At 41.1% G+C, this 51,021-nt stretch overlaps 2 protein-coding genes across 2 annotated transcripts; both read right to left on the bottom strand.

The window, feature by feature from the left end:
* Positions 1–20,860: 20,860 nt before the first annotated feature.
* On the bottom strand, positions 20,861–24,136 carry LOC137139520 (keratin, type I cytoskeletal 18-like). Its single transcript, XM_067526867.1, has 7 exons — positions 23,473–24,136; positions 22,987–23,069; positions 22,746–22,902; positions 22,420–22,584; positions 22,206–22,331; positions 21,627–21,850; positions 20,861–21,118 (listed from the first exon to the last, which is right to left on the bottom strand). The coding sequence occupies exons 1-7, from the start codon at positions 23,860–23,862 to the stop codon at positions 20,992–20,994; spliced, it is 1,272 nt and encodes a 423-aa protein (XP_067382968.1). The 5' UTR covers positions 23,863–24,136; the 3' UTR covers positions 20,861–20,991.
* A 1,400-nt stretch (positions 24,137–25,536) lies between these two features.
* Positions 25,537–30,729, bottom strand: krt18a.1 (keratin 18a, tandem duplicate 1). Its single transcript, XM_067526865.1, has 7 exons — positions 30,179–30,729; positions 28,313–28,395; positions 27,817–27,973; positions 26,889–27,053; positions 26,674–26,799; positions 26,232–26,452; positions 25,537–26,113 (listed from the first exon to the last, which is right to left on the bottom strand). The coding sequence occupies exons 1-7, from the start codon at positions 30,608–30,610 to the stop codon at positions 25,999–26,001; spliced, it is 1,299 nt and encodes a 432-aa protein (XP_067382966.1). The 5' UTR covers positions 30,611–30,729; the 3' UTR covers positions 25,537–25,998.
* Between the last annotated feature and the right edge of the window lie 20,292 nt (positions 30,730–51,021).

Raw genomic sequence — 51,021 nt, 5'->3', positions numbered from 1 at the left:
TCCTCCTGTTGCTGTGAATGTACTTCAGCGCACAGAATGTGTGTTCCGGCAAAACTGAAAATAATTTCAAATGAATGCACTACTTCCTCTCGGGTGGGGAATATTTGCTGCTGCCCACATTACTTAGTTGTTATAGGAAATAATTTAGCCTTTTAGTTTTTTTTTAATCAAAACTTTAAAAGTTTTACTTCTATTTAAATAGATTTACACTTTCAGTAAGAACCAGTGGAATTTAGGCTCACTACCGAACACAAGGACAGCATAAATTATTAACATGGACTGGGAAATTGCTGGAATTTATTGGCGAATAGGAAACCATATAGTCATGAGCGTCCTGTATTTTATTAATCTGGTGGGAGCTAAATTCTAATTAATCAGAATTAAAAAATAAAAACGACAAAAGGCCAAAAAAAAAAAAAAAGGAAACCACTTGTTCAAATGAGTATGTGGTGTCCACAGACCTTCGCATTGCATTTATTAGTACCAGGCTCATGAAGATTTATCTTCATCTTTTGAGATTGACGTCAGATTTGACACAGAGCTCACAGTAACCACAAAAGCCGGAAACAGAGTGTCTGGGTCTGAAAGACAAATTTGCTTAGTCATCGTGGAAACTGAAGAGAGGAAACTGAAATAATAGTTAAGCCAAGCTGGAAATGTGTCATACTGAAATGTTTTGGACGACCCTGGAGATACTCACTAGGGTCCAATACTGCGTTCTCTTGTCTCGGTTGCTTAAAATCAGTGAGCTTAAAGAAACAAGAGACCAGTAAAAGTTAATCCACCCAAAACAGAGCTTTGGTTGGACTAAGACAATGAGGGGAGGTCTGTCGTGCTGTCAAATTAGTAAAATCTGTCTCAGTGTTTTTAAGTTTTTTTTAATATGAATCTCCTGCCTGTGTTGAAGCTGCTCCCACTGTGACATCACACCAGGGAAATGGTCCAACCATTCTTGAACATTCTCCTCATGTATGAGTCGTGCATCAGCAGGTTATGCCCTTCACATTCACAATGAAACTTTAGCTTGCGCATCCTGTCTTACTGGGCGTTCACACATACTGCTACAAAAGTGTGGGCCACCATTTATTGTCAACGGACAACCCTGTCTTCAAAAAATTTCCTCTAACCATCTGCTGTAAGTACCTGAACACAACCACAAAGTGATTTAATAATGCTGTGGTCACACAAACTGGATATTGTTCTGCAGTGCGGCATAGAACAGCAGAAAAAAAAAAGCCGCATTTTGCTGCAAGATCGGTTATTCAGGCGAACAAAAATGTGTTGCCTTTTAACATTTCATTGATATTTTCAGTATCAGCATATTTGCAATTTACCATGTAAGTTACCTGTCAACATATTTTTGTTCTCAGGAAATTTAACCTGGTTGAAATAATGTTTCTCTTGAATTGCTTTTGAAGTAGTAGTTGTATAGGAATGTAATTTGCGACTTAAGTGAAAGTGAATCAGAAAGTCAGTTAAATAGTTGCAGTTTCCCGATTTATAATCACATGGGTTTGACACAGTATTCAATATAGTGGAACAGAGTAAAACAACTGCTACAAGCAGCTGTATGTGTGGACGCACCGTTACTGTAAGAAATTATTATCTATGAAGCCGAAGCTGTGTTCTCATTGGCCGGCGGTAATTGTGAAGGCCACATCTCCAGCCAATCAGAGTAGGGGCTCATGAATAATACAAATGTTATGTTAGCAGCTTCCAAATGGACTGATATAAGACAGAAAGCGATATGGGCTTTTTTATTTATTTATTTATTTGAGAAATCTAAACAACTTTGGGTGAATACATGTTTAAAATAGACTCAGAATTTATGAAAAACAAAGACTTGTTTAAAGGTCTTGGCCATTCATAGACTCATAGATAGAGGTCTGTAATTTTCCACAAATGTGAAAATGACCAATCTTTATATTTCTGAAAATGGATTCTTATATAAGAGAGAAGCCTGATGACCGTAGGTCCCAGAGGACTGGTCACTGCTTAGGAAAACAGAGTGGAGAAGCTGGGACACTACGTGCTTCCAGTGAATCGAAGCAGTAAAAGATCAGGAGTTTTCTCTCATCCTGCCTTCACTCACTCAACCCTCCAAGAAAGACAGATCATTTTTTAAATTTGTTTTGCTGACTGTGCAGCTCCTGCTTCCTCTTTTATACCTGCCCCTATGAACTAAAATAGCAGCCACACAAAAACAGAGATGACAGCAGTTTCACAAAGTTAAACTGCGAAGTGTCCAGCTGAACCTTTGCTACAGTGGATGATTAAATAATAAATTCCTCACATTCATTTATGGTGAACCCAGAGACTCAGCGTCATCCTGAGCCGACTTATAGGAATTCAACTCATCTTTCGCTTTCTATTTGACAAATTTGTTATTGTGAGTGCTGAACTGTAATTTGTATAGTAAAATTATATAGGGGAATTAGAATTAGTTGATTTCTATGTTGAAACCACACATTATCACACATCTGATCATTTACAACATATAAACCTTTCAGAAAGAAATGAAGGCCTGTTGTGCCATCTTGTGGTTGACAATAGACATTGTTTTCAATGAGAAATGTAGCATTTACTGACATTCTGCTACTTGCGTCATGAAGGCCATCCGGCGAAAACTACAATTCTCTGTACATCAAGCAACAAAACTGATTTTTTTTTTAAAAGTTTACTTTAAATTGTGAAAGCAAGTACACAACTGAAGTTATCGCAGCAACAGAAATTCTCACAACCCAAAACAATATAAATAAATAACGGGGGCCAAGCCCAACATATCCAGAAAAAAAAAAAATGCTATCCATATCGATGTGCAAACAATAAAAAATAAATAAATGCTTAATTTTGGAATTCAGACCATTTTGGATCCATCAGTGTTTGTTTAGCCATTGGACATGATAAACAGAAATAATCATAAACTGTTGCCTAGAATAAAAATACAACACACCAGCATCTATTCTAAAGTGCAATAATGAAAATGAACCAAATCTAATGATAATACTTTAAAGGAAGCATAAAATGCTATAACATAACCAAAGTACTTCGTGTTCAGTATATTGAACATCAAAGTTTTGTCCTCAAAATGTCTGTTTCCTGGGTATTTTACAAGCAAAGTCTTCACTGATTTCATCATATGACAGCTGCTATATACATATATGTTTTTTTTGTGGGCAGAATTAATAGTCATGTTTTGCATAGCGTACATTACACTTACTTTAAGTTTGCGGTGTTATGATTCTTTTAGATAGAACAATATCAAAAAGCTAACTCAGCTGTAGAAAAGGAGACATTGTTCACATTGTTCAAATTAGCAAACTGAATAAATGGAGCAACGAGGGAAACTGCAACTAACAAAGCTGCGTTAACAATAATCGAGTCAGAGTAACAAACCACTGCCACAATTGTGGCTAAAAATCTGTCAAATCTGTCAAAACGGGTCTGGTGTCACTCACTCCGGTCAAACAGTCTCTTGCCAGGACAAATCCAGGCCAGCGAACTCACACGTAGCTGAGCTAGCTGAGCTAGCTAGCAGGGGCAATAACAAACAGTACCAAACGACCCCCACCCACCCATAGACCCTGCACCACAAACAAGTGCCTTACCTTTAATCCTGTGACCATTATTTTTTTCCCTCCGTTTAGTTTTTCTTACGTTTTTCTGCCCGACTAAGTTCATCTCTTTTTGAAGCCATAAAGCTTTTTTGCCATTCACATCCTCACTGACAGGAATGATGGGTAGCTGTCAATCACTTACCTGTCGGCCGACTTCATTCCTTGCGCGACGGTGCAGACCCCCCCTAAAAAAAAACAAAAAAACAAACACAACAAAAACAAAAACAAAACATGGCACGAACACGTGCGCCATGATGTGTATGAAAATCAGTCTGACCCTAAGGTAGCATGTGGCCACAGGAAGTGGTTTGATGACGAGTGGATTTGAAAAGAAGTGAGTTGTGGCTTTGTAAAACAGGCCTAACACACCCTCAGTCTCTTTTTGTTTTATAGTGCTGAAAACATTATTATTTGCAATTTGTACGTGGTTGATTAGATGTCCCCATTCTCACCATGAAAACACCCTCATCTTATCAGTGACGCCTCTGCAAACTCAGACATTGTGACTGAACCTTTGTAACATTAAAACAATTTCCATATCCAATTTTTTCTCTTTGCATATTTCAAACAGGCCCGGTCAGGGAATTTTATCTCCGTCCAGTTACTTACACCTACTGACAACTCCTCCTCACAGGCATCATGAACGTTATAGAGCCGGCCGACCAAACAAAGACAGCCATTCTCATATTAGTGAAAGTCTGGAGAACAACAATTTTTAGGCAGAACATTTGTTTGTCTGTTTGTGTTGTGTGGCCTTTTGAGGGCTCAGCCTTGACCTCCAGGGTAGGAACCACTGATGCTTGGAGGACATTGGGACGTGTACAACAATGGCATCTTGTAGTAGAACTCAATGATAAATAGCTCTACACTCTCTGAAAATACTGCATTTTCACTCAGGCATCACTAGGGAGCAGTGCAGATTATAAAATCTGTGAATGAAGCCACAAACTTTCTGGTTAAACTACCAAATCTATTAGTTTGCTTCAGTATATCTAAACCTCTTCTTATTGTTTATTATAATGACTGAATTACTTTACTTGACTTTTATTTAAAGTTAACACATTCTTCCACATTGCGTTTGCACATAAATGAATGCATCATACTTTGTTTGTGTTTATCAAACTAATAACTAAACTATTGTCATTCTTTTAGAAAATAACAGGAACTTTTGTGGCTTAAATCATGGGCATGATACCAGCTGCTGAGTCAAAGTGTCACAAGTTTGTCAGGTCTGTTTCATTTTGTGGCACATGACTGTTATGATTCTGTGTTTAACAGCTGTTTTTTTTCCAAAACCAATAACCAACAGCTTCTTTGGATGGACAAGGTGTGTGTTTGAATGTCTGTCTGGATAGGGAAGACGACTACATTTCTGTTCATAGGGGGCTTAAATCCACATGAATAAGATGGTCAACGTGAGAGAGGAGAAAAGAACATAAGCAGCCGATGATGGTTTTAGTCTTGTACAGATTATGTTTCCTGTCGGTCATCAAATCTAAGCCTGAAAAGCCTTCACAACTCCCCAAACAGTTCAATCGTTGTTTTGGCAACAGTCACTCCCCCAGACATTCCAGCAGTAGCCACTGGAGCTGAACTACAGTAGACGGGTCAGTTTGATATGGATTTTATTCATTTACCACCCGGGACATTTTATTTAATCAACATGGCCTTGAGCTGTGTGTGTAAGCTTAGAGTTTCTCTCTGGGTCATACTGAATCCATCATATGACAGTAAAAAATATTTTTTTTAAAATAAAGGGAAGTTAATTCATCTGACTGATCACTTAGTAAATGTCACTCTACTGACACAGCAACCCATTTTTCACCCACTTAAGTAACTGTAAGTAGTACCGTCACAGTCAAGCACAGTACTTTCCATTCATTTTTGTTGTCATGGCAACGTCTGCTGTGCACAAAGCAGAGCCACTCGTTGAGGGCAGGAAGGAAATAAAAACAGATTATTCTTGGACATTTGACATATGTGTGAATGAGACACTGAAAGAAGGAGCTCTGACACCCACACAGCTGAATGTTTGTTTTAGTAACTAAAGGGAAACTGACTAAAGAGTTTCGTTTACACTGCACAGAAGCTTCAGACAGTGCAGGCAGATGTTGGCCATTTTCTGTTTAAATACAACTAACTTCTTGTAACGGTGTCTGTGTGTGTCATACATCAAAGCTTTAAATTCATTAGACATTAAAGCTTTGAATTCATTCTTGTGTCTTCATCTCTCGTCTGCTTGTAAGATGATTAACTAAAGACACAGTGAGCTTGGTAATGAAATTGTCCCACAAAGTTTTCTTCTATAAATAGACTACGTGCACATGTGTGTGTTTGGAGACTATGTGTCTGCAGCTTTTGTGGAAATTTTCCCCGTGTGGTTTTGTCCTTTTTTTTCCCCCTCATGCAGTACTCTTTCCAAAATCCAACTTTAGCCCATCAGGTCGTGACACAATTTCAAAAACCTTTTTTAGCCTTTACACTGGACTAAACTTGAGCTCTTTATGGGAGTAAACGTGATTTTAAAATGCAGCCTTGGTGCATTAGTGGCAAAGCTTCTGTCGTCACCTTCCAATTGACTCTAGATCAACACCCCTTTCAACAACGGCTCATATTTAATATTATAACATATTAAGTTCATCATCAGCTCATCTGTATTCAGATTCTCACCTTATGATGTTGTGATGATAGGAATAAAATATAGTGATGTGTTTTGCAACAGCTGCCCCCTCAATGTCAACCCCTGCCTGTGTACACGTAGTAATAAAACCTGTGTAATGATAGTAATAATGAACCCTCAGTGAATTCGTACCCAAGCTTGTTGTCCTTCTGCTTTGGTGGAGTTTTAGCATCTTTCGGCTCATTGTTTTGAAGTTCAGCCCTACGAGTGGATTGAGTCACTCCCACTGTTCCCATCATTTCCAGACAGAGTTTTCAGTGAAAAACATGAGATATGTACCACCTGCCCCCAAAAGCCAGGTAAAGATAGCAGCTAGCCGGTGATCATAGTAGTGCATGATACTGATTTAATGCAGTTTTTTTGGGAAAAAAAAATTTAAAAAAATTCTGTTTCCCTAATGATTAGATTTAGAAATTTGTTATTTTTCTGCAGGTATGCAGTGAGTATTTAAAGCTGTAATAATTTTTTGTCAGCATGTGAGGCACAGAGCTTGGCTCTCTGATTGGTTCGAAGGACAAGCTCCATTCACAACCTCGGCCACACCCTAAGTTTGTTTGGTGATGTTTTCACTTACCTTTTACCTTAAGTTTAGTTTCTCGCTATTAATTTAAGTTGTATTAATTTAATTTAGCTTTTTCTTGAGCTCCCATTCCGCTGATCTGGGGCATGTTGGCCATTCAAATAAAAGATTGGATCGAGGCCATTATCAACCTTAAACTGTACCAAGTACCCCGTTTGATGCAGGGAGGGGAAAATAAGGGGAACATGTTTATATGTTTACATCTCTAGATGTTATAGGTTATTAAACTTTATTTGGTTCTTTATTTTGTTATTGCTTTTGCGTATTTAAGTAATGGGATAATGTTACTAAACAGTTTGTCCAGAGTTTGTTTACAATTTGTCTAGTTACAGTTATGTCTACCCTTTGTGTGTCATATTGGTTTGGCCAGCCAGTATATATGTTGCCCCCTTGTGTGTCACTCAGGTTAGGTCAGTTTTATCTCTGTTGTTGTTAGAACTTGTGTTGTAATTTCAGTTTGATAGTTTAATTTTAGCTGTCTTTTGTTGACCTCTCTTAGGGCCCATATTTTGTTAGTAAATTTAAATTGGAGCATATCTCTACTTTAAAAAGATTGGAAAGGAGAAATATAATGTAGCTTTAAGAACACACTACTACCACTGGCGACTGGTTGCAGATGCCAGGGTGATTATCCCTCTGGGGTGAAACATGGCTTGATTTGAAAAAGACCACTGTGTGGTTCCTGGCAAAATCGTAGATTCCTCAGTGTGGAGACACTCAGAAAGACTGAGGGGCTTTTAGAAAATTCAGACTCGGCCAACTACTTTACCCGCTCCGGGCAAACTAGGATGTGCTCTGTCTAATCGGTGAAAGACCTATATTGTCTGCATCATTTTAGAGTTCAAAACAAATAAATCAGCCAAATGTCCTAAAAGTTGGACTGAATGTCTTGGTATTAGAATTTGATTATTTGAATTTGGGAGTACACTATTATTATATCCTTTGTGATGCTACAACCTGCATGTATGTATACATTAAGACTTGGCTCAAATATAAACCTGTCGGTGTCCTGTGGTCCTCACAGATGAACTTATGTGCTGTAGCATAAATGTGTGAACCCCCACATAAATACTGCTAATAGCATTACATAAGACGCAGACACAGAACATGACTGATAGAGAATTTGTCAGCATGTCCCAGAATGGGCAAACAAACCCAGCTGCTTTATCACCACATAAAAATGACATGTTAAATGTCATGAAATGAAAATTGCTGCTCATTAGTTTTACTGTCATAGGCAACAAGTCTTTAAAAAACAAAAACAAAAGTGCAATCTTTGACAGGGCTACAAAGAAAATGATTCAGCTGATAAATTGGCTACCAGATGGTAGGAAAAGTCTTTTCAAGGAGCTCACAATGACAGTACACTTAGACATCTCTTTTCACTGCTCACATGCCTTAAATGGTGAGTATCAACATTTCAGTCCTTCGATTCGAAAACAAACAAGCTGAAGAGCTCTTTTTTTTTTTTTTAGCTCAGTTGACAAAGGCAGTTGTCCACGGACCACAGGGTCAGTGGTTCAATCCCCAGCCCTGGCTATATGTTGAATATGTCTCTGGGCAAGACACTGAACCCCTAACAGCCCATTCCCCTCCTCTCCTCAGCTGTGCTCTCCCCAGTGTCCAAGCCTGGTAGAAATTGGGGAGGGTTGCGTCAGGAAGGGCATCCGGCATAAGAACTGTGCCAAATTAATAAGCTGACAATGATCCGCGGTGGCGACCCTGAACTCACAGGATAAGCCGAAAGGACAAAAAAAAAAAGGGGGAGGAACTACAGTTACTCACAGGTCAGTGACTAACTGGTCACAGCTCATCTTTCATATTATCAATTCATGTTTATTTGCTTCTATGTTTTGTCAAGATGTATTGTTATTTAACTTTAGCCTTGTTTTAATCATGAAAAAGAAGCTGTCATTGCATATTTTTCATCACTTTATCTCGACAGAATCCGCACGGATGTTGAGTAGAGACAGGCGCCGCCAACCCAGGCCCATTTTAATGGATTGATATCAACTCAAATAAAGCAGACTGACCTTTGAGTTTTTCTTTGAGCCCTACTTGCGGCAGTACTTTGCTTTCTTACTGCTGGTCAGGGGTTTGGCTGCATATTACCGAGCTGCTGGCTGTGGCTTGACAGTGATTTCCTACAGAGATAAAGCTTGTTTGCCGTTTCTTTCCGCACCATGGGATGTGATTCATGTGAAAGGCTTACGGTGGCACCGAGTCATTTTAATTAACACCTAACGCCTAAACATTCACTTATTTCAACACTTTCTCAAACCAACTCTTTTCTTTCCTCCTCATCTCTATGATCCCCTCCTCTCTTTCTCTACTTGTTTTTGTCATAAACTTGGCAGCCAGGCAAGTCTCATGAGGTTTTCCAGAGGTCTAACTGGCGGAAATGTCAGTTTGCTTCATACTCTTTGCGAAGTGAAGAAAAACATGAATAGAAGCATGGAGGAATTAGATGTATCTGTGAGTTTAGCCTATACTAACCCCAAAAATAGCAAATTCCTAAGCTGATTCCTAAGCTAAGTCTTTTATCCCAAGCAAAGTTTATGTTCTAATTGTTACCCTTGAATATTTTTACAGCTGATAAAGCCCTTGTCATGTTTGTGCATTACCTCACCCGCAGGTGAAGAAATGTTTGTAGGATTTACGGCATCATCATAGAATGATGTCATTGGGAGGAAGGTGTTGCATTATAAAAACTGACATAATCATTTTCGAAAGCTTTTCCAAACATTGATTATTTCATTAAGTGACACCCTAACACATCTCTCAGAGATTAATGTAATGTACTGCGTTACATAACTCTAGGCACAGAATCGCAGAGGAGATCAAGTTGTTTTTATCTGTCTGATCCCGGTTGTTGCGAAGAAACACTGTAGTAAGGCCTAGTTGATTTTGTTTGGTATCCCGCCTTTATTTGACATGCCATCACGTTGTCATCTGACATGCCCAGGCCTTGGTCCAGGCTCATAAGCCTGGAGACAGCCGACAAATGATCTCACTTTATGGGATGGGTCTGCTCCCAGTCTACAGATTATTCTGAGAGCGGTCGGACTCTCAATTTGAGTTTGGGTGAGGTCCCATAACCTTATGTTAAGACGAGTCCCTTTGTCTTCGCAATTCTCGGGATAGACTGCAAGTGCCAATTTTGGGATTTATAGGATTTCCACATAGGAAAAAAGAAAAGAAAGAGATCTTTTCAGGATAATCCTAAAGTGATGGAGATGAATGAGACAAAATCAAACACGGATTACACCTATAGCACCATATACAACATGCAGTGCTGAGGCAAGTGGGACGTCACTTTTATGCTGGTGCTCATGACATCCAATCTAATTAATATTTAGAAAGAACAAATAACAACCCGCAATGTTAAAAGTGTCGCTTGTGCTGACAAACTCATCATTAACCCTTTCAACACTAGGCGGACGAGGTTAGCAACCAGCTGGTGAAGAACGCACAGTAAAAGGCCCCATATTTCACTGAGAAGACAGTGGCCACCAAAGCAAAGCTACAATGTTAATAATTAAAAATGTGTAATTGTCTGTCGGATGTTAAAAGTAAATGTTTGAGGTATATGTTTACCTATGAATGTGAGGCAGGGTGTGTCCCGCCTCTCACCCAACGACAGCTAGATGGATGTTTACCAATGTTTATACAGACCATTGAAAAAGTTGCTTCCACAAGTGAAAGAGATGCTGACAGATGTTTGGTGTCATGTCAGCAGTAATACCAGGGTTTCAGCACACCGACAAAGGGCTCATCAGTGTCATTTGTGTTTCTTTAATGTTTGCGTTTTGCATCACACTTTCTGATTTTCAAATCATCTGGCAATGCATATCGAGCCAGCAATGTTTTGCGTCAGAAGCAAACTAAGCACCTCCTTTCACACCGTTCCAGTGGGAAGCTCCACAGAACTGGACTCTCTGCTCTTATAAGGAAGCCTTGTTGTCAACGTAGGCAGGCTAAGCTGAACACAGTGGAGGATGAGGAGCTGGGGATATGTAAAGGTGAGCCAACTCCCCAGATACAGACCAGATTAGGTGAAGTCAGGAGAAAACATTAAAGGGCCAACATAGTCTGCTCACTTGTCCAAAATAAAAGATGCCTTTAAAATGAGATCACTGCGGGAGTCTCCCTTACATAGCCTCAGTCCTCTCTGTGTCCACAAGTACAAACTTGGCCCCAAAAGTCCACAGGAAGACCAGAGGGCTCTTTAGCCTGCTTACATAAGAGCACAGCGTCTGGGCCAAGACCACAAGTTTGATGCTTATTAAGAGCCCGTGATCGAGCCGTTTCTGTCCGTCGTAGTTTGAATTCATTTCCTCTTATCCTGCCTCAGCCTCTCACACTCTTTTGAAGTAGCTCCTCATTATACTAGGTTGTGATTAGAGAGGGCACTGACCAGAGGAAAAGATCAGGTTTGGATGGTAACTCAGCGAAGTCCGTAACTCCTCGTGCGTTAATAGCAGCTGTCAAGTCAAGATAATCTCCAGAGCTGTAAATGTTTGCCAGCGCAGATAAAATACCTCTTTTTACAGCGTTTTCCTTCCCACATCTCCGCATTTTTATCAGGTAGGTAAGTCGATAAATCCACGAGGCCAGAAAGGTCTCATCATTTACTTTAAACACTCACATGCTGACATGCAAATAAATAAAAGCACTGTTATCATTTGTCAAAGGTCTTTCCAAAGCTCCTAGGGTGACTTTTAGCAGCATTTTGTAACACACAGGCTGTATTCCCAGTATCAGTGAGTAGCAAAACACCATTTTTGGTCATTTCACAGTTAGCCCAGGCCAAATAAGCCAGCTGCTGGGAAGGACTCTGTAGACTCAGCACTGAGCTGCATTATTGCTGCTTGACCTACTACTGGCAAAATTCATTGGCATGCACTGGCTGTCTGACGAAGACTGTTTTGACCTTTGGGCGAAGGAAATAGTTTGGATTATGATGATTAAATCAAGATTTATATAAGTCGTTTTGTTTTTTAAAGAAATTTATTTTACTTTCGTGTGTCTTGTGTAGTAAGGTCTTAAACAAATACTATGAAAAAAAATGTGATAAAATATTTGCGGTTCATTTTGTAACTCTGAAACACAAGGGGGAGTGAAGGACTAATATTTGCAACAGATAAATATATGAGGTTATAACTGGATATGGACTTCAGACTCCTTTCAGTCACATATTACAGTAAAACGTATTCACCCCGTTTGACATTTTCACCTTTTGTTTTGTTACCAAATTGACTCAGGGGTGATTTAAAGTGGCTCTTTGGACAGTAAATTCATATCAAAGTGACAACAGATCTCTACAAAGTAGAGATCTGTATCTCTGTATCTGATCTGTATCTCTACTTCTGTTGAAGTACAGTTAAATTCAGGATTATGAAAACGAGCCCAGTGTGTTCGGCACGGATGTAAATGTGCCTGGAGCTGTCCATCACACGTCTCAGCTGTCAGCGTCACATCCAAGAAGAGTGTGCTGCTGTGTTGCTGAAATCTAGCAGGACGTCCTGAATAACACTTAACAGAAGAAAGGAACAGACTGTGGCATTTCCTCCCTGTTAGTCACTGGTTAGAGTGGCTCCTTCGGGGACATCGCTTCCACTGGAGAGGATGTGCTAATGAATAGGGGAAAAGGTGGATGCTTACCACAAACTGTGACCTAGCGGAGAGGGTCACGCACACAAATTATACATAATGTAGCTAAAATATAATCCAAGATCAACCATTCAGATGTTTATCCTAGATTCCTAGATGCTTCAGAAACTGTTGCCTAACAGCAGGAGGTAAAGGCCTGAAGTCCATTAATGCGATTCAGACGTGAAACAACAGTCCTGCATGATTGGTCTGCAGAGGACTGTGACAGTGTTGTCACACGCTGCAATGGGAAGTGCCAGTGTGTCGACAGACACTGGCTGACCTCTCGTAACCCTGAAGATGGACTGTCCCCTTTCGGTGGACACAAATGCAGAAACAAGAAGACGAGATTAGGTTCAGTTCTTTGAATGAAAGATGAATTTTGAGCTCACCTGCCCAGGTGTGGTCCGTCTGCTCTGTGCATGCAACTTCTCCCCCAAAACCTAAACAAACTCCCAGAGTTATTATTTGCTGCACAGGCTTCTTCTTGTTACTGCGTTACCATGGCAATTAAATACACGCTGTGCAACAAGATCCCTGAATGAACCTCACCTTTGACCCACAACTGTACAAACAGCCAGCAAATTATTAACTGCTTGTTTTTTTGTCTGTGCCTTTGAGCCTGTCTAAACAGTAATGTCAGGTGTGTCCCTGGGGGGTGGGGAGCGGGGGTCTTTTCCTTTCTGGGAATTTATGTATAAGTTAAAGCTTTTAAAGAGAGAAACTATTCCCGAAAGGAATGCGGAGTTCAGGACTGAGAACTTTCACTAAGAACAACAAGCAAATGAGCTTTTCTAAGAATTTCAGTGGTGGGAATAAGCACACAGACCCTCCCTCTAATCTCTCGGCATCAACAATAGCAAAGCCTCGCTGTGTTGACGTGGTAATTAACTGGGAACTTTTCTTTCTGTTGGAGAGCTGTGCATATTTGCAACTTGTGTTTAGCTTTTTGTATTTGTCAATGACTGTGGTTTTTGACCACATTCTGTAAAACACATTGTGTTTGGAGCTGTACTGTTTTTTGATCCCAATTAGCAAATACTGAAATGCTGGCTAGACCAAGAGGGTTATGAAGATAAATATAATAATTATTATGTTTAAAGTTGCTAATAATAATAATGTTTTGTTTATAGTATTTATGTCTTATTTAATATTTAATCATTCGTTATTATCCTTTATTTTACACAGCATGAATTTTTATATTTTTTTACTATTTTGAATATTTGTTATTAATAGCAATCGATATTTTTTCATGTTCTATATGCATTAGACTAAAATAGTTTTTACTGTTCACACTTCCACCTTGTTATTAACAGTCCCAGGGCTTATTAAAAGACACAAAACGGCCAAAGAGATCCAGAACCATCCAAAATACAATATAAATGGCCATAAAGAGATGAAAAACACACAAAAAAAACACACACACACAGCTGACAGATTGTTGAAAAAAGGACGAAAAGAGACACACAACGACAAAAAAAAATATAGAACCAAACATCAATCCAAAATTACTATAAAGAGATGCATGACAATCCAGAGACAATAAACACGACCGATGAGATATAAAAGTGGCAAGATCAAACACAGTACCCTCCAAATGACCAAAAACATTTGAAAATGACCAACAATAAACACAAAATTAACCTTAACACCAACCAATAACAGATGCAAAATAACTTAACTTGTAGCATTTTTGTGCCTCTTTAAGTCTGGGGGTCCTGGGGGTCAGAATCCAACTATGAGTCAGTGCACAAAAAAAGGAAAGTGAGAGTGTAGAGCTGTAAATGATGGACCAACAAGAGTTTAAATTTTACTGCACAGACAGAGAGTCCAATTTCACACTTCCCTTGATAATGGAGGGGATCGGTTATCATTACCTGTGACAATGACGTTCATTTAATCAAAACCAGATCATTAAATGGCAAATTGAAATTGTGAGAACTTAACCAGTGGTATCGTCCCATGGCCATGTTTTTATACTAAACTGATTAAGACAGACTCAGTCCTAAGGGTGTAAAGACAGAATAAGGCAAAACAAATCCAGTCCCATCCAGCCATGTTGGGCACTGTAATAAGCTAACAAAAGAAATAAATATCATTCTCATGTATTACATGGGAAACTACGAGATATTAAGTGATGATTCATTCTGGGTCTCAGCCCATGCGGGTGTTTTTGGATTCTCTGAGGGTTTGCTACTAACTACTACATTTGCGGGAAAACTCAGCAGTTTATTCCCAGACTCACACCCCCCATTGTGTTCCCCATTCTTACCTTGTCTCATTTACGGATTTCACATTGGGCAACACCTTGTTGGCCAATATGAAGATAGCAAGATCATGTTGCATATAGCTTTTGTTTGCTAGGACAGTACAAAGAAATAAAATATGTAGTTTTGTCTATGTGTGTGTCTTTCAACCTTGTGGATCCTTCTTCCTGGAAACACAGCAGAGGGTCACTCCAACTTTTGCTCTTTAAATGTGGACTCTCCCTTCCTGTGATGGAATTCCTCCTGTCATAAAAATCCCCCAACCAATCTCCATAATTAGAGCCAACAGCATCCTGAAGTAAGTAGATTATGGAGGCTATTGTTTAAAGAGAACGAAGAGGAGAAACTAAATGTCATAAATGTCATGGAAAAACTCACCGAAATTGATGCTGCTTCTAATTTGTTCGTCCCCATCTGGCAGTGTGAGGACAGCATGTCAGCAGAGGTTACATCACAAAAAAAAAAAACAATTTTTGATATATTTAAGAGAGTCATGGGGGAGAGGGGAGATTTTGGCTTTTGATGAGATCAAATTTAAAAGAAACAGATGAACAAATCTCATCAGTCTGTGATTCTGGGCGACGTGTCCGGACTGTGTCCAGACTGTGTCCGGACTGGACATTTTGTTTTTTATTTCTCAATAACTTGCTAAAGTTAATGGAGCAGCCCTGTAATGCAAGGTGAGAGCTGGCAATGATCGTATCGTATCATAAACCTTTGCCTACAGTGTATTCAACGCGAAGATTCAATGCAGGGCCCTAAATCAAGCTTCATTGGTAAATAGTCTGCACTTTTACAGAGCTTATTGGTACCCAATAAGGTCCTGACCCACTAGGACCAACTTGGGGTTTAGTGTCTGACCCAAGGCGAGCTGGGGATCGGTGGGCGACTCCTGAACCTCTTGATCCACAGCTGCTTCGAGGTATAAGTGTACAAACATACAAAGGTGTAGACATTTCAACAAAGTCCTAAATGTCAACCTCATGATGATGACAGGTACGATCAGAAGATCATCAAATTATTCGGAATCATCCTTCGTTCTTACAGACCAACAGCGGCACTGAGTTCTGTTTGACCTTGGTAATTAATTATAAGTAGCCAGTAACTTTTGCTGAAGCGGACCCTGACTACTGTTTGCTAACTGTCCAAATCTATGCTCATCCTGCCACTTTGCTTAGTTTTACTGCGGTTTCCGTCTTGGCTGGATACGGTACATGTAATTTTAGGATGTGGACTGGTTAATGCTGCAGTCTCACAACTAGAAGCTCTCTGGTTTTATTTCACCAAGCATTCCCATGTGGAGTTTAAATTTTCTTCCCACGCCTGCGTTGCTTTTCTGTGGGGACTCAGATTTCCTCTTATGGTCCAAAGACACGCAGTTGTGTTAAAGGAAAAAGCATTTTTTTCAACAATCCCCAACGTAGACAAGAAACCCAACCATGAATTGCCTTTACTTATTGCTGATGCCTGATGCCTCTTCACCTGATGGCAGCAACTACCGAAGGGGACAAATGTAGACACTGTAGTCTCTCAGCTTGGTGGTTACCCTTGTCTCTTGTGACAATGTAAGATGGTGCACTCTGTCACTCACGCCAAAAAGCTACGGGCCACCCTGTATGTTGTGGACAGAGGGAGTGATGAGAGAAGTTAGGGTGGAGCTGAGCTTGTGGCCTTATGGTGTTTATAGCTCATGCTCACTGCCGAGTGCTGCTAAAAACGGCACATGTCCTCCACCACACTTCACTCTTAAAATAGCCGTAAAATACTTTTTAAACTCTGCATTAAAAAAAAGTTATAATCCCAAGCACTGTAAAAACACACAGATGTGATTTGAACAAACACATATAGTTTTGTTGAAGCCATTTGAAGCTCACTTGTGTTTTTGTATGTGGTATTTCAACGCATTGAAACCGTGCACACACGGAAACTTCTCACATCTTTTACCTTGGAACTCAGCAACATGTTCTCACTCCGTTTTAATCATTTACCCTTTGCTCTGGAATGCGAGATAGTTACTTATTCAAAGAATGTCAAGGTTAATGAAAGAGTTTCAAGTGTAACGACGAAAAGACTTTTTTAACGTTGCCATTTATTTTGCTCCACGGAGGAATTCCTCTACACCAGAGAGCTGCAGAAAATGTATTTTTAGCAGAGGATAGGTGGTAATCATGCTACTGCTTCGGGTGTACGGCCTGCAACTTTCCGGTCGCTCGGTTCTTTTGGGTTGGTTTCCACAGAGACCAGACACATGAGTCACTAAACAAGCAAAGCCAACTCAGCTCTTCAGTGTGCATTTTGAGCAACTTGCATTTCCAGTTCTTTTTTTTTTTCCATGCAGTTCCAAGGACTGGAAAATGAAAGTTGGAGAGAAAGCAGCACCATGCTGCCAAGTTCTGTTCTTAATCTGACCTGTGCGCCTCCTACATCTCTGCTCTCTTCACATTTGAGCTCCTCCACACTTCGTATTTCCCCTTTATCATCTGTGACTCCTTTCATTTTCTTCGTTTCTCCCCCACACTTTACTTTTTTCCTCCCAGGGCCTCGCCATTGCCATTAACCTCTACAACTCAGCTCATTTGCCAAACAAGCAGCTCAAATCACTGCGGAGGCTTACAGTAACTGTTTAGTTTAAATATTTGCTGTTCCCAGAACTCATTTAGGGGGAAATTAGACTGTTTTCTAATCTATCGTGTCTGTGATGTCGTGAGAGGCGGAAGATCGTGGTGAGTCAGTCTTTGAATTTGCCGAGTGTTTACTCACTACTGTTTGGGTTTTGATTGTATCCTTTGATTATGAACACTTCCTTTTATGAGGCTTGGTTTCTGTATGCGTCTGGCACAGAAGATTTATTCCTGCCAATCACAGTGATTCTACTACGGCTTTGATTGTATTTGCATCACTTCACCTCCGTTCTCCTGTCCAACTTCTTGTTTCTCATCACTTGCTTTCTCTTTTCTTGTCACCCTTCATTAATCCTGCTGTCCTCAACTTTCCCAACCTTTTTCCAAAGCACAGACACACACCACACCCTTCTCCCTGCACCACTGCACCCCTGCACCACCCTTCACTTCTTTAACTCCCACTGGAAGGAGGCCCAGTGTGCAGGGACCACTGGATGAGTGACTGATCCACACCCGACACACCCAGCAGTTGTGTGAGCTAAAGGGAAAGACGGAGAATGTGCGTGTGTGTGTGATGATTCATGGTTTGTCTATGTCAGCCCCGTTAACGGTTTTATTGCAGAAAAGGGAGATTAAACAGTTCTCATTTATACTGCAGCCCTTTGACTTGTGAGCAGTGACTCACACTCAACGTGGAGGAAGTTCTTATTGAACTTGCTTTTTGTCAACTAAAATCATTTGTCTTAATCCACGACAGATGCCGATAACCTTTTACAGTCCTTGTGGACATTAAGTAAAAGGGGCTGGGTTTCCTGAGAACATTAATAAATAGACTTTCATGAATTTCTACACTCTGAGTGATGCAATGTTCTTGCAACAGTGATGGATATGCTTCATCTGTCACTTGTAAAATGCATTCGCATGTGTGAATCAAGTTATCAGCTTCTTCATTCATCGTTCATGCCCAGACTGGTTGTGAAGCGATAACTTCTGCAAGCGATACACACTGTAAGGGACAAAATCCACATTCCTGATTGTGTGCCAAAATGCAGGCTAAAGTTCAGTTGAAACTAATACAATGCTTCGAGGATGTGGCTTGGACGAAGCAAACCGAAATCCCCCGTAGTTTTATATCATTCATTTTGCATCCACTCTGTTTCCTTGTTGAGTTTTGTTGGAAGCAGTCAGGCTTTAGTAAGCATACAAAACCAGTAATAAGTAAACGTGATTACATTCACAGTTAGCCATAAGTACGCAACAGGTTTATGGTATCTCAGGGAAATGTGTTATATTAATCCAAAGAGAAGAGAAGCATTTTAAGTAAAACATGATATTTGGGAACGGCGCTTAAACACACAATGACAGATGTAAACTTTGCTTCTGTGGGTTTTACAGTCTGCTCTGCAATGATGCCCTCGAATTGGATAACAAACAAAAAAAAACCATGGAAGATGCTTAAATATTGGAATAAAACTCATTTGTGTTTTGTGAAAATCATTTTCTCTGACAGTTGCCATCTTAATGTTTTTTTTAAACTCGTCATGACAGCAGTAGTTTTTAGCTGCTTGATGAATTTTCTTCGTGGATCAAATTAGTTGCACTTCTGGTGAATTTATATCCCTGTGCGGCAGGGAACAGAAACAGCTGATTAAACTTGGAAACCAAACACTTCTGGGGTTGATTAGATTCTGAAACACACCATAAATGGACTTGGAAACTTGCTAGTCTTGCAACAATGAGCCTGCAAACAAGCCATAACTCAGCATTCTCACGCTCTCACACTTTGTTAACTCATACATTCACCGGCTGCACACAACACAGGCGACTCGTAATGACGTTTTGGGCTGCATGCAGCCGGCACATGCGGCGTTAAAGACTTTTTACCTCACCTGTTTTATTGTTCTGGATAAGGAACACGACTAAGCGACATGACCTCTCACTGGTTCTCATCTTTCCCTCCAGAGAAACATATTGTTCAGCCTGATCTCATTGGGGCCCACTGTGGCATCCCAAACATGCAGCAGAGACATGCACTCATTTATCCTCCTACCCCTGTCTCTCCTTTTCTTCTCTTTCTTTGGAATTTCTCGTTCACTAGCTGCGGTTTGTCTGCCAAGTCTTAAAGCGAAGCGTTTGGGTGTTATAACGTCCCACAGTGTCAGGGAGGACAGCTTTACGGCTTCACTGCTAACAACGGATAATGATACTGACACAAAAAGCCACTTACTTACAACGGGCACGCTGTCACAGCTGCCGGCCAAATAGCACTACAGTGGAAAGTAGAACAAAATAGAACGTGTACTTATTGTCAGTTGGGAAAAACCAGTGTTGAAAAGATTATGACAGGGTTATAAACAGTGCGTGTTGAATGCTGCAATGATTTTTTTATCCCCAAATTTGTGACACTGTGGTGATGAACAGTGCATTGATTTGTAAAGGTTAAGCTCAATCCAAAGCATCTCCAGCCAATTACCAGCATGTGTTGTTCCCCACATTTCTATTAACAACATCTGACATGCGTATTGAGAGAAAGATATGCAGTGATTCATCTGAGACCAAACGTTTGTATCAAAAAGTACACAGGAATTAGAGTGACTAATGTGAAAGTACATAAACACAAAGCAGAGGCACAGGGTGAACTGATCTGCTCAGAAATGGCATGGGAATACGAACGGTTTGTCTATAATGGGAGAAAGCTGAAGAAGTGCAGATCAGAATGTGATTTTCTCAGAAGCTGAAAGAATTTCCTGCACTCGCTGTGTGTGTGTGTGTGTGTGCGTGTGTGTTTGTTAGGGGCGCGGGGCCGACCAGTTTCATGGGCATAAAAGAGGAGCTGCTTCATTCTGTTTCTGTAAGTGAGAGTAAGAGTGGAACTTAAAAATAGTTTAACATTTTGGGAAACAAGCATAGTCACTTTCCTCTGGTCAGTTGGATGCAAAGAGCAAACCCGACAAGGCTGCTGCAGGATCAGTGCTGCGCAGTGAGGAGATTTTCAGCTTCCTTGTTGATCACATGATGAGCAAAGGCACCAAAAGGATTTTTTTTCTCATACAGAGTCATTAAAAAAGGAGCAGCTAAAAAAAATAAAAAAATGGTGACAAACCCCTTTGGATTGTTTTTTTCACATTTTCAGAATTTGACTCACGAGGCCTAGTGTCATTTGGAAAGTGTAGAAAGGCTGTAGGATCAATTGTTTCTGTTCAAATTTATGAGTAAATGATGGGGACGATGAAGCGTGGGGATCATCTGAGTAATGTTAGAGAATAAGGTTTATCTCAACTTAAGCACCAATGAGCAACTTTAACTGGAGTAAACAGAAATCCTTGTTTCCACCCAATATGTGGTCCTAATCATCCATCCATGGATCCCACTCTACTAAACCTAGCTTAGCATAAGAGCAGCTCTTAGTAGCTTCATGTGTAATGTAAAGACATGAGACTATCTAAGCTAGGGGAATTTTTATTTCTCAATATGAAATTACACATCTTTTATTAAGTCAAGACGATTGTGTTGATTGTTTTGATGTCACACGTTTCATTTTCTTTCTGTTGCAAAGTATTTTTGTTTTCAGCTTTTAACTAACAACGCTTTCCCTGGATTGGACGTCCTTGCTCTCGGACACCAATTTGCCATCCACCAGAGTCTTAGTGACCGTCACCACTTGGGTCTGGACAACCTTCTGATCAACTGCATCCTCCAGTCTGGGAAAAAAAAAGAGAAAAACAGTCAAATCATTTCGAGTTTGATCTTTGTTATGAGAAAAAAAAAAAAAACTAAGTTGGTTTATTAGCTGGGTTAAAATCCCAATTCATATCTGATATTCATACAAATTTTCAGCAGTTGAAAATGTAAGCGGTGGGAAAAGACTTTTAATACTTTTACTTTCCATATCAAAGTCACCTCATGTTTGCATGAAGCTTATTTGAATCAAATTTGCAAAAACGTTCCAGGGACGAACGCTCTTATCTCAGTCGTCTCACAATGGTGAGCAATGAATGTTTCTGCCACTGGGACGAACAGAAAAGGTCCTGTGTCTCAAATAATGAGGTATTTTTCAATATTTGGACTTGGATCCACCATATGCAAAGTTACCTTCTTTTTTAAATTTTCAGTCATTATTATTGTGAGGACCTAAATATTTTGAGTTACCAAAAAGTTATTTTGAGAGACAATTTTACTATTTGGAGTTCGTCCTCTGCTCATACTCACTTTAAATCTGCCTCACCATCCAGCAGCCTCCTGTACTCTGCGATCTCAGCCTCCAGTTTCACCTTGATGTTGAGCAGGTGCTCATATGCTCTTGTGTTCTGTTGGATGTCAGCGCGTATCTGAGTCAGCTCCTCCTGCAGCCTCAGGATGATAGCATTGTACTTCTCCAACTCCGCGTTGTAATGCATCTCGGTGTCACGTAGAGATGCCTCCAAGGACAAGTTCTGACCGAGAGGTGAAAGAGAAATTTCATTACCCACTCGACCGTGTAGAAAATAGATACCTGTCCTGTCTGTATAATTAAAGTAAAGCCACAGTTAGCAGCAGGTTAGTTAAGCATGAAACTGGGAACACAGGGAGACCGGTAGCTTGGCAACAAAATCCACCTACGAACTCCTCTGAAACTCAACAATGATACCATTTAAGCCAAACATAAGCCAATTTAAAATAGACGTTTAATGTTTAGCTCTGTGCAAAAGAAACATAGATAATCCCATTCTAGACTATGAGAAAAAAATGTCAGTTGATTTATTGAAAATGTAGATATTTAATTATGGAAACAAGTATACTGATGCTTACCAGACTGTGTGCAGACTGCAGTTCAATGTCCAGCACCTGATACTCCCTCTTAGTTTCACTCAGTGCACTTGTAGCGTCCTTCAGGGCTGTTGTGCTCTCAGTCACCTGAACCTGCACCTCTGTGATCTGGATGCAAGAGAAAACACATCCAGCACTTCAACAGACCCATGAGGTGCCATGCATGGACATGCATTGCCTATAAATTCTGCTGCACCTGAGATCCGTGCCACGCTTGCAGCTCCTCCTGGTTCTTTAGTGTTATCTTTTCATACTTCTCCCTCATCTCCTCCATGATCCTGGCGAGGTCTTGTCCTTTAGGAGCGTCGACATCTACCTGTAGGCCAGCTTGGGACATCTGAGCACGCAATTCTACAACATCCTGTTGAGGAGGGAAAAGTCAGGGAGTCTGGCACAGTGTTATCGGGGTTATCCTGTGCAGCGCAGAGGTTAAGGAACTTTTAAAGTTCATCTTGTTTTTCAGTAGGACTACACCAACAATAGTTCTAATCATGCAAATGATTTCTCACTAATGTTGCTCACAGTCTCATGATTCTTCTTCAGGGCGATCAACTCTTCCTTCAGAGACTCAATGTCGCTTTCCAGGTGCAGACGGACAATGTTGGTGTCATCCAGAAGCTTCCTCAGTCTGGCAACATCCGCCTCCACCACCTGACGCAGGGACAACTCGTTCTCCATCCTGACCGCACATACTTTAAATCAGATATGCATACGTTGGATGGAAAATTAATTGCCACGAAAAAACAAAAAACTGAACACTCACTTGACTCTGAAGTCATCTGAAGCCAAGCGTGCATTGTCAAGCTTGATAGCTAAGTGTCCGTTGCCCTTGATCGTGTCAAAAATCTGAAAGAAATGAAATCATTTTTTTTTTGTGATCTTCAGTATGTGAAGCGCACTGCTATTCCATTCTCCCAGTCAGTTTGCTTAATCTGTCGTGCTTGTGCATCTCTGTCTGTTTAGAGCCTAATGTTTCTATGTCTTTATCAAATCAAGCTGAGAGACATAATTTGAAAACTATAAAATATAAAAGAACTAAGGAGCCTACCCGCTTGACATCTATCATTTCTCAACATGGACATAAAGATAAGGGTGACAATACAGGCAATAAATTCTGAATCAGACCGAGCGATATAAATGCTTTGAAGTGCAGCAGGTACTTCGAAGTAATCACTGATGTACTTTGTTAGACTTTGCAGAAAGCATTATGCAGTAAACCTTACAAAGACTGACTGATTCATTGACTCACCTTTTCCCTCAGGTCTGAAATGGTGGCATAGTACTTGCTGTAGTCCCTCCCTTCCAATGGGCCTCTCTTCTCAATTGTCTCTCTGATCTTGCTCTCCAGCTTGCTGTTGGCCATCTCCAGGTTCCTGACTTTCTCCAGGTAGCTGGCCAGGCGGTCATTCAGGTGCTGCATGGTAGTCTTCTCATTTGCGATGGCCAGGGCTTCAGAAGTGGGCCCAGAGGATTCGTAGTCAAATCCACGACCAAACGCGCCGCCAACCCTGCTCCCATAGGCGACAGTGGAGATCCTGGTTCCATGGCCGTCTGCCCCTCCGCTGACACTGTGGGGGTAGAATCGCTCTCTATGCAGACGATCACTAATGCGAACCTGCCCTCTAATCAGGGGCTCCATTATGAAAAGCAGAGTGGTTCTGAGGAAGAAGCAGCGTGTCCTGCCGGCAGAGAAGAGTGTGGCAGTGGAGACTAGAGAACAGACGAGAGTCCTGGGGCCTTATATATCACTCTGAAAAGCAATTTATCTTTCCACCACTCCTTTACAATCTATATTACTTTTTTTACCTTCAGCCTTCTTATTTAGACTTTGTCCCCACAACACCCACTGTAAATCAGTTTCTCCATCAATAAAAGGTGTCCTCATATTTTTCATAGCGGGTGTGTAGAAGCTCTAACAACCAACAAATGGCATAAAAAAAAAACCCTGGGAAACGATGATTGATCCCACTAACAGGTGGGTTGTCTTGAATTAAAAAAACGCTAATTGCACATCAGTGTCATGTTCCTCTACTATACTGATGTCCAAATGTCTGATGTAATATTTGAGCGTATACACAAACCTGCTTCAGGTCTTGATGCTGTAATTAATCACCAAAAGTGTATATATATATATATATATATACATATATATATATATATATGTATATATATATATATATATATATATATATATATATATATATATATATATATATATATATATATATATATATATATATATATATATATATATATATATATATATATATATAAGTGTATATATTTGCAACGTAAAGTTTACTAAAAAGTGTAATACTTGGCCCTAAAGTTTACTTAAAGAAGACTTATTAAAAAAACTACAGTTCACATATGTGTTGGGAACGATTTCACTTTTGTGTGATGGTAAATATACACTTTCCCTGAGAAACATTTTACAGCTCAAAGCTTGCTCAGACACAAAGTTGTGATTCTCATTTCAGCCTCATTTTAGTTTCTATTTCCTTCTGATATGTTTCTCTTGAAAGTCCCTTTTTTAAATTAGAGGGCTGCATTAGTTCTATCTAGGTGTAGCAATGCTGTATACTGAGTGTAGAAACTCACACTCTGCTCCAGAATAGATCTAGTCTTGCTCATCTTCTTCTCCAAAGTAGAAAAAAGAAGCCATGTATGTCCCTTAAATGCCATGTATGACTCATGTCTCACCTATTTCTCCTTGTGAACTTTATGAAAAAAGTATCAGAATGCAACTGAGTCTTAAGTGAGAGTCATGGTTGTGTTTGCCAAGCCAGTAGAACTGCAAACTCTGGGCAGCTGGGTGGATTAAGCAGGTCAGTGTTACGTTACAAACTGGTTTTGGTGTTTCTGAAAGCCCCAGTTTTTTAGAAAAATATAGAATTACACTAATTGCACATTATCCTTTAAGTAGGTCTTCAGTCCAAAAATGCAAATCGCACAAGTAAAGGCAATTGCATCAGGTTAACAGAGTAGCATGAGTTACTGATAAGGTCTATGCCAGTGGTTTATAACGCTATAATGTTATCTTCAAAAGGTAAAAAGTAGAATTACCCCTTTTCATATAATAAACTATTTTTCCAGAATTAGTGCTTGGAGTTATTTGTTTGGTTTTGCCAAGTTAGTTATCACCAGACTTTTCTTTCCCCAGGGCCTTATAAGTTGTACAGTGGATTCACTAAAATAAAAGAAAGGGACTGAACGTAAGGTTCTACATGCACTTGCTGGCACTATGTATATTGGTTGTAATGAAGAGTTGATTGGGAAGATGAATTTTAAATGAGACATGTGGACAATAAGATACGTTTCTCAAAATGATTTTATTGAAACGGCAGAACACAGCACAACAGGAAGACCTAACTGGACAGAAAGAAAACCAAAAATGATGAACTATAAAAAAAATTTAAATTTAACTGACTCTAATTATTTTGAAATGATTATTTCAATTTCACTTCGGCATTTTCTTATGCCGATTTAGTTTGTTTCAGAAATGGCTCACAGTTCTCCAATTTGTGACTTTTGTACACCGTTGCCAGTCAACGTACAAACACATAAATAGCATAACAATGAAATAAATAAAAGATGAATTAGTTTTCCTCTGGTCCAGTTTTTTTTATCAGCCTGTGAAGAGCTGTATACCCAGGAAGTGATTACAACTTAGAAGCCGACAAAACCGGTTAGAAAAAGAGATTTGTTTTCGCCAATGGCATGTTAGTGTTATGACTTTAGTAACTGTTATTGTTCAGTGGTTGATTTCAGGTCTTCAAAAGTCCTTGGTCTCTGTGTTGGACTTCACCACTTTGCCATCGACCAGGGTCTGTGTGACGGTCATAACTTTGGTCTTGACTGTTTTCTGCTCCTCCATCGCATCCTGAAGCCTGAACACAAAGATCAAGAACAAATTAAATGTTGAATAACTTCCACTGACAGACTGAATGAGGAACCTCAGTGGTCATGTATCAAAAATATGAAATATAATAGAAGTAACGTAGGTACCTGAAGTCTCCACCATCCAGGAGCCTCCTGTATGTCGCAATCTCAGCCTCCAGCTTCATCTTGGTGTTGAGCAGAGCCTCGTATTCCTGCGACTGCACCTGGATGTTGTTACGCAACTGTGTGAGTTCAGCTTCCAAACCGATAATGACGTTGTTGAGGGTCTCAATCTCCATATTGTAGCGCATCTCCGTGTCTCTCAGTGTGCCCTCCAGGGACGATTTCTATTTGCACAGGACAAAGAGAAGAACGGGTTAAACATTTTCACAGCAAAGCAGGCTCGCTGATGACAGCTCCTTAGTGATGGGTCACCAGAGTGTGAAGCTTGTGTCAACGAAGCAAATGCGCGGAACCTGAAGTGAGAGTGCTGAGTTGGGCTTTGCAGGGAGCTAAGGTAGGCGTGTGTCGAGTTTAATAAAGTGTGTGCTGACAGAGTGCATCTCACCAGGTTCCTCTGTGACTCCAGCTCAATCTCCAGGGTCTGTATCTGTCTGCGGAGGTCATTCACCTCTGCTTGGGCACCCTTCAGGGCCTCTGTGTTCTGGGTTACTTGGGTCTGCACTTCTGTTATCTAAAACATAAGAAACAATGAGTGAAAATGAGTTGAGGGACTTTTTGCTGGTTTGTAGATGATACATTTGTTTCTTGTTAATCGTTTACCTGGGATTCATGCCACGATTTGAGCTCTTCCTGGTTCTTCAGTGCCATCTTCTCATACTTGGCCCTAATTTCCGACATGATCTGAGACAGGTCCTGTCCTTTAGGAGCGTCAACATCCACATGGACTCCTGACTGTGAAATCTGGTTGCGAAGCTCTATGACTTCCTATAATCCCCCCCAACAAATACAAGAGCAATTAGAAGAATTAGTACGAGTATTCACAAATTCACAAATCCTAGTTTTTTTGGGTTTTTTTGCTCATCTGGTCTGGCAACCACATAAAACAAGGTAAACTGTCAGTTTCTCATGGACAGTAGATCTTATGGATTATGGATGTGTTGTATTGCTCTGTGACCCAGCTGTGACTTCTAGCCTCTTCCAACTATAATTACATGCTAGGGTCAAGTAAATATACGGGGTCATGCATCTAGGCCTGTGCCTGGGGCCCCTAAACACTTAATTCAATATTTCCCTTCAGTAAACAAATGGTTGGTTGGTTTACGCACTTAAATGACAGTAATTTGAATTCTTTGGTGTTTTTTCTCTTGCCAAATGGATGGGGACCATTTTTACAATGAGCCTCACCACAGAATTCATATACAAATATTTCAGATTTCTTAACAAACCTCCCTCTTCCCACTAAAGTTTCCTCCAGCTTGTTTTCATGAACGCCCTGCTGTCGGCATGTGTTGGAGCTGTGGCGTAGTAAGCACACATGGCGGTGATGTTTTAAAGGAGGTTAGTAAGCAAATGTTAATTTAGTTTGACAGAATGTGTGGATGTTTGCTTTGACAATGTCTACAGGGCTCAACATAACCGTTGGCTGATTTCTTTAGAGTCTTTAGACTTCAGTGTCCAGGGATGCTTGGGTACCAACTTGTTTGAGTTTGACGCCTAGTTTTCAGGCGCTTTCAAATGCCGCACTCACATTTTCATGGTTCTTCTTGAGGTGGATGAGCTCTTCCTTCAGGGCTTCGATCTCGCTCTCCAGGTTCATGCGGCTCATGTTGGTGTCATCGATGAGCTTCCTCAGCCCGACGATATCAGCCTCCACAGACTGGCGGATGGCCAGCTCAGATTCGAATCTAAACAGCAGGGGACAGGTGGTGAGCGGCTCACTAACGTTCAAACTTGACTTATCAGAGTAGAAGTTGAAATGTGCAACGTATGGCTACTATTTGCACAACATACAATGTTCCAAACTCTGCAGGCCAGCTGTGTTTGCTATGGCATTTAATTTACGACACAACTGCAACGCCTCCACTGGCTATGATGCAAAGGTGGTGATTTATGATTACAACAGTCTTTTTAGATCATGGCACTGTGTACTCATCCTACTACCCATTCAACATGAAAACAGGATGTGCCCACAGCTGTCTAGCTTAGTCTTCCACAGATTTAGTAGTGAAGCGGGTGGGCCTTACTTCACTCTGAAGTCGTCAGCGGCCAGGCGAGCGTTGTCGATGTTCAGGACCAGACGGGCGTTGTCAACTGTTGCATCAAACACCTACAAGAGTTTTACAAAAGAAAGAGAATTGCAAATTGAGCACAAAGGCCTTTCTTGATACATGGTGTTTTTTCTTACTGGCCACAGTTTGCACTTGAAAAATAACGTTCTAAGTATTTTTTTTAAGTACTAGCACGCCGTGTGGAAACAGTGTCAATGTCTGCATGTGTGAATGAGGACATTGCCTGTTGGTCACTTCAAAAACCAGATGGCTGCAGTATTTCCTTAAACAATCAGTACTGTAGATAATGGCAGAGGTGGATGGTAGGGAAAGTATCCAGGTGACAAAGTCCAAGAGCCAATCAGTGGCTGCCAGGCAGCGACTGTCCTGTCACTGCTGAACAGGATCTATCCAGTCAGCTAGAACGGAGGCAGGTGATTTGCCTGGGTTTGGTGGTTATGAAATTAGTGGTGTGTGTGTGTGTGTGTGTGTGTGTGTATGTGTGATCTGTCATGTGATTTTGCTCACATACATGTATTTGCACGGGTAATTGACTTGTGCTGAGAGAGTTAATATTTCATCAGATGGAGTTTTGCAACACACCAAAAGAAAAAAAAAATGCAGCTGTTTTGACCCAGACCTCTGTTATTAAAATGAGGCCCCTGGCTGTTAGTGAAATAAATAAAACCTAAATTCTAGAGTTTTGCTGATGTGGAATTGAAGAATTCTCTTTGCCCTTTGTTTGTTTGGTTTGTATCAGAGTTTCAAGGGAGGGTTAGCTGACGTTGATGCTAACATGGAAAAGGCTTCTCTTGTCCTGTTTGGACGCATGCACACTGTCCTACAGTGAGAACACTTGTTGAGTGTTTTTCCTGTTGAGCCCAGTGCAGCCGAAGTGGAATGTTCCATATGGAAACTGACCTCATTGCTTAAAAAGGCAAAGTGTAGCTTAACTGAGGTGGCAGTAAGTACAGGGTCACAAAGTCCACTTGTTATTCTGTCTGTTAATGCTTTTAACATGAACTCAGTGGGACAAAGGGTGAAGTTAAGGATTGACAAATATTCCCGGTTGTGTAATGCCATCATTTACTTTCACTTCTGAAATCTTTTTGCACTAAGCTCGATGTATATGTAAAAATATTATCTGATTAATTACTTATTACTTATTGCTGAGCTAATAAGCTTCACCTTAAAAGATCCTGAGCTGAGTTTGCTTTCATTCATTCCTTATCAGCTTCTGTTTTATGAATACACAGAGTAGTAATGGCTTATTGTCCAGTGAACAATGCATGTTTGAGTTGCACTAAACAAAAGGAAAAGGGTAGTTAAGGTTTGGGTGGTGTTGGGCTGCAGGATGCACGCTGATCATTTTCAACCTCTAGTCACTGGTTCCGCTTGTTTCCTTGTTGGTTGTTTTTGTTTCTATTGGCTTTCCTGTGTCTGTGACCCCTGATTCTCCAACATTCCTCCACCGTACTGTTTCCTGTCCAGCCCTAAGCCCCCCACCCACAGAGTAGCAGTGGGGACTGCACCAAGGACCAACAGGATCTCAGTCAGTTCCTTCTGATAAAAATCTACAATCAACAACTCAGGGCACTAATGTACAGAAAATGTGGCTTTCAACAAATTTGCAGAAAATATTTTGAAGATATCAATTGCCTTGTTCTGTTCTCCCCATTTGGTTCTTAGTTAAGCTCACACACTTTATCATATTACATCTCGCATTAGGTTTCATCTTTCTACTCACCCATCCACCCCTCCCTTCCTCCCTCCTCATATGCTTTTGTTCAACACATTCCCCCTGTCCTGCTCTCACCACGTTCCCCCAGCCCCCCTCCTCACCTTCTTCCTCAGGTCATCCAGGATGGCCTGGTACTTGCTGTAGTCTCTGAAGTCAGGTCCACTCTTCTCCAGGGCCTCTTTGATCTTAATCTCCAGCTTGTGGTTGGCCTGCTCCAGGGTCCTCACTGTCTCCAGGTAGTTTGCCAGCCGGTCGTTCAGGTTCTGCATGGCAAACTTCTCGTTGCCCATGATGTCAGTACCACTTCCGCTCACCTGGACGTTGCTGGAGAAGACCCCAGCTCCAGAGCCCGCTCCCATACTGGATCCCAGCCCACTGCTGACACTGTGGGAGATGCTGATGTTTCTGCCACCGGCTCCACCATGGATACTGCGGGCCCTGTACACAGGAGCAGAAGTGCGGGCTGAAATAGCAGAGGGCCTGCTAGAAGTGGAGGTGCGCATAGAGTATGTAGTTTGACTGGAGGATAACATTGTTGCTAGAGAGAACAAGACTCAGTGACAAAGACTGTGAGTAAGAGAGAGAGCGAGCCGCTGGCTGGACAGGCAGAAATGGGAGCTCACAGACACAAGGCAGGAGGAGAGTGAAGCTTTCAAACTATATAAACCTTGTGGGCCCTCAGGTCCGCCCCTAAGACCACTCCCCCTTAGCCACTGGCCACCTCCCTCTTTCAAAGACTTAGGCTGCAGACTTCATGTCTTTGTCCTCTACAGTCCTCCTAAGTTGGCAAATTCTAAGGACTCACTAGGATTCAATAACTAGGAGATTTGGAACACACAACTAGACTTTTTATTAGACACGTATGCAGTTTCCTTATGAAACAATAAAACCCAAGGACATCTTTTTACCTTTTTGTTAAAAAAAAAAAAAAAGGCCCCTCAGTAGATTTGTACTACTTTGTGGTGTTTTTATAACTTTTACACAACAAGCTCAAAAACTGACATGAGATGTTGAGTTTTTCTGGTTAAAAAAAAAATTACATATTCTCTGAAGATAGTTACCTGCGTAAGAAGCTATACTGCGAGAACATATTTTTGGGTTAGTCACAAATGGGCCAGCTCTCCAACAATGCCAATAACGTCCCATAAAATCAAGTTGCATAAACACATATTTCTGAGTTCAACACCCACATTGCACTTATGACAACATGTTTAGCAGTTAGTTGCATCACACTCCCCACAGTAGTTGTCCCAATTATTCCCATGAGACATTTGACGGTCACTTCAGCCGATTCACTCAAATGGTTTCATCGTGATGTTAAGTCACTGTGGGTGGATGAGATCAGTCACACCTGTTGAAGCGAGACGTTTCATTTGAGATTACAGGTATGGAGGTGTTGGGTAACTCCAGATGTTATGTAGAGGGTGTTATCTGTCCTGCATAGACGGACGTGTGTTTGATTGTCCCCCTGCCATTAAGGATATGGTCAAACAAAGGAACAATTCCTCAGTTTCCTTAGTAGATTCATAGGAACAATGACTTTTCTAAACCAAAAGACCTTCCACACATCCCCCCTGCAGGCATGTTCCATACACTATTCCTTCAGAGTCACTTGTTGTTGGCTTATAATAAATGCATGAATCCATCTTTTTGCAATCTTGGCTCTTTTTGCTTATTTAACATTAAGAAAAAAAATTACGTTCGTTTGTTTGTTTCCTTTGAACACACCTGTCTATTCCCAGAGCTTAAAAATCGGATTTCTGAGGGTGCAAACCATTAAGCAACAATAGTTATTTGGAAATCGTAACTTGGCGTTTTGCCTCCCTCAGCCTCTTTTTTTTAGCATCAACTTGTCCTGTAACGCAATTGCTGCTTAACCGTTTTCTGTTTGACTGGAATCATGTTCAGTCTCATTCATTGCTCATAGTTTTTTGTTTGTTTTTCAGGAAGGAACATGCAGCAGGATATTAAAGTATAAAGTGCTCCCGATGAAATCAAAGCAACCCCTGTACGGTCACTGAGAAAGCAAAAACAAGGGATTCTGCCTAAGAAATTGCCTCAAACTATAATAATAAAAACATTACAAATGCAAAATTCGTCAAAACCCCCCAGTATTCTTAAAGGCTTTGTGACATCTTTACCTCGACAAAGACAGGTGATAACATGTAGAACAAGAGCTAGAGATAATACCTAAGGTGGAGTGACAGACAGAAGACAAAAACCTGCGTATTTTATTTCAAGATAAGCATCGGACATCCCAAATCTCCTTTCCTAGAAGTGAATAATCCCAGGAGAAGACAAAAGCCGCCGCAGTGCTGCAGGTTCTTTTTTTTCTTTCTTTCTTTTTTCTTGTTCATTTTTAAGGTTTTGTTTGTCTAGCCGTGGTAGCAATGGGCGCCGTGTTTTGTCTTGCTCTCACGGCTGCCACACCTGATAGAGAAAACAAAGATTTAGGTACTGAGATGATATTCGTATAGAGCAATTCAAGGGTGAAGAGTTTCATACTCACTGTGCAAGATGAGTGATGGAGATTACCGCAGTTTTGTGTCTTACCCATGTGATCCAGTGCTGTACAATAAAGGCCGTATTTCAAATGCTAGCAGATACTAATTTAATCTGATTATTTATGTAATTCAATGTTTTAACAAAAGTTAGACATTAATATATTTAAAATGTGTGAGGAAACTGGAGTATTCGGAGGAAAACCCATGCGAGCAGAGGGAGAACATGCAAACTCCACACAGATACGCCAGTTGGATGAGGGATCCGAACCTGGGACCTTCTAGCTGTGAGGCGGCAGGACTATCTACTCCCCCACCGTGCCGCCTGACCCACTAATCAGCACTTCCTAACGTCATTTCATGAAGTACTGATTTCATCTGACTGTTGCAACAACAACAATAACAGCTGTCTCCCACTGGACTTCAACCCATTTCCTGTGCAAAAGTCCTGTGTTCCACCACCTTTAACCTGTCCCCTCATGATGACCACAGGCTCGTCATGTCGCCAAGCAGTGCTTTGTATTTTTTCGTCATCTTTTGAAGAAACAACATGTTTTGTATTTGACAGGAGGACAGTCTCAACAGACAACCAAGCTAATCCAGCTTGCGGGCTGACAAATGTCAATTGAGACGATGGAAAAAAGTAGCTTTAATATTTGTACATAGATTTAAAAAAATGATACAGTGTTTCACATAATGCCCTTTGTTTCAGTCTTCAGTCTAAACAAAGAAACCTTTCGTCCAGGTGTTTGAAATACAGTAATGTTTTTTTCCATTTTACTCATATTACCTAACCATTGCTGTATGCGAGCTGTCAGTAAAGCATTCATTACACATAATATCAACATGGTCACGGTGTTGACGACGCCACCCATGTTATGATAAGGATGATGTGCAGCGTTTTAAATGCATTTTGATTTCTGAGAATTTTGTTGCACACTAGTAAAAAAAAGGTAGTTCAAGCGTCATGTTTCAAGTGATAAATGCCAGTTTTTGCAGACATCCGGCTAAAATGTTTTACAAGAAACCCTATTTAATCCTTTGATACAGGTTTTGGCAGGCACCAATGCCACCATCCTCAAAGGTTCTGGCCCAGTATCAAGAATGCTTGCCCTGAATCATTGTCCCTACAGTCATCACCCACCATGATTGCTTCCCTCCCACACTAATCTCCGTTCCCACAAAACAAGTCATAAAGTTATAGAGTGTGTATACATATAAACTTACAGAATTAATGTTTATTAGACTGAAAAAGTTGTAAAATGCAGACAGTAGATGAAAATATATGATATTTTCAGACCAATTTTATTTTCCCCCCATTTTCTCTTCCCTTTCATTTACTGCACGACCACCTAATTTACTGTAAACTATCACGAACAACTAGAAGCAACTTGCAGCAACTCTGATTAAAATCCGAAGAGAATGGAAAGTGCACTGTTAGCACTAAACATCACTGGTTAGCGTGTGTGGTGCTGGGCACGGGAGCGGAGAGGCTTGTTTGCTCCATCTTATCAGAGTCATTTAATAAAGATGGAGTCAGAGTCTGCAAAGTCACAAGAGAGTCACACCTGCATTACAACTATTGCCCAGCAAAGGCCATGTTCTCACTTTTACTACATATGTGAGTAAAAAAAGGTGTGTATAGCTATATATGGCATTTATGCTGTAAGCGTGAAATTCCCTAAGTAGTGGTCACTTTCCTGTTTGGACAGTTTTTCATTAGTTACAGGGCTTGTGTTTGCTGTTGATGCCGAGGTAATACCCTCATTTGCAACAGAGTCTGAGTCACGGTCATCTGATTGTGATTCATTAATGGGAGAGAGGGAAAAAAGAGCTACCAGTAGCTTTGCTGGCTGGAACAGTTATGAGAACTGTGGAGTTCTTGTTCAGCCGGATCATCCCTGCTCTGTTCTGACCTCGGGGGGGTCAGAACACCCACGAAAAAGTCCTAAATCAGAGCGCCCCAGAGAATGATCATTCAGATGCCTCTTTTATAGGCCTGGCCATGGGATCATGCAGTATCTGACCTCAGCTTGGCTCTCACTCAACATCTCATTCAGTAGGAGGACAAGCCATCGTGAATGACTTCTGACAAACTTCCAATAACTCTGCAGACCGACAAAGAGGCCTTTAGTCACTACTCACACTAATCACGAATTCACTTATCTATTCTCACTCAAAGATATAATGAGACACCTCTGACTGGATGTGAGAACACACAGCGCTGTCGGTAAAGCTCACAACACCATTGTGAGATGATACCGGCATAAAGAAGCTCACAATGATTCACAGGGGACAGAGAGCTGGAAAACACTTGTGTGAAGAAAATTTACAGGTGCTTGGAAAATTCTTATCAGGTGTTGTGGCATAAGTGCAGACAGTTTTGACTCACCGATCTGATCGGAGACTATCTGTGATCAGGAACCACCTGGGTCACGGTTTCAGTGTGTGTGAGAAAATGACAAGAGCAGACTCAATGCCTTGATTCCAGGAAGCAAGGGGTGGATCAAGTCTGCAGGGGGCAGACATGGCAGCAGGTGGCCAAGACAAGACACACAAAGCTGTGAAGCTTTTATGAGAGATTTAATAAATAGTGCGCGAGTTTGAAGAAGGTGCAAATGAAAAGGGACAGACGATGAAAAATATGAGTAAAGTACGGCAGCTGTAAACCAAAATTAGCACAAGGGTGCCACAGGTTGAATGAGGGTGCCACTCATTTACTGGAGATGAGGAGCAGACAGATTCACAGAAGAAAGATGAGGTCAGAGGTCAAGAGTCTGGGTGGAGTGAGGTCAGAAAATCAGTATGCGGTCGTGAAAATGAAGCAAGATTTGAATCACGAAAAATGTGGTGACGTGGGAGGTTCTTGGTATCAACAATATTATGGAAATGTATTCCTCTTGTGTTTCAACTAATAACTTGGTTTCCAACAAAAGCTTTTCAAAATTCCCTGAGCCTCAGATCCTGTGCTAGGAAAAAAGGCCCATGCCCTGACAGAACCAGTGCTCAGCGACACGAAGAAATTATCGATTTTCTGTCAAGAATATTCTTTTTGTCACTCGGTCAAACCAAAGCCAGACAGCACAGGAGAAACATCAGCTACACTCAGACAAGAACGTCCAAACTGCTGCATAACTTCGGTCAGTATTTGGCCTCCAATTTATCTCACACCGCAGAGGTTATCAAAGTGCAACCCTGAACTCTCTTATGTGTTCTAGATGTGGTACAGACAAATACGATTTGAAACATTTTTTTTCTCTTAAGTGCTGCATTCTTGCGCAGAGCTCATAGGGGGAGGTGTTCAAGGTAGATAGCTGGCATACCAAACACAAGTATGACGGTAGAGATAAGAGTTTGCATGCTGCTTCGCAAGTGTCATTGGGTTTGTCTAAAGAGGCGACACATAGTCTGAGAAAGAGATGCAACACTTTTACTAATGAGGCTACCTTATTTCACTTTTATGGTCATGTTTGTTGCACCATTTTGGCTTACTGACATATGCACTGAATCAGGGGCTTGTAGGGTGCATTCAAAGGTTAGACAGGTTTAAGGCAGATTCTGAGTGAATTGGAGTAATGTCATGGATGGGAGTGTGTTGAGAAGCAGGGCAGACTGATTAGGGTGTAGGATGAAGAGTTCTGTACAGGAAATTTAGATTTTCTCTGGAGGATTGTGTGTGAAAAATGGACTGCATGGATGTTGCAGGAAAGACTCATGCAGGGTGGGTACGTTCTGGAAAAGAATATAGGGTGGAGATGACCCGGTGAGCTTCACACGTGAGGTCTAGCAGAGTTCAGGATGGGAGCAGCAGTTTCAAAGCAGGGCAATGCTCACACTCACAAGCTTATCTTATGAGACCTTCTGTGTGCAATGGAAAGGTAGACAACCAAATGCAGATTACGGCTACACACAGAATGAGTCTACCTTACATGACTTTCTTCTGCAGCCCCCCATCTTTAAACACACTTAGAACTTCTTAGCTGCCCCTCCTCTTCCCTTTTACAGCCCACATTCCCGCTCGGTAATTGCTCCCAGAATCCCCCTCTCTGACGCTGCTATGGAAAGAAAATTCCAGACTGGGTTCTTTCCATGTTACCATGGCAACGCGAAACAAATTTGCCGAGCTTACTTTGGGAAAGGGCTCCGTGCCGTCCATTATTTTACAACCCTACTGGGCACACATGACGGGGCCTGCGTGGAAGCTTCTTGGCAAATCCCTGGTGGAGTTGACACACCACATTTCACAAGTGCATGCAAGAACACAGTGCAGTAGCCTGGGTCCAGTTTTTCTGAGCTGTTCTCCGCTCCCCTCTGTGCCTTTACTGCTGGGCTGGATGTTTTCAGAAACAATGGGTTCATTTAACTGGACAGGCACAGTGTGAAAAACGTTCTTCAAAGTGCTTTGAGTCCCAGTCAAGGATAAAAAGGAATGAAAAGAAGGCGGAGAGAAAGAATGACTACTGTCTGGTCTCAAAGAATGTTAATGCTGACCAAGTTTGACTCCAAGAAGAATCAACGATTGATAGAGATGAGAGTGAGGGGCAAGTGTTGCTGTTCACCATGTTAAGCCAGTTACATGCGGTGTACCCAAGCTGGACAAACTGAATTCCATAAATGTGAAGACATCAAAAGGTGAGACACATCCTCACTGAATTAAATTCACTTTGCTGCTACAGCTTTGGCTTGGTATGACCAAAGCTAACATCCAATTTTAGGTCCATATTGCCGTATCTGCACTGTCACAGTTGCATAAAAACACAAGTAGATACTCATAAAACTGAAGAAATTGTGTTTCATCTGCAGGAGTGGACGCCCTGGGTGAGGACTACTTCTTCAAAGAGCCACAGTCCTGCCTTTTTGCCATGTACCCCTTCCTATCCGCTGTTGTTTAACTGGAACAGGTTTGTTTAGTCAATCAGTAGCTGGAACAAGCCAACTTGGCAGTTACAGTTTTATTTTATATCCAGTCCAGAATAGCAACTTAACCACCCCGAGAGTATCGCTGTAGCATTGTGTGGTTATTTATAATTCATAGTTGTGCATGGTTATTGTGCCGGTGATAGAATAATAGTAAATGCTAAACCATAACCCTTTAATGACAGTCATAAAGCCGGCACCCTTTGAAACATTGCTTACAATATCTATCCAAAGCTTAAGAAGTCATACCAGATAAAAGAACTAGTAGTGAGCAGAGCAATGATGGGTTTTATTGTTTATGAAGATAACTTTCCACTTGCAAGTTGCATAATGTGATATGTCGGCTTAAAAAGTTGCCAAATGATGCATAGCCTTGCTTGAAATGTCTATTTGTATTACTGCTCAAGCTTAATCATCTGAAACTAGCAACAGCTTGGGGTCATATTTCCCAAGAAATTCAATTTAATTCAACTTTATTTGCATAACGCCAGATCACAACAAAGTCATCTCAAGGTAGCTTCCATAATAAAGCCAAGACTATATAGAATTGAAGAGACCCAACAAATGCCCCTTGTGCAGCACCAAGTGACGGTCAAGAGGAAACCCCTTCTTTAACAGAAGAAACCTCCAGCATACCGGGGCCTCAGGGTGGGCGGCCATCTTCACTGGTTGGGTGAAGAAGAGCGACGAGAAGCAGCAAACAAAACGCAAAGAAGACACAAAGTTAATGTCATGCAATGGTGATATAGAAATGTACGGAGAGAGGACAGGAGACGGAGAGGGGAGGAGCTCAGGGTCTGGGCGAGGGGGTCCCCAACAGTCTGGAGCAGTATAACTAAGAGCTGTCTCACTGACTCTGAATCATTCTAAGCTTTATCAACAATGGAAGGAGGCCTGTACTGGATCAAAGTGGTCTTGTATGTAGGGAGGGGGGGGGGGTTTAACTCTATTCTAAAATTTATGGGAAGCCATTGGAGAGCGGCTAGAGAAGGAGAACTATACTTCCAGTCAGTACTCGTCAGTGCTGCAGCATTTTGAATTAATTGGAGGGTTGTTATGGAGTTATTGGGACATACTAATAGTAGAGAATCACAGTCCAGTCTAGAAGTAGCAAATAGTTTTTAGCATCAGTTAGAGGCAGGATTCTACAAATTTTGGCAATATTCCACATACACAAAGTGAAAACAGCTTCTTTATGAGAATGGATTCTGTTCTATCCACTTTGACTCAGCCCCCCCCCCCCCGACGATTATTTGGTTTACCCTTCTTTTTCCTTGTTTCCATTGGTTCTTCCTGCGGTTATATCTTTCCCATCTGCTTTTTGTGAGCTGTGTCTATTTCAGGTACAGGCGGCTGACTCATTCCTCCCGTGTAATTACCTCTCGGCTGACCAGTGGCTGCCTCACAGTTTGCACGTTAACTACAACGTCCAGGAAGGGAGGCCACTTCAGGGAAATCCCTCTACAGAGAGGGTATCCCCATACCAAGAAGGCCTTCTCTCCTTTCCCTCCTCAACCATAGGCACTTATGGAAACCATTACATCTGCCTACAGCGTTCCACTCCTTTTCAGTCTGTCTGTCTGTCTTTCCATCCCGCTTTTTCCATGCCACGCCACTGTGGCTGTGCACGGTTTTAATTCATTCCAAATGGTGAGAAATGCGTAGCTCTCTTTTCACCATTGCTCTTGCTCATGCTGGGCTGCGTCTATAATTTGCGGGCAAACACACTGAAGTGCGGTGCACATGCTTCTGTACACTGGTGCACACTTTGGGAGAGACAAAGATGGAGGGAAAAAGGAGGGATGAGTTTAGGGTTTATGGAGTTGATAAATATCGCATATGTTCACTAGCTGCAGCATATGCATATGAAAATGCTGAATGACAGTCAGCAACCACCTCAATGCTTCTCCGCTGGCGCTTGTCGTCTGGTCCTAGAGGAATTTGTCTGTCTGGCAACCATATGTTGACATGTTGGTGAAGTCAACCAGTAGGCCATTCGCTGACCTTTTGAGACCCCTCTCACTGAGCTCTCTTGTATAGCCACAGCTATGGAAACACTATGGTCTAAATAAAATGTGACTGCATCACTGGATACTGAATTTTTCGTGTGAATATGACATAGATGTGATGCATTTGTCACTGAAACTTTTCTACAGAAAAAGAAAAAAAAAGAAGAGAAAACATGCCGAGTCTAATGTTCATATTTCTCACTACAAATAAAAAAGAAAATTTTTTGGAACATAAGATTTTTTGGACAATCTTATGTTCAAGTCCTGTGAGAGCGACTCGCGTTTAAGGCGTAAAATTGGGCACGTCATGCTGAATTTGGAATTCCTTTTTTTAACATTCCTGCATAGCGCTGTTTTTATGCCATTAGCAATTGAAAATATTGATCCCACCACATTTGGAAGTACACATTTTTCCGTTCATTTATTTTTCCATCCAGAAAGTGGAAAGTGGAACCTAGTTAACTTTTCAAAGCTAATGTTAGAAGTGATTCCCAGTACTTGTTACTTTTTATTTCAGTCCTTGGTCGCTCTTGCAAAAGTCAGTGCTGTGTTTGTTCCACAGCAAATAAAAAGTCTAGAAGGCTTTAAAGTGGGACTGTAGATGGTTTTGTCCTGTGTGGTTCTATCAATGACATGAACGTCGTGCCGTTTGTGGACGACTGCTCTACCAACTGAGGTACAGCCTCCCCAATCACAAGCAAATGAAGTAGACAGAACTTTAACTGTGGGAAAATACATTAAACTCAGTCATTACAATCACGGAGGTGGTGTTGATCAAAAGTGCTTTAAAAATAAAATAAGGTTTCAGCTCGACTTCTCACATTTGTGAAACCTACAGTGTGCTGAGGTACATTTCACTGTGTACATTTTGTGCAGTGTGAGTATTTGCATGTGTACATACATGTCTTGTTTCTTGTTTGTGTGTGTGTGTGTGTGTGTGTGTGTGTGTCTACATAAGTATTAACTGTACAGTTTATTCTGCAGTGTGCTGCAGGGAGACAATCCCAGATGTCACTGGGTGTCATTGGTACAGTACTGTACATCCTGGACAGGTCATCAGCCTGTCACAGGACTGTGTTCATGTGAGTGTGTATGTGTGTGTGTGTGTGTGTTATCATGCTTATGCAAACATGGCTGCTTTTTGTGTTTGCATGCATGGATCCATTTACTCTTCCCATTGTTTGCACATGTAAGTTGTGGGTGTGGAGTTAACATTCTTTTCTTGATCTTTGAGCTGGGTTAGAGTGGCACCTGATGACCAAAGAAGAAGTAATCGGATGGAGGCCTCGCTCTTTTCTTTAGAATCACAGAATTGCCACACTTGGCTAAGTTGACTGATTTCTTTTTCAGCTGTTGTTATCTTGCCATGCACCACTTCTGTCTTCTCCTTTGTTTCTCATTCAGCTGCAGACTTAACAGCACTTGTATCTATTGGCTTCTAACCTACAACTTCCTTTCCAGCATTTTTTCTCCTCTCTCATCAAGCTTTAACTACATATTATATTTTGCTGATGCATTCCCTTCTGCTCTCTTTTCTTCCCATAACCATCTATCACTTAAACTGCTTCTCCCCCATCCTCCCCCTTCTTCCCATCCAGATCTTGTGTGCAGTCTTGTGCATCCTCTAATCATTTTCTGGCTCCATGTGTTGTTTTTTTTTCTTTCTCTCTCCCTCCCACTCCTCCCCAACAATTCCTGACCTTACAGCTCTGCTTGGATCCTGTTGTGCACACCCTTCTCCCCCACAGGAATGTGCTGTTTGTACATAAACATGACAGGGGGGACTGATAAGAACATGTCTGCACAAAGACAGCTCCCTGACCAGTAACACAATACTATCAGGGGAGCTGTGGAGGAAGGAAGACAAGATTTGTCATGAAATTCTAGGTTTGGGTTCAGTGATTGTTTGGTCAATGATGCACTCATTGTGCCGGTCATGTAGTTTAAAGTCTCAATCATGTCAATATTGTTTCAAGAAAATTTCCTAAAACCATCACTGAGTTGAAATTTATTACATTTAAGTACTAAAAGCTCACAGAGATGATATTATTTGTCCTAACATGACTGCTGGGTTATTTACCTTCACTTATATTTAACTGAAATATGTGACTCAGTGTGTGACACAACGAGCTCACATTTGACCTTATCTCCAATCAGCTGATGCTAGATAGAGCGTTTGAGTAGTGATAAATACCACTGGACATTGGCCCAAACAAAGCTGACTCTTTTTCAGTCACTTCTTAAAGTTTGTATGTTTTTGTAGACATAAGACTTTTACGCTATGGTTTTGCTTAGTTCTTGTTTGTTTCGTGATTTACGGTGAAGCACTTATTTATCGTGTAGGTGCTTAAAAGCGAGTGTGCATAAAAATGTCTGAGTAGAGACGTTAATAGAAATGTTACATGTAAATGAAAACAAAAAGGTGACAGGACACGAAGTTTGTGACGTAAACTTCCACTAAAGTGATGAAAAATAGTGGCAAATGAAGATATGGTTTAATTTGGGTCAAATGAATAACATTTGTTATTTCCTAATATGTGCATAATGATGATTGAAATTATCTTTTTTTTATTTTCTATAAATGTGTTTAAAATGTCAAAGGAAACTTGTTTCTACTTTCACATATTTGGTACTTTTACAGAACAATGGACACATGGCATTAAACACTACACGCATATTAGAAATAATACATAGCAGTGTTTTAATTTTGGTAGTGACCCAACTACGGAGTAAATATGTATGTAAAGATTTATCAAATCCCCTCGTTATTCAGGTGTAGTTAGGAAGCCGAGTCGTCTCAACTGAACCTGGATGGTGGGTCCTTTAGTCCACGTTGCTCACACTAAAGAAGCTGCTTGGATGAGTAGTAAAGCGTCTTTGAATGTGTGTCAATTTTATAATCACATTTTGCAGCAATGACGTGCAGGTTTCCCTGAAAGTGCATCAGTTGATAGGCAGATCTCTGTTTGCTTTGATGACACTCTGCAGTGACAACACACGAACTCCTCTCCTCGATTATTGACCAATGGTTTACACAATGACAAAGGGAGAGAAGTTGAGTGAGTAGCAGCTGGATGTTCCTACTTAGTCACGGATATCCCATGAAATGACAAGTGGAGACGCCCCGGTTTCCATGGGAACAAAATGTAGCAGCTGACTCACTGACCAAAATCGTCATATCCCTTCAAAAAAATAAGAAATGTTTCTCAGTGCTGCAAAACATCCAGCTTATTGTCTTGATAGACACAACATCCTCAGGATCTTGTTCCTCTGATGCACAGATTCCCCCAAGTAAGGCCTTACATAATGGTGTCCGATTACAGTGCTAACACATGCAGCTGGGCTCTCCAGCTACAGCACAGACAGCCGGACAACACCATGAGAGGAACTAAATTTCGCTTACATCTGCAGCACAGACATCTGCACTGAGCATTGCAACTGTGCTGGTTGGAGGACTGAGTTTCATAATTTCAGTGTGCCCAGTTCAGTGGCTCCTTATTTTTCTAGCAGAAGTTGTAGCAGAAGGGGGCAGTGTGGTGCAGGTGTCTGATGCTCAGGTAGAGGCAGACGTTGAAATGTCAGCTGAGGAACATGATTATCCGCCCCACTTTAATCTTTCCACGCCTTTATGCTCCTCCCTTCGGCATAAGGCCTTTATTGTGTAATGAGATACCAATATGGCCTTATCTGAGCTGTGTTGGTTTTGGGTGATTGAATGTGTGTGTGTGTGCATACGTGTAGGTGTGTGCGTGTGTGTGTGGCTGCGTGTGAGAGGGGGAGAGAGGCCGAGACATCCAGTGGAGAATAGGAAGTAACTCTGTGGGAATTTGAAAGCGTGGGCGTGGGTGTGTTCGCTCTGTGTGTTCTTGGAATCGGCGTTCTTATCAGCAGCAGGGCAGCCAGCAACATTAAAGGTGTTGTGACCGGTTTCCAAAACAATGCCTCATAAAGCAAATATACCATGCATTCCCACATGCTGATACAGAAAGTGTCCAGCTGCTATCTCACCAGGGCAAACAGACCGCATAGGAAATAACAGGTCTGCATGTAGCAGCCCTCCCTGTTAGCTTCCCTTCACTCTGTCTTCCAGTTCAGCTGCCCTCTTACATCTGTGTGCCTCACTCTGTCTCCCACCACCTTTAATTTCTTTTTTTTTTCTTTTTTGTTTGTGTTTGTGCAGAACATTTTACTGGCCAACCTCTGCTGTTACCCCCACATGGTTTCGATTTTCTTCCAAACTGCATGTGGATTACATTTCCAATCGGGGGGGGGGGGCTACAATTTGCCATAAGGCATAACTGCACACTACAGTACAACACAGCACAAGTGGAGAAGGACGCTGGGGCAGGATGTTTTAAATTGAGACCCCATTACAAGGTGGAGTTAATATTGACAGATCAAATCAGCTTTTGTGATCTTATTTAAAAGTTGCAGAAAGGTAAGTGAACCACGAAGCCATTAGAGGTCAATAAAAGTCACATTTTTCCAATACTGTCAAAGAGAACGTTTATAAATTTTGCATATGTGTATATTATTGTCATTAAAAACCTAAATAGCTGTGAAATTGACAACATTGTTGTGTGGTTTTGGATCTGTGTGTATGTGTGTGGGCGGGTAGGTGTGTTCATTTGGGGTTGTATTGACTGCAACTTTACACATTCTGCTGCCTTTAAAACAAAGAGCTTGCTCGAGCACTGAGTGGTTTTCTGCTCACAATCAATCCGTGTTGCAATGACAAGGAGATAAAATCAAGAAAGTGCAATTCCTGTGAATATTATGCAACTGGATATAAATGTTGAGACCCAGATTTGTCCAATATGGAGATAATTCTTAGGATACTTAACAATTTTTGTATGAGAGAAAACTGTAGTCATTTAACAAATGACGTACAAACACGTCAGTTAGGTTGAATGTTAATCATTGCTATAACATTTGTGCACATCCCACGAAACCTTTTGTGAAGATTCAAAACCACGTTTATGTGTTTGGTGTGAGGGTGTGAACACACAATGACCAGGTGTACACCTGTATTAATAATTGAGACCCGGCAGAGAGACCACAAAAGGTGCTGAAGTATCAGCAGCAGCCACGTGATAGTTTACAAAGAGCCTCACGAACATGTGTATGTATGTTTGCACACAGCCCAAGACACACACACACATCCAATTTCACAGCCATCACTGCCCAGGCTTGATACAGAATAACTGATTAACGCTGTAAATTACAGTTAAAGTTAATTGGCACAAGTTGGGCCGAAGGCAAATTAGCTGCTCAGATTTTGTTTTTCTTCGCGCAGTTTGGACGCAAAACTCCCTCTCAGATGATTTGTGACATTTTCAGGACATGAAAGCAGAATGTGAAGTCATGAGAGTTACACAACACGACTCAGCCTCTCGAGCTGTCAAATGAATCACTTTGGTCTTGTGTGTGTGGCCCCTGAAGTTAACGGCATGTGGTGATGTTGACTCTAACTAACCCCAAACTAAATTCCGCTCCTCCTCCATCGAGTCACTGAATAAATTAACTTAGTATAAACCTATCATGAACCCTGTGGAGAAAGAGCGCAAATGTGCATGTTCAAATACAGCCAACACGTCTTGTGTTAACAATGTTAATCTTATATACAGTACATGCACTCTCTTTCTCACACACATACACACATCCTAGTACCTATTTTTGACAGCTGGTTCAAATTGTTGGACATACTTGCATCTATCATCAAATGTATTGCCATAGAATAATCAGATGTGTATGTGTGTGTGGGTGTGTCTGTGTGTGTGTGTTAGTGGGGGGGGTGACTGGTTACTAACCTACAAACAAAAACACAGTGGAGCTGTCACACTGCTTCTCTGCGTCAGACCGGTTCGGTAAAGTACTATTGTCATGCGTGTTTGTGTCTGCATCTACACATGCGTGAAAGCTTGGGTGTGAATCTGCATCTGTATGTGTATGTGGATTCATGTGCCACTGAAATTAATACAATGGCACCAACATAGGATTAAAGATAACCAGCCTGTTTGACCAAGTCAATCTGGGAACCACCCTTAAGTGTAACGGAGCAGGTTTCCCCTCTGAATGCCTCTCACACACACACACACACACACACACACACACACACTCTCACTGACACTACAATCACACATGCATGCAACCACTCCCCGATGGGCCCTCTCCCTAAGGGTCAGGTCACTCATTAGTCAGTCCCAAAGTCTATGGATCATGAAGTGGGAGCGGCAGAGTAAGTTATGCAACATATGACAGGTCACAAAAGACGTAAGGAAACTATAGCAGGAGGTAGATTTATATATTTAAATGAAATTAATAACAGTAGGAAAATATCCATAAAAGCAACCATGAAGCAGATTGACTGCGAAACAGTTCTTTTCTCATCTAGAAAGTTCCACCAAATAGAACATTTAATGCTGGGCCAGTGTGGGTGTGAGTGCAGTCCAGCAAACACTTTGAAGGGGGTTTACTGCTAGAACTACCCCCCCCCCCCCCCCCCCCCCTCATTTAAAGTGCCGTTTCTTTTGTCTCCAGAGCTTTGACCCTTAAGGATAAAAAGCTTGTGTGGCAAGTTTGTGCAGGTTAAAATACCTGCTTTTTGACCAGATTCTAAAAGCAGGATTATAGGTTGCGAACAGAAGACAAGTGAGGAATTGGACACTTCACATTCTTGCCTGAAACCCATAAATCTGACTCTCCCTCTGCGCCGAAGCCCCCTGTCTGCTACGACTCTCTCTTATTTGACAAAAATGAAACCAAATACTAAAATAAACATGTGGGTCTCTACCATGATTCAATAGCTTGCAGATCGACCTTTAGCAGCGATAACCTGAAATAATTGCTTCCTGTATGACTTTATCAGTCTCCCACTCCATTGAGGAGGAATTGTTCTTAACATTACTTCAGCTCATTGGGGTTTTGGGACATATGCTTATGCACAGCTCACTTAAGGTCCCGCCACAGCATTTCAGTTAATTGGGTTGAGGTCTGGACTGTGTCTAGGCCATTCCAAAAACCTTTAGTCTTTTATTTTTCAGCCATTCTAATGTAGATTTTCTGGTGTGCTTTGGCTCATGACCCAACTTTGACAAAGCTTTAGCTGTGGGACAAATGGTCTCGCATTTGCCTCTAGATTCCTCTGGCGTGCAGGTCCTGTGGCTGCAAAACAAGCCCGAATCGTCACCCCTTCACTGCCAGTATTAAGGCCATTTTGATTTTTGTTTTTTGTATTTCTCTGAGCATGGCACAGTCTGACCCCTGGGCTAATGTGCTGGGACGTCCAGCACAGATTGGCAACTGTCTGGAATGTTTTCCACTTGTGAATAACTCACTGTAGACCTTTAAAACTCCATATTTTTTGGAAACGGTTTTGTAACCCTTTTCAGATTGATGTGCAACAGCAGTTGCTTCTCTCAGGCCATTTGTCTCTTAGCAGTGTGTTAACACACGCCTCAATACTCCAAACCTACAAACGGCTGGAGCCTCTGATTCTATAGACATCATCAAACCTGCTGATCATCAATTAATCAAAGGCTGATGATGAGCAGCACCTGGCTGTAACTTCAAGTCTTTAAAAGGGGGATACGCAGCATTGCCCACATGTTTTATTTCTTTTGGCTTTTTTTGTGAAATAATTAATGTCATGTTGAAAAAAGTCATATGTTGTTTGCTGAGGTTGTTTTTGCCTAATATTATGCTTTTTTAAATGATGTTGTTTCATAAAATAACGTGGAAATATAAGAGCAGAAGAACTAACTTTTGATTATGCTTTAATTTCCTTTCCACTAAGGCTAAAACACATTACAATAAATGTGCTTATCAAATGCAGTATTTTATCTAAAATATTTTTTTGGGCAATTTGCCTCCTCAGTCCTTCCAGCACCCATTTTTTTTTTTTTTTTTTTTGCAGTATTAATATCTTTTGAAATAACCCTGCAATCCTTGTACCAACCCTGCAACCTGCTCCCTTCCATCCCCAGGGACATTTGCTCCCTTTCCTTGTCTTCCTTTTCACCATTTGCCCATCTTGGCACATTCCAATCCTCTGTCGTCATACCTGCTTCTCTCACAGGCCGTGCAGTCCACCACTTTTCCTCTCTGCAGTAAACCAAGCTTTGAACAAAGACTCTTTGGTGTTACTCTGGAGCCTTTGCCCACTGTTTCCAGCTACTGCACAGTCAGTAAAAGCATAAAAAAAAATAATACAAATTGCCAGTAAACTTGATGTATTTTCGGCCTTTAGCGCCAATGTGGAGCTTGCATTTGCCATCCCATCGTGCATATTCTATGTCTTGAGATTGTTTTGCTTCGGAGATAATTTTCACTGAAGTTATAAAGAATCAGAGTCCCAGTGCCAAAGTCTGCAAATTCTGTTGCAGAAAGCAGTGATTCAGCCCAGATATAATAGACCTCTGTGAGTCACCGGTGGTCAGGACAGGAAGCACAGATCCAGAATTGGAGCTTAGATTTGAAAATGTTCAGTTGAAAATTTTTTTTTCTTCCACTTCTTTTTTCTCTTCCTCACCAAGGAGTAGCCATGAGAGGGTGAGTCACGTCAGCTTTGTTTCCCTTTTTGTGAGGGCCTCCTGTTTGGCTACACCATTGTGTTTCTCTTTTATTGTTCTCCTCTGCTCATGCCAACATACAATTTTGCTTACTTTGGAAGGTGTTAAAAGACTGATTGTATAACCACATTTTAAGTTGTGTTTTTTTGGGTCGAAGGCACCGTTTGATTTGCCAGCATTCCAGGTTTTTATGCTTGGGAAAGTACAGGATAAATTGTGATGTTTGAACAACCAAGCCTGGGAGTAAACCGGAATCAAAAGTGCTTAAACACTTAATAGTTAACACCTCAAAGGCCAAATACTGGCTCCATGGTGCAGCTCATCTTCCAGCAGCTACAGAAAATACAGATGTCACGCGTTGGTGTCAGGTTACCATGTACCCCTCTGTTTAGGTTAAGTCTTTGATCTAGTTTGTTACTTATATTATGTGTCACAAAGTGAAATTCAATCATCTGTTTCAAAAAAAAAACACACACACAGGGGATTCAGCTCTAATCATGATGTTCCAATTTTCCCAGCTTTGTCTATAGGTCATCCGTTTGCTGGCCACAGAACCACGATAAATTCCTCACACTGCAGTAGACAAACACTGCCATCGAAAGTCACGTAACAACTATTTTTGGATTTAAATCATGCTGAAGCCTATGTGTACAGTTTAGAGGGCAGTGCAGAGGTTTCATATCCATATGGCCCCTTCGCCACAAGCCCTGTGTGTTTCATGCCTCAACACACCTGCAATGTCAGAGTATTCATACTGTCCCTGTTTCAAAGTGACACCAATGATTTAAAAAAGCACTTGACAATCTCATGTTAGTCACATTGTGCAGCTTGATCAGAAGCCTGTGAGCTCAGCTTAGCATAGATGCGACATCACAAGAAAGAACAACGCTGGCTCTGAACCAACGCCTCCTCCAAACATTTACATGCATTTCAGTCTAAGCACTTCATCCATGAACCTCAAATATAAAGACATTCCTGAGATGCTGCCTAATGAGAATGGGACAGACGGGAGCTTACAGTGACTTTGAACCTTAGAACACCAAAATCGAATCCTCCATTCCAAGTGAATGTGTAAACCACTTTGGCTTTGTTTTGGACTCTATGACATTTCGAGGCCAGAGTCAAATCACGGGCAACGTCTAAGTCCCCCATAAAACCACAAGTCAGGTGCCCGTTTCCAACTATTGTAACTGGACAGAACCAAGCTAACTGATTCTACCTGAGCTGACCTGCTTGTAGCCACTAACGCCAGCCGCATATGAATATTCATTGAGAAGTGGTGGAATGGGCTAAATCACCCAACATATTTAAAACGTGGGACAGTTCAAATCCTTTAACGGTGTCTGTTGTACTTTCAACACTATACAGTATAATTACTTGTGTAAGTCAAAGTACAATAGATAAGATATGGTCCAAATTATTATGTAACTCTACTCCCACCGATGCCACCCACTCTATGTGGCCTCCATTTAGTCTTTAAAACTAAATTACCTGATATTATAGCAACATCAAGAGGGCCTCACTCACTAGTCAAACATTCGAGGAGGCCAAACTTAAACACTGCAATCAGGTTTTGTATATCGCACGCTTTTGTGTGAGTTTAAACACAGACACACCCAGATGCAGACTAAGCTGTTCACCAGGGACATGGAAACATACGGTATATGCTACATATATAAACTTGTTTTTGGTTTTTGTGTTTCTGTTCACCTGTGACAGACCCACCCAAGCTCTTGTAAGATCAACAGGGATTTAAAAAAAAAAAATCTTATGAAAACATGTTGTGGAACTGAGAGTACAAGCAAGCTTCCTACATTCCTCACGGTACTAATCTACTGTCTGCTGATTGAAGCTTGTCTGCAGGATAATACTACACGAGCCACCTACTCGTCAGTGGCATATTCCTGTCTCATTCAAACTTGTTCAGATGTCTAAACCCTTCCTTCATGCCACACAGAATGCTGACACAACAAGAAGGCTGCAAATGGAATTTCGATAACCTGCATTATGTAACGAGCCACCGCATCGCCTTTATTCTACGGCTCCACAAAATCTGTTTTCATAAAACGTAGGTTCCTGGGGAGGCCACATGGACTGGTTGGAGTGGGTCCAGGTTACATCACGTTGTGATAATGGCTCGTGGGGATTAAACAAAGCTGGAAAAACATGCAATACAAATCTCATCGACAGTGGTCTGACCATTCGTCTTTTAGACTCATTTAAAAGTGAAATATGTTGACATCCATACGAGGCAGAGGTGGTAAATCACAAATTTTGTGTCACTCGTCAGGGAGGTTGAGCTTCCTTATGCGCGCATACTTGATCTCCATGGCAACTAGCTCAAACAGCTCATTTCCTTTTATCTGTGTCTCAAAAGCAACAAACCAAACCATATGGTTTCCATGGAAAACAGCTGCTATGCATCATAGAGTAGTAAATCTCTGAAAAAAAAAGAAACGTTTGTATTTCCATTAGAGTAATTGTAATGTCTATAAATTCACACGTGGTGTTATGATAGTGTGTTGGTTTGTGTTGGACTGTTACTCATTGGTGTATTGCACTCACATACGTATAGGCGAGTTCCTCGGAAAGTCCCGCTGAGCTCAGGCAATATAGTACAAGATAGATGTCAAATTATTATTAGAACTATCTGTTGCACACATCATAGTGTCTAAAAGAAAAAAGGCCCTGCAACTTCAGGTTGTGTCACTAGTCGAGCACATATTCAAATACAGTATGAGGAACAATAGTAACAAGTATTTTTGTAAAGGTTTACTATGCATATTAATATACTATGCATATTCATTTGTAGTAATCAAATGAAATTTTATTCTGTGCCATTAAAGACCTTTGAACAATGCTTTTATAACCAACCTGCCAATGACATTTCCAGTAGCCCGAGCCCTATCTAGTGCTAATTAGCAAACGTTAGCCTGGTAATATGCTA

Source organism: Channa argus, chromosome 13 (assembly GCF_033026475.1).
Source record: "Channa argus isolate prfri chromosome 13, Channa argus male v1.0, whole genome shotgun sequence".
NCBI lineage: Eukaryota > Metazoa > Chordata > Actinopteri > Anabantiformes > Channidae > Channa > Channa argus.
The sequence above is the reverse complement of the archived record's forward strand: the minus strand, read 5'-3'. Positions and strand labels throughout refer to the sequence as shown.

Bases quoted from the DNA above. Each gene is read 5' to 3' on its own strand.
- krt18a.1 (XM_067526865.1), bottom strand. From the start codon at position 30,610: ATGTTATCCTCCAGTCAAACTACATACTCTATGCGCACCTCCACTTCT. The intron at 27,974-28,312 runs GTAAGGCCCACC...CCTGCTGTTTAG, and splicing joins GCTGACGACTTCAGAGTGAA to ATTCGAATCTGAGCTGGCCA. The intron at 27,054-27,816 runs GTGAGTGCGGCA...GGGGGATTATAG, and splicing joins TCAAGAAGAACCATGAAAAT to GAAGTCATAGAGCTTCGCAA.
- LOC137139520 (XM_067526867.1), bottom strand. From the start codon at position 23,862: ATGGAGCCCCTGATTAGAGGGCAGGTTCGCATTAGTGATCGTCTGCAT. The intron at 22,903-22,986 runs GTGAGTGTTCAG...ATGTGCGGTCAG, and splicing joins TCAGATGACTTCAGAGTCAA to GATGGAGAACGAGTTGTCCC. The intron at 21,851-22,205 runs GTAAGCATCAGT...CCTCTCGGTCAG, and splicing joins TGCAGTCTGCACACAGTCTG to AACTTGTCCTTGGAGGCATC.